This window comes from Homo sapiens, chromosome 2 (genome assembly GCF_000001405.40).
Source record: "Homo sapiens chromosome 2, GRCh38.p14 Primary Assembly".
NCBI classification, from domain to species: domain Eukaryota; kingdom Metazoa; phylum Chordata; class Mammalia; order Primates; family Hominidae; genus Homo; species Homo sapiens.
This window is the reverse complement of record NC_000002.12, coordinates 15,902,887-15,961,220: the sequence shown is the minus strand read 5'-3', so window position 1 is coordinate 15,961,220 and position 58,334 is coordinate 15,902,887. Positions and strand designations below refer to the sequence as shown.

Sequence of the window (58,334 nt, the reverse complement as noted above, 5' to 3'; positions counted from 1 at the left end):
GAGGAGTTTTGCATTGATGTTCATCAGGGACATTGGTCTAAAATTCTTTTTTTTGTTGTGTCTCTGCCAGGCTTTGGTATCAGGATGATGCTGGTCTCATAAAATGAGTTAGGGAGAATTCCCTCTTTTTCTATTGATTAGAATAGTTTCAGAAGGAATGGTACCAGCTCCTCTTTGTATCTCTGGTAGAATTCGGCTGTGAATCCATCTGGTCCTGGACTTTTTTTGGTTGGTAGGCTATTAATTATTGCCTCAATTTCAGAGCCTGTTATTGGTCTATTCAGGGATTCAACTTCTTCCTGGTTTAGTCTTGGAAGGGTGTTATATGTCAAGGAATTTACCCATTTCTTCTAGATTTTCTAGTTTATTTGCATAGAAGTGTTTATAGTATTCTCTGATGATAGTTTGTATTTCTGTGGGATCAGTGGTGATATCTCCTTTATCATTTTTTTATTGAGCCTATCTGATTCTTCTCTCTTTTCTTCTTTATTAGTCTTGCTAGCGGTCTATAATTTTGTTGATCTTTTCAAAAAACCAGCTGCTGGATTCAGATTTTTTGAAGGGTTTTTTATGCCTCTGTCTCCTTCAGTTCTGTTCTGATCTTAGTTATTTCTTGCCTTCTGCTAGCTTTTGAAAGTATTTGCTCTTGCTTCTCTAGTTCTTTTAATTGTGATGTTAGGGTGTCAATTTTAGATCTTTCCTGCTTTCTCTTGTGGGCATTTAGTGCTATAAATTTCCCTCTACACACTGCTTTAAATGTGTCCCAGAGATTCTGGTATGTTGTGTCTTTGTTCTCATTGGTTTCAAAGAACATCTGTATTTCTGCCTTCATTTCGTTATGTACTCAGTAGTCATTTGGGAGTTGGAGTCTTGCTCTGTAGTGCAGGCCAGAGTGCAGTAGTGTGATCTCAGCTCACTGCACCCTCTGCCTCCTGCGTTCAAGCAATTCTCATGTCTCAGCCTTTCAAGTAGCTGGGATTACAGGTGTGTACCACCAAACCTGGCCTATATTTTTCTTTTGTCTTTATACCTTTCTTGACTATATAATTTTTTTCATAAAGATCTTGATAGGGAGGGAGGGATTATTTACATTTTTCAAACACAAAAATATGTAGAAAAAGCTCTGGGTGAGGTTAGAGGCAAGAGAACAAGCTTTCTGCAGCAGGGAGTCTGGAGGTTTTGTGCAGAAGGTTCCCCTGAGCTGCTTCCTGGAAGACAGGTGGGCTTTGGACCTATGAGACCAGGGAGATGGATAGAGGAAAGAGAGAAAGCACGGGATGGGCAGAAGCTTGAGGTGGAAGAAACTTTAAGTGGTGGCCTCACTGAGCCAGGACCCACCCCTGCCCCCAGAGACCTAGGTCTGGGCTCACCCCCCATCCCCAGGAGTGCTGGATCAGCACCCATGCAAAGCAGGTGCATGGTTACTTGTTACCAAGGCTGATGCACAGATGGACCTCTTTGAATTGATTCAATATGTCTATTGAGTGTCAATTTCTCCCAAAACCACGAGGAACTTCATCATGTTCCCCATCCTGGGACACCATGGATGATTCCCCATTGCCTGGAGATGATCCTTAGACTCAGTCCATCTGTCTCACCTCATGCTCCAAAATGCACTTGAGCCCTGAACATGCCATGCACATCCACGCACCTAGGTTCAGGCTGCCCCTCAGCCCACAGGTTTCTCTTGTTTCTCCATCCAGCCAGTCCTTCTCCCTCCATCAAGGCTACCTCACATATCATCCCAACCAGAGACGGCTCCTCTGGCCTCCTATCCCACTTTCCATGCTTCCTCCTTACCTAGGTGATGCTCAGAGTCATCTGCACTCCTGGCTCTTCCCCCTCCTTCCTCCATCTCATCCACTCACATATAATCTGCACTTCTAGCAGCACTGGATGGAATAGCATGGAGTTTTACATCTCTCTGTGAAGCCCTCTGGACGCCTCTACCAAGGGGAAGTGTTATATGGCTCAGGAGAATTTAGGGATTCTGTCATTCATAAAATTTACCATTTTATTTTATTTTATTTTAATTAATTTATTTATTGAGATGGAATTTCACTCTTCTTGCCCAGACTGGAGTGCAATGGCGCAGTCTCGCTCACTGCAACCTCCGCCTCCCAGGTTCAAGCAATTCTCCTGTCTCAGTCTTCCAAGTAGCTGGGATTACAAGTGCCCGCCACCACACTCAGCTAATTTTTGTATTTTTGGTAGAGACAAGGTTTCACCATGTAGGCCAGGCTGGTCTCAAACTCCTGACCTCAGGCGATCCTCCCGCCTCGGCCTCCCAAAGTGCTGGGATTACAGGAGTGAGCCACCTCACCCAGCCAAATTGACCATTTTAATTCAAAGAAATCAAAACAAAATTGCATTTCTTTGATCATGCATTGAGGTATCATCCTATGGGTGGGTGGGGAGCAGGGCACACTCGGAGCTCTGCACCTGTGGAAAGCACTCCCTGCCCCCCAAAACTGCTGCGTTCTCCACAAAGATAGCTTTATGAAGTAGACTCTTCCAGGGCTCTCCCTTGACACCCCCGTAAGGCTGTCCATCTGCATATTGAAGAATCCCTACAACAAACTTTCATTCCCAAACTCCAGGCCCTTTGACCCTTCTCTTAATAATATGCACATGTCATTAACATGACAGATCCTATCCCCTTCAGGGGGCCCTGGAGCTGGGGAGCATCTTCAACTGTGTACTTCATACTCCTTAAATAGGATTTTCAGGATATATAAGCTGTTGTTGGCTGGGAGATGACAGCAGGGTTTCTCCCAAAAGCTAAATATATGTAAACACCTCTTTTAAAGGTCCCTAAAAGGTCCACTTGACTTTCCATCCTGTCCCTTTTGTGAAGGAACACACCTTCAAAGCCTGAGGAATGTCATCCCTCCACCCTCAACAAGAGATGCCAAAATGCTTTCACACTGCCAGAGCGAAGCAAAAACCTACCACAGGGAGCAGTTAACCTAATGGAATGTGCTAACAGCAAAATTATTCCATCGCCCTCAACCCAGGGAAACAAGGTCCGAACCCATTTCTAGGCACCTGAACTTGCAGCTTCTCTGAAGAAATGAGGCCCGACTACCTACAGAATCTTGGGGAGGATTTTATTCTGGATGCTTCCCTGGCTTCTCCCTAGACAAGCCCACACCCAGAGAGCTTTAGGGAGGCCAATGCCCTTACTGCCTGCGAGGGGGTTAGATTTATTTATTTATTGTTGTTGTTTTGTTTTGTTTTGAGACAGAGTCTAGCTCTGTCGCCCAGGCTGGAGTGCAGTGGTGGGATCTCGGCTCACTGCAACCTCCGCCTCCGGGGTTCAAGCGATTCTCCTGCCTCAGCCTCCCAAGTAGCTGGGAGTCCAGGCCCATGCCACCATGCCTGGCTAATTTTTGTATTTTTCTAGAGATGGGGTTTCGCCATATTGACCAGGCTGGTCTCAAACTCCTGACCTCAAGTGATCCACCCGCCTCGGCCTCCCAAAGTGCTGGGATTACAGGCGTGAGCCACCCTGCCAGGCCAATTGTTATATTAATTTGAAAACTGCTCCTTTTGGCTCCTTGCAGAGACCTGAATGAAGAATAAAGAGCAAAGCCAGTACCACAGTGCCTCTGAGATGTAATATTTGTCATTCATCAGAAGGAATAGAGTGGGGGGCGGTCAGTGGAATTCTGGTCCCTGGCATTTGTGCAGGACCTGCCACCTTTGCACTCATTATTTCCTGAGAGGCCAACAGCATCTCAAAAGGAAAAGAGAGATTTTCCCTCTCTTGCCATCTCAGGTGCTCTGAGTCACTCAATGAGGTTTCCAGAGCTCAGATTCATGTGGTCTAACACCAAGACAATGTTCTTTCCAGGCTTGCTTGGGAAGGAGCACAGGTCTGTACACAGCTTGGCTGACCCTCCCACACTGCAGCATGGTGGAGCCCTTGGCTGCCTGTGCTGTAGAGTTTCAGCCTGGGTCTCCAAGCCCACCACAGGGAGCCTTGTGAAGCAGGTTAAACTGTGGTGAGAAAAAGCAAAGACTGAAGAGAGGGAAGAATTGGGGGGCGGGGTGGGGGTAGGGGGTTGGAGGGCTTTTTTTCCGATTGCCAGAGACTGACACAGGACATAGGACTTTCCAGTTTTGTTTTTGCTTTTGTTTTTGTTTGAGATGGAGTCTCGCTCTGTCGCTCAGCCTGGAATGCAGTGGCGCGATCTCAGTTCACTGCAACCTCCGCCTCTTGGGTTCAAGCAATTCTCCTGCCTCAGCCTCCTGAGTAGCTGGGGTTACAGGCGCCCGCCACCATCCCCGGCTAATTATTATATTATTAGTAGAGACGGAGTTTCACCATGTTGGCCAGGCTGGTCTGGAACTCCTGACCTCAGGTGATCCACCCGCTTCGGCCTCCCAAAGTCCTGGGATTACAGGCGTGAGCTACCACCACCAGCCTGACATTCCATTTTAAAACCAGGACAGTCATGGGCAAACTGGGACAAGTCAGTCACCATAGGTAAAGAGAAAAAAGAAACAACATCCCTGCAAAGAGACTCCTACCCCTCAAATGAAGACACTGTGGAGAGAGCACTTGAATGTCAGCTAACATCTTATCATATATGCATTTCATGGCAATTTCCACTCCAGTTAGCCAGGCCTCAGCATCCCATGCCTCCAGTAAAGCTGGGGCTTGATGTGCACTTGGGCTAAAAGCTGTTTCTTTTCTCCAACATTTGCACCTTGTGGCTCATCACGGTGGGCAAGTCCTCACGTCGCTGCCCAGCCGGCAGGACCAGTTGCCATAAGCGAGAAGGCCGCCTCCACACAGTTGGCGTGAGCTGCAGCAGGAAACTGACGTGCACATTTGTTACCCAGAGGAATTATCAAGTGAGGTAACACTCCAGGGAAAATAACCTCCCAGAAGTGTTCAACAGAATGTACTCACAGCCATCCCCGAAGTTTATAGTTGAATCCATCCAAGAAAACCTCAGGGTTCATCATTTTAATGAGATGTTTGAGGGAGAGGGCTGCCGGTAGAAAGACGATTTTCCCTCAAAACAGACTATAAAATATTATTTCAGCAAATTCAGAAGAAGGACCAACTTGGAATGAAAACGATATTTCTTTTGAAACCCAAACATAATTAAGCTATTTATAATAATAAACTCAGGTCTCAATTCTGCCCTCTTTACCAACAAAGATGCATCTAACTAAAGCTTCCTTGGTTTCAAATCTCTAGTTTAAATTCCTTGTTCTTCTTGGCTTTATGCCAAAGAAAAGTGGCTAAACCAACCCAAGCAAAAACTCAGGGTGTTACATGTCTGTTGCCATATTCTATTTCATTCAAGTAACCAAATTAAAAACCAGATTAATCATAGTTTTCCATAGTTCCAGATGAGACAAGCCTGTGTAACCAGTTTGTCTGCACACATTGAGTCTCTCTATCTGGCTTTGAACAATCAGTCAAGTCTTTTCATTGGTTGTCATTATTTAACAAACATTATGAAGCAGCTATTATGAGCATAGCCGTGTTCTAGGTAGAGGGGAGCACCCAGAGGTATGCTAATTGTCTTTAAAGGAGTTTCCCACCTGGGGAAACCCACTTAGAGATGAATCCAGAAAGCAAAACAGTGGAATGGGTGGGCCGTGCTGGACAAGGGCTGAATGTGTCAATATCGAGGGCAATGAGGGTTCTTAAAAGATTGCCCCATCTTCAAGTGCTAGCACCTCCCTCCTATACGTCATTTGGTCCTTATGAGAACCTGGTGAGGTGGTGATTATTCTTGTTGTTTTAGAGAGAGACAGTGAGATTCAGAGGGAAGTGACTGACCCTCAGCCATGGAGTTGGTGAATTGCAGAGCCAAGATATGCCCCAGGGCTCCTATCTGAGTCTCTTCCCTGCTGTTGTAATAGAATGACACGGACTGGGTAATTTATAAAGGAAAGAAATTTATTTATTTTTATTTTTTATTTTTATTTTTATTTCTTTTTTTGGGACGGAGTTTCGCTCTTGTTGCCTAGGCTGGAGTGCAATGGCGCGATCTCAGCTCGCCGCAACCTCCGCCTCCCGGTTTCAAGCGATTCTCCTGCCTCAGCCTCCTGAGTAGCTGGGATTACAGGCATGCACCATCACTCCCAGCTAATTTTGTAGTTTTAGTAGAGACGGGGTTTCTCCATGTTGGTCAGGCTGGTCATGAATTCCCGACCACAGGTGATCCACCTGTCTCAGCCTCCCAAAGTGGTAGGATTACAGGCGTGAGCCACCGCGCCCGGCCAAGAAATTTATTTCTTACAGTTCTGGAGACTGAGAAATCCAAGGTCGGGAGACCTGCACCTGGCAAGGGCCTTCTTACTGTGTCACTCCATAGCTTGAGGTGGAAGAGGAAGAGGATGCAAGAGAGAGAGAGAGAGAAAGGCTGCTTAACTCGCTTTCATAATAAGCCCACTCACTCCTGAGGTTGTAACCACCCAGTGGGTTCACCTTGTCTGCTGTTTAGACACAGCCAATTTATAAAGACAGGGAAATTGCAATAGAGAAAGAGTAATTCATGCAGAGCCAGCTGTGCGGGAGACCAGAGCTTTCTTATTACTCAAATCAGTCTCCTCAAGCATTTGGGGATCAGAGTTTTTAAGGACAACTTGGTGAGTGTGGGGAATTCAGTGAGCCAGGAGTGCTAATTGGTCAGAGATGAAATCATAGGGAGTCGAAGCTATCATCTTGTGCTGAGTCAGTTCCTAGGTGGGGGCCACAGGATCAGATGAGCCAGTTTATCAATCTGGGTGGTGCCAGCTGATCATCAAGTGCAGGGTCTGCAGAATATCTCAAGCACTGATCTTAGGAGCAGTTTAGGGAGGGTCGGAATCTTGTAGCCTCCAGCTGCATGGCTCCTAAACCATAATTTCTAATCTTGTGGCTGGTGTTAGTCCCACAAAGGCAGTCTAGTCCCCAGGCAAGAAGGAGGTTTGTTTTGGGAAAGGGCTAATCTACAAACTAAGTTCCTCCCAAAGTTAGTTCAGCCTACGCCCAGCAAAGAACAAGGACAGCTTGGAGGTTAGAAACAAGATGGAGTTGGTTAGGTCAGCTCTTTCACTGTCTCAGTTACAATTTTGTAATGGCGGTTTCAAGGTCACTAATCCACTCCCCCAGTAAGCACATTAATCCATTTGAGAGGGCGGAGCCCTCATGATCTGATCATCTCTTATTAGTACCCACCTCCCAACACTATTGCATTGGGGATTAAATTTCCATCATATGAACTTGACAGGGCACATCTTCCAACCAGAGGGTGTTGACAGACACTGCAGTCTTGCAGCCACCTTTAAAGCTGCAGCCATTGCAAAGGACCAATGACTCTGGATCCTCAAAGTTGACAGGGAGCCCCAGAGATCACTGACTTCAGCCCATTCTACTTATAGACAAGGAAACTGAGCAACAAGAAGTTACTTTCCTATTTCAAGGTTGAAAATAGTCAATAACTGATCTAAGACCCAATCCAGGGGCTTCTTCCAAACTAAGTGTTTCTGTGACTCAGGATTGCCTCCCAGTGAACCTGGAACAACATTTTTCCAGTGGAGGGACTGCTCTTTTGTCCTCTCTCAGGAAGATGGCTGAAGATAGCCTGAGCCACAAAACAAGAACACACAAAATTCAACTGATGTCAAGCTTTGTGAAAGAGTGGGCCTGTTTCCCCCACCCTACCTCAAAGGTCTGCTGAGAATCTCAGGCCCACTGGAATGCAGAGAAAAGTTGATTTTGTGTTGCCTCTTCCGAGCAAATCCCATTGCAAATTGTCTGTAGCTATCAGAGGAGTTTGTGCTGTGTGTGCTCTCCAAACGTGCATTGTACCAATAGGTCTGTGTGCTTCGACCATAAAAAGGCTCTGTTACCTCTCCTGGTCAAAGGTTTCAGGATGAATGTCTTGTAGCTTGATACACCAATATCAAAAGAGATCAGGTAACCCTGGTCAGTGGCCTATGAAGAGATTTCCTTTACAAGTAAGGAAAACTAATAAACCATTGTAGAAGGCGTAGATGTTCTGCGGCACTCAAATTCCTAGGCTCCGTCTTAAAATAGGCTTCAAAGCTCACATTCATTTGTTTCCAAGGTACCCGTTTTCAGGTTTTGTAAGGCCTCTTTTGAGGAACAAAAGTCTGCAAAGTTCTTGTTAAACTCAGGCTTGTGAATTTGTTCTACCGGTAAATGTTTTTTTCTAAAGGTTCTTTGCCCTGGTAACATACTGAGGAAATAGAGAGAGGAAAGACCCCATCAACATCAAATCATATTATTGAGCAGGCTTAAACCACACCTGTCACATGCCAGACACTATTCTATGTGCTGTATATAAATCAATTGAAGGCGGGGTGCAGTGGCTTGTGTCTGTCATCCCAGCACTTTGGGAGGCAAAGGTAGGAGGATCACTTGAAGTCAGGAGTTCGAGACCAGCCTGGGCAACACAGTAAAACCCCATTCCACTAAAAATGGAAAAAATTTGTTGGGTATGGTAGTATGCGCCTGTAGTCTCAGCTACTTGGGAGGCTGATGTGGGAGAAACGCCTGAGCCCAGGAGGTCGAGGCTGCAGTGAGCCGAGATCAGGCCACTGCACTCCAATCTGGGCAATCAGAGTGAGACCATTTTAAAACATATTAATAATAATGATGCCAACCCGCTAATAATCCCAGTGTTATCCCCTCGTTGTACCAGTTGGGGAGCTGCACAACCCAGAGCCTGTGAGTTTGGGAATCAAATTCAAGCCCAGGGAGTCTTTAACTTTTTTTTTTTTTCTTTGAGATGGAGTTTTACTCTTGTTGCCCAGGCTGGCGTGCAATGGCATGATCTTGGCTCACCGCAACTTCTGCCTTCCGGGTTCAAGCAATTCTCCTGCCTCAGCCTCCTGAGTAGCTGGGATTACAGGCATGAGCCACCACACCTGGCTAATTTTGTATTTTTAGTAGAGACGGGGTTTCTCCATGTTGGTCAGGCTGGTCTTGAACTCCCAACCTCAGGTGATCTCCCTGCCTCGGCCTCCCAAAGTGCTGAGATTACAGGCGTGAGCCACCGCACCCGGCCAAACCCAGGGAGTCTTAACTTCAGATTCATACTCTTTGTTTTGAGACGGAGTTTTGCTCTGTCACCCAGGGTGCAGTGCAATGGCGCGCTCTTGGCCTACTGCAACCTCCGCCTCCTGGGTTTAAGCAATTCTCCTGCCTTAGCCTCCCGAGTAGCTGGGATTACAGGTGCCCGCAACCACACCTGGCTAATTTTTTTGTATTTTTAGTAGAGATGGGGTTTCATCATGTTGGTCAGGCTGGTCTTGAACTCCTGACCTCAGGTGATCCACCTGCCTTGGCCTCCCAAAGTACTGGGATTACAGGCATGAGCCACCATGCCCAGCCCAGATTCATACTCTTAACTACTATGCTCAATGGTTTCTCCTCGAGACAATGAATGGAAATTGGTGGGGTACATTTACCAATGTCCAGAGGGAGATAAGGGAAGATTTTTTATTTTTTATTATTATTTTTTGAGACGGAGTCTCGCTCTATCACCCAGGCTGGAGTGCAGTGGTGTGATCTCGGCTCACTACAACCTCCGTCTCCCAGGTTCAAGCAATTCTCCTGCCTCAGCCTCCTGAGTAGCTGGGATTACAGGCACCAGCCACCATGCCCAGCTAATTTTTGTATTTTTAGTAGAGATGGGGTTTCACCATGTTGGTCAGGCTGATCTCAAACCCCTGACCTTGCGATCCACTTGCCTTGGCTTCCCAAAGTGCTGGGATTACAGGCGTGAGCCACCACGCCCAGCCAGAGATAAGGGAAGTTAAGCACTGAACCGAGAAGCTTGAGGCCTGAGATCTGGTTTCTGAGCAAGCACAAGAGTGCCCAGGGCAGGACACTCTCCCCACAGGCCCTGCCCCTCAGCTCCCAGGACCAGATGCGCCTTCCCTGAGCCTCCTACCTCTGCTGTTGGCATCCCTGAATTCCTCTAGCCTTTCTACTTATTTTTTACGGCATTTGCCACCATATTAGATGCTGTTTAATTTATTTGCTTATTATGTTTATTTGTACAGCTGTCACTCTCTGTTACACTATAAACTTCAAGAAAGCAGAGAAGATTTGGGAGAGTTTTGTCTTTTTTGTTCATTGATGTCTCCCAAGCACTTAGAACAGTGCTTGATACATGGTAACTGTTAAATAAATATTTGTTGAGAGAAAGAATGGGAAAGAGGGAAAGAAAAAAAGAAAAAAGAACGCTTCCAGGCACGGCAGTGTGTGTGCACCTGTTGTCCGAGTTACTCAGGAAGCTGATGCAGGAGGATCACTTGAGTCCAGAAGTTCTGAGCTGTAGCACCCTATGCCTACTGGATGTCCACACTAAGTTTAGCATCAATATGGCAACTCCTGGGAGTAGGGGACCACCAGGTTTCCTAAGGAAGTATGAACTGGCTGGCCCAGGTCAGAAATGGAGCAGGTCAAAACTCCTGTGCTGATCAGCAGTGGCACTGTGCCTGAGATTAGCCACTCCACGCCAGGCTAGGCAACACGGCAAGACCCTGTTGCAAAAAAAAGAAAAATAAAATAAAGGAAAAATAAAATTCTCACAAGCAGACTGTAGGTGCCTCCCCTGAAATGGGAGAGTAAACTAGTTGGCTTCTATGCCTCTTCCAAATCAAACAACCTCTGATTTCGAAAACAACTCACATCAGAATTTCAAAACATAGCCACCATAGGGATTAATGAAACTAAAACTCAGAAGACCAGATTCCCTCACTTATAATGTGGGAATGTGATAAACTGGTCAAAAATCCTCAAGGATTTTTGAGACTCATGCATACAAAAACTTGGGAAGCTCTGCAGTGCTACACAGGGGTGGGAGGCATTGCAACCTTTTTCACTACGAGTGTAGACCATCTGTGGCCTGAGGCAAGTGTCTGAGCTGCCACAAGCCAGGCCAGGCGTAGACTCAGTGAACCCAGGCAGAGGACCAGCTTCCTCCTTCAGATAGCCCCAAACTCAGCCACTAGGCCCCTCATATGCTTTCATTCATCAGCCCCTCAACCCAGTGCCTCTTGGTTTCTCTTCTTGCCTTCTATACAACCCCCAGGGCTTTAACTCTCTTGCAGACTGTGGGCTCCTTGTAGACAGTCCTCTATGAGCATTTTATCTTCACTTCTTCAGAACTGCCAGCATAGTCAGTACCAGACACTCATTGATGTCTAAGGGATGTCTTTTCCCATCTGAATTAGCCTGAGAGCTTGTGAACTGGAGTTGGTGGGAGACCCACCCATAATGGAAATCCTCTCCTCGCTCCTTCCTCTGTTACCGTCTATACTGCTGGCATCTGCTAAGGCTCTGTCACCTGTCAGTCACAGGGCAGATGCTCAGAATCAGAGGCAAATGAGAGCCCTATCTGCCTTAAGGGAGCCCACAGTTTAGGGGGTCCAGGAGGTGCATAAGGCAGCTAGAAGATAAGTGCACAGAGGCCAAGGGCTGGGAAAGGCCTACCTGGGGGTGCAAGATTGAGAAGGATTTCAATTAATGGAATCTGGGTAACCTAGAAGGAGGGATGTGGTGAAACAAGTCACGGATGAGAAACAGCCAGAGTCCAGCACATGGAGGGCCATGGGCAATGGAGCTGGTGGGACTGGGTAGAAGTGCCTCTGTGCTGGGCTGGAGAGTCGGGACTCGATTCTGTAAATAGTAGGGAACTGTTGGAAGTTTGCATAAAGAGTAGGTGGTTTAGAAGGGTTAATATGGAAGCATGATGTAGGTGGACGGGCAGGCCAGGAGGTGGGGAGGCTACAGTGTGGGCAATGAGAAAGTGAATGTTATGGGGAAGGGCACTGGGCGGGTCATAGGAGACACCGGCTCTAGTCTCCCTGGGTTAAGCCATTAATTCCAGGTGGGATCCCGCACCCTCATTCTGAGAAATGAATTTCAATGAGATGATCTCTGTGCTTCGTCTCAGCTCTATCGTTTATTGAACTAAATGATGTAGAGCTCTTTCCCAGTCTCAAAACTGCTCTTGGAATGCAGAGATGGTTTCTCATGTTATTGAAACAACTAGTTCAATTCTTCTGTGACTACAGCAATTACTTTATAGATAATTGCAGAGCTAAATTTGGTGACATTCCCTCAGCTAGGTCAGAAAAGGCAAATATGGGATTTTTTCACTTTAGTTTTAATCCTTTAGGTGCATATTTGTGGTCCACCTAATGCAAAAACGTTTCATGTTATATACTACATTATATACATTAAAAAGATGACTAACCTAACAATGGAAAACAAGAAACCGTAAACATTTAGAAGAGAATGACCACTGGAGATGTTAGAGGGGGTGGAATTTGGCTCTGAGCTTCCCAGCAGCCCGAGCAAAAAGAGAGCATAGTAGGAATTGTAGTTTAGTGGCCTCATTCATATGAACAGTTTTCTTTCTTCACGGTTAAGCATTCCATTTCATTGGACACACTCAGGTAGGTTCCTTATGGTAATCACAAATAGAGAAACTGGGATGACTGAGCTGGGCTTCAAGAATCTTAGGTACACAATTAATGTGAGGTTGCTTAACTTTCTTTTGGCTCTTGCACACACACAGGGGCAGAGGCCGTGAGTGATTTGGGGCCTGTAAAATGCAAACGAACGGAAGTTTTTTGAATGACAATTCAAAAAGAAAGGGTGCATTATTTTTTAGTCTGGGGATGGGGACTAGGAGAATTAAAGGGCATTTTATCTTATTTTCTACATGGCGAGACCATCAGAAAGATGTCCATGGTAGTATCACCAACCTCGTATCTCAAGGGTGTGCGATAAGCAGGATAAGGAGGACTGAGTTCTAAACTCCTACTTGCCTTTATAAAATGACCAAAGCGGCTGGGCATGGTGGTTCACGCCTGCAATTCCAGAACTTTGGGAGGTCGAGGTAGGTGGATCACAAGGTCAGGAGATCGAGACCATCCTGGCTAACATGGTGAAACTTGGTCTCTACTAAAACTGCAAAAAATTAGCCGGGCATGGTGGCACACACCTGTAGTCCCAGCTACTCAGGAGGCTGAGGCAGGAGAATCGCTTGAACCCGGGAGGCGGAAGTTGCAGTGAGCCGAGATTGCACCACTGCACTCTAGCCTGGGCACCAGAGTGAGACTCCATCTCAAAAGAAACAAATAAAAATGACCAAAGCAGACAAGGACACATGGCTTGGTGTCTCCCATCTCTGCCCCTGACAAACTGTGTGTCCAGGCAAGCAAAGCTGTCTCATCTCTGGACCTGCTTTCTTCTCAGTGAAGCAAAAGGCCTTTTTCTTTTTTTTCGGCTCACAGTTAAAAATCTGAGATGAACAAAACCCTAGAGAAATAACCGAGTACAACCTGACACTCAAAAGAGAAATAGGTTATTTGTACACTTTTAGTTCTGAGAAGCTGCTTACAAGCAAGGCTCTTATGTCCCAACAGGTAAACTATCTCCTTAACACACAAGTCTTGGCTCTGTCTTCTGGAGCCTGCAAGATTGATCCCATTTCCAAAGGGCAGCCCAAGTAGCCAAGACACTGCTGTGTAATAGGAATGGCAAGTAGAGAGCCATGCCACCCATATGGGGTCTCCATTGTGACCCCAGGGTCTCTCCTGCACCTGGTACTTGCTCTGGACTACGTAACTGTCACTCGTGAATTACACTTTGGTGAATCAGGTTGAGTTCATTGAAGGGAGGAACCCATTTCCATCTGTTTATTCTGCTTACTCTGCTTAGCCTAGAACCTCCACAGATCCTAGTGAATGTTTTTAACAATGAATTCTTGGAGACAAACTATGCTCTACCTTAAAATAGAAGACTGTCTGCCAATGGGACGAATACTACCAAAGCCCAATACAAGCGAGTTAAACAACCCTGTGGCTATTTTTACTTTTCTTTTAAAGGGACTGATCTGAGGTCTCAGCTTAATTCCACTAAGGAGCCACAGTATACAGAAGTGCTCTGTAAATTATCAAATGCCATTGCTACAATGCACACAATAGTCGCTAATAACATCTCTATTCTGCATAATCTTGGAGAACTGCCTTAATTTCCCCAAACTCAGTTCCCTCCACCTTAAGTGGGGACAATGACTCATGCCCCCCAACCAGGATTGTACAGGTGCAAAAAGGGCTATTTACGGAAACCAAATTCCCTCTATAGGTTATGGATTATTTATGGTTGCTCCTTAAGGGACAGAGTGTAATGCCATTAAGGAAAAGGTTGAGTTGCATCATTTAATTTTAAGCTATTTATTTTCATAAACATGAGGTATTTCAAAGTGCTATAAGATGCAGCACTAAATATATACATTTTGAAGAAATTAAACACAGAACTTTGCATTTACCCAGTTCTATGCACCAAACATGAACAAATACATTAACAGGAAGAAACAGGCTAGGAAAAAGGCATATATATATAGTAAATTTCTTTACAAAAGTTTCTTAGTTCAAAAAGTGATAAAGTAATATCTACTCAAAACTTTCACAACTCATTTTCATACGAAAATATAAGTATCAAATTTAGTTATGTATCAGCGTCATACTAAAGTATACAGGCAGTGTAAGAATTAGTACAGTACATAACAGAGATTAACAATATATTTGTATACAAAACATGCTCCTCAAACATTGAGGTATTATTACAGTACTTAGGTATGAACTTCCAGTCTAATACTGGCCGCAAAAGCCACCTCTCATTACCCAGGATGTATACAAAAGGCGGATGTGTCAATGGTATTTACAGAAATGTTCCCCAGGGGTATCAAATGGCAAACCCCTTATGTGGCATCTGCTGGAACTTAAGCACCATTTTAAAAAGAAGGAATGACTTTCTGTTGTTTGGAAACTTGGAACACACAAGGTGACTTCAACAGCCCCAGAGGCTCCCAACCGTCACCAACGTTTAGCGCTGTCATGGAGGTGAGGTGGAGGAGGCTGCAGGGCCACCCAGCATCCTGGGATGCAGGCTCTCCAAGGTCCCAGCAGAACCCCACACTGGTGGTCCTACTGCCCACCCAGAGCCGAACTCGACAGGGGACCGATTTGAAAGTAAACCAACATTCTTAATGTCAACACAATGTTTGTTTAAAAAAAAAATCAAAATGTGCAAAGTGGCAGTGACTGTCCAGTTTTGAGAAGCGTCTAGCAAGTCCGAGCGTGTTCAATTTTCTTTAGCAACTGCTGCTGTCTTGCCTGCAATTTTTCCTTTTCCAGCAAAAGCTGGTGCTCCTCGGCCTGGAGGGAGTGGACATACTCAGTGGCCTTTTTCAAAATGACCACCTTGGCGGCCTTCTCATTCTTTACCAACTCCGGCACGTGGTCCCTGAGCGTGAGAAAGCTGGACCGAAGGTCGTTGCGGCGCTGGCGCTCCAGGATGTTGTGGTTTCTGCGACGCTCACTGTCCTCCGAGTCAGAGTTTCGGGGGCTCAAGCTCTTAGCCTTTGGGGGGATGACACTCTTGAGCGGACGTGGGGACGCCTCGCTCTTTATCTTCTTCTGTGGGGGTGCATCCTCACTCTCCACGTAGGGAGAGGGGGCGGCATAGTTGTGCTGCTGGTGGATGGGAAGGCATCGTTTGAGGATCAGCTCGCTGGACTGAGCCCTCCCGGGACCCAGGGCTGCGTTCTTGGGACGCACAGTGATGGTGAATGTGGTGACAGCCTTGGTGTTGGAGGAGGAACGCCGCTTCTCCACAGTGACCACGTCGATTTCTTCCTCTTCATCTTCCTCTTCATCATCTTCATCATCTGAGAGAAAGATGCTAGTTACTCTCATGTGAGAACCATTTGAATGAAATTCACATATATATCCATGTTAATATGTATGCTTATCTGTCTCTTCCGGCAGACCCTGGCAGACTGCTATTTTTATGGGTCCATCAACATAGATGTGGACAGTTTTGTATTTGTTTTAGATCTCTTTAAATTAAATATATCTGTAGGCCGGACGCGGTGACTCACACCTGTAATCCCAGCACTTTGGGAAGCGGAGGCGGGCAGATCACCTGAGATGAGGAGTTCAAGATCAGCCTGGCCAACATGGTGAAACCCTGTCTCTACTAAAAATACAAAACTTTGCTGGGTGTGGTGGCATGCTCCGGTAATCCCAGCTACTCGGGAGGCTGAGGCAGGAGAATGACTTGAACCCGGGAGGCGGAGGTTGCAGTGAGCCCAGATCATACCACTGCACTCCAGCCTGGGCAACAAGAGCAAAACTCCTTATCAAAAACAAAAACAAAACAACCCCCCATACATACATACATACATATACATATATGTATGTATATATATTTTTCTTCCCCATACCCCAACTGTGCTTTCAGCCTCCATTCAAGACTTTAGCAGGTGGTAGAAATAAATATAAAGAACTTGGCCTTTAGGGTCAGACAGAATCCTGGCTCCACCGCAGACTAGTTGCATGACCCTGGTCAAGTTACCCAGCCTTTCTAAGCCTCTGTTTCCTCAGCTATTAAATGGGGATGATACCACTTTGACAGATAACATGTAGACTTAGCATAGAGCTGAGCCTAGTAGACAGATGCTCAGTAAATGGTAGCTTTTATCATAATCACCAGTCTGCCCTGTGGACTTATTTACATTTCTAGCTCCACACTTAAAGAGTTGAGGCCTCTCATTTTAGGAGCCTCATTTAGCAGTTTACACATGGTTGTGTTTGATTTTAAGTCCTTAAACAAACTTGAGGAACAATTTAATTAACTGAAGAAAAAAAACAACTTTTCGTCCACAAACCTGAGTTTTATACAATAAACAGTTTTTCATTTAACAAAGATCAAATCTTAATGACAAAGCCATAATCCACAGTTGGTATAAACCCCCAAATGGGAGCAGCTCTCCTCAAAGCCACCAATAATAACAGCAACAACAGAAACGTGTAGCATCATGTGCGCATTCTTCCCCTCTCTCCTCATTGACTACCACGCTGGGGTAGAAAATTATTGTTTAAAATACAAGCATGAAAATCAAAACATATCTTCTGCTTGATCTGAAGGGGACCGGAAAGCTGAACAATTGTGGGATTTGTTCTAAAGCCGAAATGTGAGGCTGTTCCAGTCTGTGGGTCCCTTTAAGCCAATGTTTTGGTTTTCTGCCAAGAAGACAGCTGTTGGAAGGAAGTGCTTCCTCACCAAAAGCTGTCAAGGCACAGACATTAAAGGGACAGAGCCGTTTCAAACTGGAGGCTTATCACCAAGTTTCCTTCCAGGAGCCTCAAAGATCTCTCCTCAGCCCAGAAGTAAATTTAGGCTTGTTATCCACCTGCATTCTGAAAACACTGGTTTTCAAAGTCCAAGGGGGGTCCCAGCTCCCTGCTCCAAGGACAAGGCAATGCCACTCTTTGGGTTGAGTTCTGTTCATCCAGACCCCCAGGGAAAGGCTTGGTTTTAACTCTTCCCTTCAGCTTAAGACACAGACAAATGAACACAATAGAACTAATCAGTGAGTCCTCCCAGGATGTGAGCCTTCCTGGAGAGGCTGCTGAGTGCCTGCCCTCACCTTCAAGGGCACTGGGTTACAGATACAACTCACATCTCAAATTAGGCCTGGAATTCAGGCTGGAAGACAAAACTACAGCCAGTTTCCACTGCACACTGGAAAGAGGAGGCCCCCTGAGAATGTACACAACTGCTGTTGCACTTGCAGCCAGCTGCTGAATGGAGGGAGGGAGGGTGCCCCCACCACCCCCAGCCTTTCAGATCCCGGGCCCGCCTGCTGGCCTCGCATATCGCCGCCTGCTGGCCACGCACCAGGAGCAAATAGCCCACCACCCACCGAGGATGGGGGAAGGGAAAGGTACCGACATTTGAAAAAAAAAAAAAAAGAAAAAGAAAAAGAATAGAAAATCGGCTCTAGCCATCTGTGCAACCCTCCTATAAGTTCCTGCGCCTTAAACAGGGCTTTGCACAGCCCTTGAATCTTCTCGGGATGTCTTTCCCTCCCCTGACCTGGGCCAGAGAGTCCCTTTCACCCCTGCGCTAACAGGTTTCTGTCCAGGCAGTGCACCCAGCAACCCCCTAAACCCCCACCCGGTTTAGCCACCAACTTTCTCCAATTTTATTCCTCAGACTGCGCTGCAAAAGAGAGGTGGGGGACCGGGTGAGGGCCCGTGATGGCCTAGAGGAGGGCTCCCCAGGAGAGGGTGGAAGGAACTTTAGTGAAGGCGAGAATTGGAGAGCACCCCTTTTGCAACGGCATTCTCTCAGCCCCTTCTCTTTACCCCGAGGAGAGACTTGGGGGAAACAGGACCTCTCTGCCCCTAGCACTGCCTCCAAAATGCTCCCCAGGCCAAGACATACGAGCACTAACAAAGGGGACGCGACCCGGGGTCCAGTGCCCCAGGGAGGCAGCCGGACCCGAGTTCGGTCTTTACCTGAATCGCTCAGGGTGTCCTCTCCGGAGGTACTGAGGGCCTTGTGGTCGCCGCCGCTGGTCTGGCGGCCGCCTGGGCGCGGAGGGGCGACCCCCGGGGCCCCGGCTGGGGCGGCAATACCCGCCCCCGAGGCGACCGCAGGGCCCGCCGCCGGGGCACTGGCCGGGGCTGCGGGCACGGGCGCTGGCTCGCGCTTGTTCACGGGAAAGGGGAAGACCACGGCGGGATCCACGCACTCGGCGGCCGGGTGGGCGAGCTCGGCGGGCAGGGCGGCCCCGGCGCGGCCGGCTCCCGCAGCCCCGCCGTGCCCGCGACCCGCAGGGCTGGCGGCGCCGGCTCCCGGGGACTGGGCGGTGGAACCGGCGGTTGGCGGCCCGCGGCCGTGCTGCAGCTTCTCGCTCACGGCGCGCTCCAGCTTCTCGCGGGCGGAGAAGCCGCTCCACATGCAGTCCTGGAGGATGACCGGGTTGGGGGTGAGGCCACCCAGTCCCCCCAGGCCGAACGCGTCCTCCTCGGCCGGGCTGCCCCACAGCTCGTTCTCAAGCAGCATCTCCGTGACCCAGCTCGGGGGCTCGGAGCTGTGCTCCGCGAAGCCACGGCTGGGCGACAGCGGGGGCGTGGGCAGCAGCTCAAACTTCTTCCAGATGTCCTCCCCCGGGGGGGTCGAGTCGGGGCCGCCGAAGTAGAAGTCATCTTCGTCCGGGTAGAAGCAGGGCTGTAGCGAGTCAAACTCGAGGTCTGGGTTCTTGCAGATCATGCCCGGCATGGTGGACGTGGAGCAGCTCGGCATCGGCTCGCCTCCCGGCCGGCGACTGAGGGCTTCTTTCCGCCCCGTTCGTTTTAATACCGGGGGTGCTTCCTTCCCGTGGGGGGCGCGGAAGGCGGGGGCCGGCGCCGACCTCCAACACTGCAACCGACAGACACACCGGAGAGGGTGGGCAAACGGGGCAGACCGAGGGGATAGGCAATGGGCGCCCCCTCTAACCAGGTTCCCCAATCTTCCCTCCAAGCCCCCCACTCTGCCCACTGCTCCCGAAGGTGGAGGAAGTTGTGCCTCTCGCTCCCTCCCTCCCGCCCTCCTTTTGTGTACAAGCTGTCTACGACAGGGGGTGGGAGGGGGCATGCAGATGCAGGGGGTGGTGGCGAGGCTCCGCAACTTTGGAAACTGCCATTTCATTCACACAAGGCACTGCCTGGGGGAGGGGGCTGTTCCTGGCTGCAGAATTCTAGCTCTCACGAGCACGCAGACAACCGCACTCGCAGCGGTGTGGGGCCGGCTGCTCAGGGGAAGCCCCAGGCTCTCCGACCCAGCTACCGGGAATGGTATTTGGAGTACCTTCTACCCCCTTTGTAAAAATGCAACCTCAGGAGTGCAAATGATAGCAGGGGATTTAGAAAACTTTGCAAATAAAAAAAAGCCTTTCTCTAGACAGAGACCAACAACAGACACCCATATCCACAAATCCTTCCCCTCCCCAAATTTGAGCAAACGCCCCTCGGCATTCACCCGCTGCAGGGATACTCCTGCCAATAGCTTAATTGGAAGCTCTCTAAGCCCACCCCTGCTCTTCCAAACCCACGACAACGTCCTCTTCCAGGGAGGGAGAGGCTGAGCCCCTGTTCCCGGGAATGGCAGGGGCGCCCGCGCGAGGAGGGTCGCCGGGAGAGCCGCCTCTCCTCCAAGCTGGAGCAGCCGTGACCCAGATTGCGACCGCGGCGGCCTCGCCCTGCCTAATCCCCCCCTCTTCTTCCTCCAGGGGCACCCTTTGGAGAAGAACCCCAGCCTGGGGTGGGGACGCACCGGCTCTCCGACAGCTCAAACACAGACAGATCTTCTAGAGCCGAGGGAATTTCTTTTCGCAGAAGCCATTACTCCCCCCGGTAAGGGCTGCAAAAGGATTAGGGCGGGTCTCCTCTAGCCAGGATGCCTTCGGGGCTGGAACTGGCTTTTCTGGGAAAACCCAGAGATGGTTTTGTTTCGGAAGCAGAAACAGTCCCCCGGGCATATTAGGGCGCCCGGTGCGCACGTCGCAATCCCGTCCAGGGCTTGCCTTGCCCCGGCGCTCGTCGCTTCCCTGGGCGCCGGGCGGTTTGCAAGCCCTGCTCCTTACCTCCCGCCGACTGCAGGGGATCCGGAGGCGATTCTGCGCGGGTGTCTCCGGGTGGGCCGGGGGGGCGGGGGTGTCCTCGGATGGCTACAGTCTGTGCGCGCTTGCGCCTGGCTAGCGCTTGCTCGGCTCCAACACAGTTCCCAGGAGCCCCCCGCATCCACCCAGCGCGTCCAGACAGATGACTGTCACAGCCTGCGCTTTGAAGCTCGGGGGATATTATTAACTGAAAAATCTGACACACCCGGGGGGCGGGGAGAGAAGGGGGCTGTGGCGCAGACAAGGGGGAGGGAGAAAGGAGAGGAAAGCGGCTTTACCCCGCCCTCCTGATTTCCATAAAAATCAGGGGAGGCGCCAAGGCTTTCGCGCCAAAAGCCACTTGCTTTTCTTTGCAGAGAGAAGGCTGCAAAGCTGGGAAGCCCAGGGTGTGCTCCTCCCGCCCTTTTGGACCCCCGGGCTTGCACCGGCTGCACTCTGAGAACCAGCTGCGCGCGGAGCGGTGCAATGCAGCACCCACCCTGCGAGCCTGGCAATTGCTTGTCATTAAAAGAAAAAAAAATTACGGAGGGCTCCGGGGGTGTGTGTTGGGGAGGGGAGACCGATGCTTCTAACCCAGCCCCCGCTTTGACTGCGTGTTGTGCAGCTGAGCGCGAGGCCAACGTTGAGCAAGGCCTTGCAGGGAGGTTGCTCCTGTGTAATTACGAAAGAAGGCTAGTCCGAAGGTGCAAAATAGCAGGGAGAGGACGCGCCCCCTTAGGAACAAGACCTCTGGATGTTTCCAGTTTCAAATTGAAAGAAGAGGGGCGCCCCCCTTGTTTGAAAATAAATAAATAAATAAGTGCGAGCTACGAGGGTGGCGCCGCGGTGGTTTCTTCGGCCGAAGGCGACACCTCGCGGAGACTGAGCAGAAAGCGGAGCTGCCCGGCCTTGGCGCGGACCTGGAGTGCGGCCACTCCGCAGGTCTCCCGCCGCCCCCGCGGGACTGTCCACGCGTCCTCACCACTGCGGAGGAGGAGGCGGCCTGGCTCTGCTTCCTAGGGGGAATGGGCGTACGTTCCCTGCAGCCGTCCCCAGGGCTCCCAAGTTAACCTTTTCAAAGCCACCATTCTCCCCAGTTATGGGCAGGCGAATCTGATTTACCGAGATGGAAGTGCTGTCCACACCTCCTGAGACCCAGCCTCGGCTCAAACAGCTTGATTCCAAACTGTTGAAGGGAAAAAGGAAAGCTGCTGTCACTACTTCGTTTCTTTGTGCCTCAGTTTCCTCAATTGTGAAATGGAGTTCGTAGTGCCTCCTACCTGAGAGTTATGAAAGCTCTTATAAGTCCCCAGCCCATAATAGTTGTGTCAGCTATTATTATGATGATGACCACGACATGCTATTCTTCTGGGGAAAATAACACCCCTCTGTCCAGCAGCAGCATTGGCCCCTTCCCTTCCCGCCACCATCAAATCCTGGCTTTACTTCACTCTGGTCTAGCTTTTCTTACAGGTGTATTTGTTTGCAGGGGGTCAGACATTATTGCCCCTGCCCTCCAAACTCTCCAAAAACAACCCTGATCTCCTGGACAGCCCCCTTCACAACCAAATACACAGTGAGGTGGGATTTTGCCTTGAAAAACATTCCTTAGGCTTGTTTGGAGAGAGGGGAACCTGGCCCTGGGATTGGGGTGGGAAGGCTTCCCCGCCTCTCCCTACTTTTTTCTCCAAACTGGAAATGCCATTCTCCATCGCCCCCACCTCTTCACCTCACCATTGGATCTAGTTAAGGAGGAGGATGCTGAGGGTCAGGGGGCAACCCATAAAATGCTCACAGATTAGCATTTGTGAAGGCCTTTCCAGCCCTGACCCTGGACGCCTACAGAGCTCTAGGGAGAAAGATTCCCAGAGTTCTAGGAAGAGGCCCATGAATGCGGATGAGCAGCCCTTCCAAGCACCTTTATTATTGTTATTTCCCTCACAAATGTAAAAGCCTTCATCTTTGCAAAAGCCTTTTACAGCCCCACTTCTGCTTTTCCCTAGCCCCCTAATCGCCACCAAGCCCTCCTGCTGAATTCTCGCCTAGCATCCTGTCCTTTCCTGTCCAGCACTCACCTCCATTTGTAATGATCCATGCCTGGGAGTATTTGTTTAGTGCTCACTTCCGTGACACTGTGGAAGACAGGCTCAGTCTCCCTCACTAACCTGTGACCTGGGTCAGTTTTGCTCCAGAGGGAATCCTTACGGCACAGCAGTGTACCTGTATATAGTAAGTACTCATGGTATTATTCAAGACCAAGATCACTGAATGAGTCCTTCTAAGGTGGCCAGATCTTCTGTGGCAAGACTGTGAAAATAGGCCAGGATGGGTTCAGTTGCTCCGATTCAAAGTCCTACCTTTGTCCTTTCTCCTCAGATGAATGACCATCACTAGGTCATTCACCCTTTGTCGAGGGACAAGGTGTAGCAGAAAAGGGGGACAGAGGGACAGGAGACCTGGTTACTCTACATGCCTTTGAGCAAATCATTTATACTTCCTGGACCTCAATCTCTAATCTCCTGCTTTTAATGCAAGCCAGTAATTACTGACAAGTCTGAATCTGAAGGTTAACAGAATGATAAAATTCAACAAATATTTATTGGTTACCTTCATTTGTAAGTAGAAAGATAAAAGACTTTGTACATGGAGAAAACATGCTAATGCTGATTCTTAGTCTGCTTATAGAGAAGCCTGAAAATCCCTCTTAAAAATGTTGAAATACTTCAACTATGTGAACACACACAAAACAAATCTTCATATGGTTTCAAAGCCAAGGTTTTGTTCAGTACTGCCATGGTTTGAATGTGTCCTCCAAAAAAAAACACGTTGGAAGTTTAACCCCCAGTGCAACAGTGTTGGAGGGGAGGTCCCCAAATGCCAGTGGGACCTAGACCCCAGCCAGTGTCCAGGCTCTTGACACCATCAAGAGAATGAATTCAAAGACCAGTTGGAAAATAGTGAAAGTACGATTTATTGCAAAGGGAAAAGTACACACTCAAGAAAAGGGAATATGGGTGTACTCGAGAGACTCACACGAAAGGGGGTTTGGGGTTGCTACCTTTACGGGTTTCTTTAACCAAGAGGCAGAATATTCATGATCATTCCTAGAAAAAGAAGGAGATTTCTCAGAACTGTGACACCACCTATTTTTAAACCAAATATGGGTGTTCTCGGAAGTGTCATGATGCTAGTGGGGTGTGTGATTTAGTATGTTAATGAGCGTATAATGAGGTCCTAGGAGAAACCTAGGTCAAATCCAGTGCCATGCTGGGTTCAGTGGGTCTTAGCCAGCTTGGTCTACACTCTGTTTTTCACGGTCTTAGCCCATGGCCTCTGCAGCCATTTCAACAGTTTCCTTTTGCTAGTCATGTGAAATTGCTGCCCAAAATCTTCTATTATTCTGCAGCCACCTTATATTATTCCTGTCTCAGGACCTAATGTGAGGTGTTTAGGTCATGAGGGCTCCACTCTTGTGAATGGATTAATGCTAATTATAAAAGGGCTTGAGGCTAGGAGTTTGATCTCTTGCCCTCTCTTCCTTTTTCCTGCCAGGGGATGGTACGCCATGAAGGCCCTCAGCAATTGCTGGCACCTTGATATTGGACTTCTCAGCCTCCAGAAACATGAGAAATACATTTCTTTTCTTTATAAATTACCCAGTCTGTGCTATTAGGTTATAGCAACACAAAATGAACTGAGACAAGTACCCATCTATTACTGTGTCTGAGCCCCTGGGTGGGTTTGGAACAGAGGTAAGTTAAGGTACAGCCGCAAGGAGCTCACTGTGGACCAGGGAAGGAGACCCACATCTGAAATGGATGCCTCAATCTAATCACCAACTGCTAGGATAGAGTTATACACAGCATTTGGTTTATAATTAAGGTGATTTTTGAGAGAGGAGAATATTTTAGTTTACAAATCTCCTCTTTACTAAGACACACACACACAAAGAAACAACACACACATACACATGTTGAGAAGGGCCCAAATCATGACTGGCTAGGAGAGCAACAGCCTCTAGATGGTTTTTCCAGATTGTGAATTAAAGATCTGCTGGGTTGGCCAGGCATGGTGGCTCACGCCTGTAATCCTGGCACTTCAAGAGTCTGAGGAGGGCAGATGGCTTGAGCCCAGGATTTTGAGACCGGCCTGGGCAACATGGTGAAACCCTGTCTCTACAAAAAATATAAAAATTAGCTGGGCGTGGTGGGTGCGTGCCTGTGGTCCCAGCTACTTGGGAGGCTGAGGCAGGAAGATCACCTGAGCCCAGGGAGATCAAGGCTGCAGTGTGCCATCATCACACCACTGCACTCCAGCCTGGATGACAGAGTGAGACCTTGTCTCAAAAGAAAAAAAAAAAGATCTACTGAGTCTGTCTTCAGGGACAAGAGCACAGTTTCTCCTAGGATCTTCACACCTCCCTCAAAATGTGTACATTTTTACTGATTAAATAATTTAAAAATCCTTGGGATCGATTGACTTCATTTGGAAAACAGTAAAGCTAGCTCTCTGCCTAACCCAAATGCAAAAAAAAAAAAAAAAAGGGCAGGGGAGGGGTGGGGGTGCTGGATGTAAGAATTTTACTATGATAAAAAGTTGACAACAGTAATAGAAAATACTTGCCATATATATGAGTCAAAGATTAGATCCCAGGTATACAAAGAGCTCCCACAAATTGAATAGAAAAAAACGGGCAGACAGAAATATGACTCTAGGATACGAGCAGGTAATTTACTGAATAAGAAATGCAAATTGTCAATAAACATATGAAAAGATGCTCAACTTCACCGGTAGTCAGGGGAATGCAAATTAAATCTCAGTGAGATTAACATTTTTGGGTCTAGCAGATTGGCCCAAAGTACTGGCCAGCCTGGGGAGTGGGAGCAGGGGCCTCACATACACTGTTGGTGTGCCTGCCCCAAGAGGAAAAGCAATTCCACTCTTCATGATCCATCCTACGAGAAATAATAAGACAAACACATAAAAGCATATAAACAAGAATGTGTGTGGCTGCATCATTCTCAATAACAAAAATACTATAAGCAATCTAAATATCCATAACTAAAACAAATTAAACAGGAGAATGGTATGTAATACATCCATGCAGTGGAATTACATACACCCACTAAAAATAATGTGTTAGGTCTATAGTTACAGACGGGAAATGTTCCTGAACATGAAGGAAAATAAGCAAGGTATAGGTCAATCTGTCTGGCATTTTGGATATATATGTACTTAGATATATCTGCATCAACCCCCCAGTAACAAATTGAGAAGAATGTGCACCAAGTTGCTAACAGGGGTTTACTTTGAAGAAGACAATCAGTCAGGTGGAGGGAGAAACTTTCTTCTTGATATAACTTTTATTTATTTATTTTATTTTTTTTGAGACAGTTTCGCTCTGTCATCCAGGCTGGAGTGCAGTGGCGTGATCCCGGCTCACTGCAACCTCTGCCTCCCGGGTTCAAGTGATTCTTGTGCCTCAGCCTCCCCAGTAGCTGAGATTATAGGCACCCGCCACTATGCCTAATTAATTTTTTTTTTTTTTTTTGAGATGGGGTCTCGCCTTATTGCCCGGGCTGGAGTGCAATGGCACAGTCTCGGCTCACTGCAGCCTCCACCTCCCTGGTTCAAGTGATTCTCCTGCCTCAGCCTCCCTGGTAGCTGGAATTACAGGCACATGCCACCACACCAGGCTAACTTTTGTATTTTTAGTAGAGACAGGGTTTCACCGTGTTGGCCAGGCTGGTTTCGAGCCCCTGACCTCAAGTGATCCACCCACCTCAGCCTCCCAAAGTGCTAGGATTACAGGCGTGAGCCACTGTGCCTGGCCTATAACTTTTTTTTTTTTTTAAAGCAATGGGGTTATGAACAAATTTAATTTCTTTGTTTTTGTTATTTTTCAAAAATAATTTTGTTACTTTTCAGTAAAGTTAATCATTTCAAGTGATGTAAGGGACCCTTTTGTGAAGCCTAAAGTCACCCCCAAATTTCTCCTTTGTTTCCCAGGCCAGTTGGCATTTTTCCCACCAAACTGCTATTGAACTGAGTCAGCTGAGAGTGGGTTCAAAGAGACCAAGATGGACCAAAACGGGCACTGCTTTAATTAAGATTAGAATCATGCCCATCAAAGCCATTCAACGTATATGATGTTGGATGTGCCCAAGGCAAAATGCATAGTTTTTTGACATCTGAGGCTGGAGGAGAGTTTGAGATCCACCACTGAGAGAGTTTTGGAGGTGGGAAGTTTTATTTGTAATAGCATAATTAGGTTTAAAACAAAAATTATCTTCATTTAATGCCAGTAATTTGATTACTGATTTAGAAAATCGAAGTGTCCAGCAGACCCTGGACTGCCCTCAGAGACTAGTTTTGCATCCTTGGAGGCAGCTCAAAGACCCCTTCCACTGTGAAGACTTCCCTCCAGCTTCATGCATTACGTAGACTTGAGAGAGGGCTAAGATGGAGTGAGTCAAAATGCACTGCAAACCATGAAGAGCTACGGGGAATGGACGGTGATACTGCTGCTGTGGAGTTGGAATTCTCATTTCCCTTAGTTTCCTTATGCTAAAAGTCAAAATGGGAAAGATGTCCCTGGAGGCAGCTGCTCAGGGCCAGGCTCCACAGGTATGGGGTTTGGGGAGAAATAGGTTTCCCCTTGTGGGCCTCAAACTTGAATTTGTCAGTGCACTGGAATGGCTCACAATTAGGGGATCCTCATCTTAGTAGGAATCTGTAAGGGCTACAAGGAATTCTGATGCCAGATCTGGCCTTTGAGTCCATTTGGCGCTGCCCCTTGAAACAGGCAGGCTCTCTACGAAGGACAGGGGTCTCCTTTTTCTGGGATTACTTTCCAGACACAATGACGTGCTTTGGATGTGTCCAGATCACCTCGCGCTGTGCTGAAGTTTTCAGATCTTCTCCTCAGGTGATTACTTAGTAGATGGCTGATCTCACCCACTGATTCTTGCTAATTTCATTTTCCTATAATGCTGGATACATTCCTGTAGCCCCATGGACGGCCCGAGCTACCTCAATATCTGAGTGGAATTGCTAGAATCTGCCTGCTGGCCCTTTCAGTTTCCTTGGACTCAGATAACAATCACTGATAAATATCAGTGATTCTATCTGCTCATTTCCAGAAGCTGCTACTTCTGGCCTAGAAAGGCTTTTCCTTTCATTTCTGCTTATTCAAATTCTTTCCTCAAAGTTCAGCTGGAGACTGTCCTGGAAGGAATCTCGTCCTCCCTTCCCCTAACCCTACCCATTCTCTGCCCCAAATCTCCATTAATCTTATACTGCTTGCCGCCAACAAGGGGGTTCTTTTTTAATTTTTATTATTATTTTTAACTCTTGTCTCCCAGGCTGCAGTGCAGTGGTGCAGTCTCTGCTCACTGCAACCTCCTCCTCCCAGGTTCAAGCGATTCTCGTGCCTCAGCCTCCTGAGTAGCTGGGATTACAGGTGTGTGCCACCACGCCCGGCTAATTTTTGTATTTTTAGCTTTCTCCATGTTGGACAGGCTTGTCTCGAACTCCTGACCTCAGGCGACCTCACGCCTCGGCCTCTCAAAGAGCTGGGATTACAGGCGTGAGCCACCGTGCCCGGCCATGGGGGTTCTTTATCAGATTCCTGTGTGTGTGTGCGACTCCCCTAACAGGATGAGCAGTTCCTGAGTGCAGCACCCTTTCCCATGTTGCCTTTCCATCTTCTACAGCATCTGGTGCAGCGAATGCTGGAAAGAACAGCTCTGACACCAGACATGACAGCGAGTTCTGCTATGTTGGATAGTCCAACTTTTCTGAGGCTTTATTTCTCCATCTTTCTTTCTTTCTTTCTTTTTTTTCTTTTTTTTGAGAGAATCTCACTCTGTTGCCCAGGCTGGAGTGCAGTGGCACCATCTCGGCTCACTGCAACCCCCGCCTACCGGGTTCAAGCGATTCTTGTGCCTTAGCATCGTAAGTAGCTGGGATTACAGGCTCGAGCCACCGTGCCCAGCTAATTTTTTTTTTTGTATTTTTAGTAGAAAAGGGGCTTCACCATGTTGGCTTGGCTGGTCTCAAACTCCTGGCCTCAAGTGATCCATCCGCCTCGGCCTCCCAAAGTGCTGAGATGACAGGCATGAGCCACCACACCCGGCCATTTTTTCATCTTTCTTTTAGTATCATGTGAGGATTACACAAAGTAGCCATCTGGCTTATAATGGATGTCCAGTAAACGTTCCCTCCCTTCCTTCTAGTCCCAGCCCTCCTGCAGGGGCTCCATGTACCCCGCAGCAATAGACCATAGCATGTGTGTCCTGGGGGAGCCTGCAGAAAATGTCTCTTTGTTTTAATGGGACTGTTGAATCATTCTTTCTTCAACTGGAAATCTCTCTGGGCCACACCCCTTTACTCTTCATGGCTTGTCCGTAATCAAGTAACTTTAGGCTTGAAAGAAGGTACTGCAGAGTCAAGGTAGTATAAGGTAGTCCTAGTAAGAACACAGGGTCACCCGGGGAGAGGACTGGAGTTCTTCAAGCTTAGAATTGTGTCTTACTTCTTGAGGAATTTTAGATCGGTCCATTAACTTCTCCTGGTTCATAATATCGGAATAATGAGCCCTATCCCTGCTTTTATTCCATAAGGGAAAGATATCTGTAGGGCAGTGGGCTTAGATTCAGAAATGAAGTTTGATAACCTGGTTCTATTATTTCTATATGATCTTGGGCATGTCCATTTCCAACAGCCTCAGTTTTCTTACCTACGAATAGGGATAATAATATTCTTACTGCCACAGAGAAGATAGGAAATCTACAATCAAAGTGGGGCCATGTATGTTACCTTGCTGTATATTATAAGCTCTAAGAAATTGTAGAGGAAAAAGGCTTTATTCTGTGGGGCAGGAGCTTGAAAAATGGTAAAACCTCTACACATGAACAGTGTGGGATCATGTATGGAGTTCCTAAAACAAGGCTGTTTGGGATGGACACGTTTGAATCCTCTTACAATGCTTATAATGGTCATATTTCCTGGTAAGTGGCATCAAATCCAAAAACCTGTCAAAGGGACAGATGGCATTCTTAGCACAAAAGAGGAAACCAATTAGAAGTTAAAATACAGAAAAATGTGAACTTGTAAATGCTAACAAATTGTTTCAATGTGGAGGACTGTGTTGTTTTCCCTGACACTGGCCAAGGAAGGTCTCTTTCTGGTCCAGCTATGTTCACAGGGCACTGACTATTGGAGTCTGAAAGAAACCTTATGGACTCTCTCTCCTAACTGTCTTGATTTCAAGCTTGCATACCTAGCTCGAGTTGTTGGGCAGATGCTGCTGATTGCACCATGTCACTTTTACAGTGACAGACTGTGTCTTTGCAGCTCAGAAATGAGCTCTGAACAGTAGGCTTTAGGAAGCAATTTCTAAATACAAGCATTCATTTAGTCCATCAACAAACACTTGTATATGACTATATATAACTATAACTTCTGCTTGCAAGGCACTTATAAGCCACACAGAAAAATCCAATGAAACTTATTGTGTGCTACAATTAAGGATGGCCCAGAGGAAAGAGACTCCACCCCTCCCTGGGGGAGTGGAACATGGTTTCACAGACTGGGAGGGACATTTGAGCTACAGGATGAGAAACAGTTTGCCCGGGACACAAGGGCGGATAGGATTGTATTAGTCAGGATGGGTGAGAGTATGCTGTAGTAACAAACAACCCTCAAATCACAGCGGCTTAATGCAACAAAGCCTTAGTTTTTGCTCTTGTTACACGTTACAGCCTTCTTGTTAAAAGAGCAGCCCCTCGTGAAAGAGGGAAAACAGCCAGAAGGAACAAACCAAATCAAGCATGCAGCTGTTACACTCTATGCTAAAACCCCCCAATGGATCAAGGTGGCCCCAGTTGGATAGAATGGTTTGTTTGGAGGGAAAAGACCAAGAGCATGGGGTAAGAAAGCTTCATAAACTGGAGGTGCTGAAAGTAAGTCTAGAGAAAAAAGCAGGGTCTTATTTTTGTTATTTGTTAAATAACCTTTTAAATACTAAGTCTTAATAGTGCAAATTTAATGGATTTTTATTATAATTATGATTTAGAGCAAACTGTTGAAGATATTCCTTTTTTTTTTTTTTTTTTTGAGATGGAGTCTTTCTCTGTCACCCAGGCTGGAGTGCAGTGGCACAATCTTGGCTCACGGCAACCTCCATCTCCCCTGTTCAAGTGATTCTTGTGCCTCAGCCTCCTGAGTAGCTGGGATTACAGGCATGCACCACCACACCCAGCTAATTTTTTTTTTTTTTTTGTATTTTTAGTAAATATGGCATTTCACTAGGCTGGCCAGGCTAGTCTCACACTCCTGACCTTAAATGATCCTCTGGTCTGGGCCTCCCAAAGTGCTGGGATTACAGGTGTGAGCCACTGCTCCCAGCCTGTTGAAGATATTCTAATTAATCCTAAATTAGTCCTGCAAGTTGTTTCATGAAAAAAGTTTTCTATATTAAAATACACATAGGTTTAAATAAAAAACGAGAGAGAGAAGTCTTGAAGAGAATGGTGTCTGTAGCTACAGCTGATCGGAATGAAGTCGTTCAAGGATAGAAGCTTAGACTTCACTTCGAAATGCTTCCTCTGAACTGGCTGCCATGGAGTCACCTGTGCCCCCAAGCACAATCTCCTCAAAGGCAATGGCAGCCATTACTAGGCCTTTTTATTTTTCATGATGCATAGTTGTACCTGTCACAAAGGAGGTGCTCAAAAAATATTTTGTGGAATGAATGGACAGATTTCTCTCTGTTCTCCCAAAACAAGGCTTATGTCTCTATGTACATAAGGAGAATGTCAGGGCTGGGTGCCGTGGCTCATGCCTGTAATCCCAGCACTTTGGGAGGCTGAGACAAGTGGATCACTTGAGGTCAGGAGTTCGAGACCAGCCTAACAAACGTGGTGAAACCCCATCTCTACTAAAAATACAAAAACTAGTGGGGCTTGGTGGTGGGTGCCTGTAATCTCAGCTACTATTTTATATATATATATATATATATATATATATATAAAGAGAATGTCAGGACCAGCAATCCATAGAAAACTGAGACAGCAGACTTGTAGTTTTCAAACTTGCTTGCAGCTACAAAACTTTTTATTTAAAAAATGCTAACTAAATATCTTTTACACTAAGGTCAATTTTTTATTTTTTTAAAATTTTTTTGAGACGGAGTCTTGTTCTGTTGCCCAGGCTATAGTGCAAGTGGCACCATCTCAGCTCACTGCAACCTCCGCCTCCTAGGTTCAAGCGATTCTTCTGCCTCAGCCTCCCGAGTAGCTGGGATTACAAGCACCTGCCACCATGCCCGGCTAATTTTGTATTTTTAGTAGAGATGGGATTTCACCATGTTGGCCAGGCTGATCTTGAACTCCTAACCTCAAGTGATCCATCTGCCTCGGCCTCCCAAAGTGCTGGGATTACAGATGTGAGCCACTGCGCCCAGCCTCTCTGGGGATCTTGAAGGGTTTCAAAACCAGACTGAAAGCCACACATTCAGATCAATCAGATCACACAAACAATAAAACCCCAGCACTTTCTCATGAAACCAGGAGAAAGTTCTGGCTTTTGTCTCTTCCACCTGTGGAAATCAGCAGTTATCTCTATTTTCCTTTGGGGATTGGAGTGTTTGGTTTCTCCATGAAGGAATGAAATGTTCACAAGAGCAAGAATATGCAGCTCTCCTGAGAAGAGGGCTGGAAGAAGCCACCAGCTCCAGTATCCTCAAAAGAGCACCTCTGCAGCTCCAGGGTCCGGGGTTCCTCCAGAAGCACAGATGAACTAAGCGGGGCTCCTAGGGCCTCGGGAAGGTGAGATCCCTGGCATGAGTCACCTTTTCTGCAGAATCTGCTTCAGATGCCTCCATCTGAGACTCATTTCTCACCATCCATGCTAGTAGAGGGGCTGGGGAGAATGGAGAGGATGTCCTGTTGGTCAGCGTCTCCCTTCTGGCTGACTGAAGACTCCTGACCCACTATAGTACCAGACAAGGGTGACAGTACCCTCTCTGTGAGGGCCCCAGAGAGAGGCTGACGTGGGCTGTCAGTTCCTCTCAGCGTTGCTAATCTGAGTCAAAGATAGCCAGACCCCCAGGATCGGTCCCCACCCTCCGCCAGATGCTGTCCAGGGGAGCAAGTTGTGTCTGTCCCTCCTGAGCAGGTCCCCTGACTTCCCCTAGGATGATGGCTAGGCCACTTGATTTGCTTTCTAAACATCATTGTCCTGTGCCAGCCACTCCCAAAGCTGCATAGAAAGATGAGATTTCTTGGCCAGGCGCAGTGGCTCACGCCTGTAATCCCAGCACTTTGGAGGCCAAGGTGGGCAGATCACCTGAGGTCGGGAGTTCAAGACCAGCCTGACCAACATGGGGAAACATCATCTCTACTAAAAATACAGAATTAGCCAGGCATGGTAGCACATGCCTGTAATCCCAGCTACTCAGGAGACTGAGGCAGGAGAATCGTTTGAACTAAGGAGGTGGAGGTTGCAGTGAGCCGAGATTGCGCCATTGCACTCCAGCCTGGGCAACAAGAGTGAAACTTCATTTCAAAAAAAAAAGAAAAAGAAAGATGAGATTTCTTGCCCTTTTCCTCATTTCATTCTATTTCATTATAACACGAGATCAGCCTTAGGTAATTCCAGACTGTCTGCCCACCTCTGAAACCATGAGGATGGATGAAAGAGATTTTCATTCTGTGAACTCCAGCACGAGTGAGTTCCCAGACTCCCTCTTCTGTACTCATGGAGCCCCCAACTGCCTCAATTCCAAGCCAAGGAAGAGCTCCTGTAGCCCATACCACTCTTCAGGGCAGTGACATGCCCCAGCTGGGACAGAAGTCATGGTTGCCAGCCCAATGCGGGTCCCACTTTCCCGCATTCACTGATTTCTAACACAGTGCCGGCTACATTACAGGGAGTCACAAAACACTGTGGACTATTTAGCCCTTAAGCCAGATGCCACAGAGCAGCATTCCTCTGAAATTGCAGAAGGAATCTCAGCTCTACTCGAGGCAGGAGGTCAGATGCCAAGGGCTCGCTTTGCTCCTTTTTATGGCTTACCCACTGGCCTAGAGCCTTAAAGAATCAAATTCCACCTTCCTCTACCTGACTCCCAACTCCTGTCCTTGCAGCGGCGTGTCAGCTTCTGTGAATCTCAGTTTCCTCCTCTTTAAAATGGGAATCGTGGGCACCTCTCTCCTTGCAGGACTGCAGCCATTGCCAAAAGCAAGGTAAGCGACAGAGCACCACGTCATTGTAGAGGTGGTTGTCAATACCACAAAAATGATTCCTGCTCATTCAGAATCCTCTAATTGTCTTATCCGGATTATCTCCCCACCTGCTGTCTGACCTCTGCCCTATTTTCGAGATGAAATAAACCTGGATTTTTCCGTTGTCATCCAAACTTTAGAATTGTGGACTTAGGGCAAACCTTACATTTCACTGACATTACTTCTTTTAAAACCCTTTTTTAAAAATTATTTATTTATTATTTATTTTTGAGACAGGGTCTCGCTGTGTCTCCCAGGCTGGAGTGCACTGGTGTGATCATAGCTCACTGAAGCCTCGACCTTCCCGGCTTAAGCGATCATTTCACCTCAGCCTCATAAGTAGCTGGGAGTATTGGCGTGTGTCACTGCACCCAGCTATTTTTTTTTTTTTTTTTTTTTGTAGAGACAGGGTCTTGCTATGTTGCCTAGGCTGGTCTCAGACTCCTGACCTCAAAGGATCTTCTAGCCTTGGCCTTCCAAAGTGCTGGGATTACAGGTATGAGCCACTGCACTTGGCCAAAAGCCCTCTTTTAAAAACCCATCTTAGTGATACCTGGCGGTGGCTAGGTGCAGTGGCTCATGCCTGTAATCCCAGCACTTTGAGAGGCCAAGATGGGCGTATCACCTGAGGTCAGGAGTTCGAGACCAGCCTGGCCAACATGGTGAAACCTCATCTCTACTAAAAATACAAAAATTAGCCAGGCATGGTGGTGCGTGCCTGTAATCCCAGCTACTCAGGAGGCAGGAGGATCGCTTGAACCTGGGAGGCAGAGGTTGCAGTGAGCAAAGATCACGCCACTGTGCTCCAGCCTGGGCGACAAGAGTGAGACTCTGCCTGAAAAAAAAATAATAATAATAATATTAATGCCTGGCTGTGAAGAGGACGGAGCTGGAGCTCATGTCTATCATATAGTGTCAGATGCAAAAGAAGTGGCAGAACAATGTGTATGGCATGAGTTCATTTTTGAAGGGAATACGTCTTAACGTGCTTGTATAAGCATATGTGGAAGGTTGTACACCAAACTGTTTAGCAAAATTATTGGGGAATGGGACTGAGGATCGAAATGGAGAGATGGTGAAGAAATTTTCATTTGTTTTTCTATTGATGGTTTGAGTTTTTAAAATAACAATTGGGTGTCGTTACATTTTAATTTCACATTTTTAAACACTGACAGACACTTTAAACATATGGCCTTGAAATATTTTTTACTAGATTGTATATCTCTGTTCTTACTATTTAACTTTCTAAATAAATTAAATGAACATTCTCTCTTGTGTTTAAAATTAGGATCTACAAACCTGATCTTTCCATTTATTGAGTGCCTGCTATATCCCAGGCTGAATATAGATGTTTTTGCACTTAATACTCACTCCAGCCTTGCAAGGTTAATTATTTTCATACCCACTTTACATCTGAGGAAACTGGGGCCCAAGGTCACACGGTTAATAAGTGGCACAGCTGGAATTCTAACACAGCACAACCTGACTCCAAAGTGCACATTTGTTTATGAAGGTTCCCTGATGCCGTCTTTAAGACTGCATTTAACCTCGTGCACATAATTAATTTTTTTTTATCAATACACACTCATGCATACAATTTGATTTTAAAATAAAATCTTTAATATTGTATAGTAATCCTCTTGGTGGTCCTGGGGGGTGCTCATCCACCCGAATGAGCAAAGCTTAGCTAAGACCTTAAGGTGTGCTGTCTTTTAAACAAATTATATCCAAGTGCAGCCACAAAAATTAACCAATCTATTCAGAAATCTTTTTAGAACAAATGTTTCTTTTTTTTTTTTTTTTTTGAGATGGAGTCTCACCCTGTCACCCAGGCTGGAGTGCAGTGGCATGATCTCAACTCACTGCAACCTCTGCCTCCTGGGTTCAAATGATTCTCCTGCTTCAGCCTCCTGAGTAGCTTGGATTACAGGTGCCCATCACCACACCCAGCTAATTTTTTTTAATTTTTAGTAGAGATGGGGTTTCACCATCTTAACCAGGCTGGTCTTGAACTCCTGACCTCATGATCCACCCGCTTCGGCCTCCCAAAGTGCTGGGATTACAGGCGTGAGCCACTGCACCTGTCCTTAGAACAAAGATTCCTAAAATACTCTAAGTTTGTAGACTTATAACACCACCGTGTGAAATGAAGTCCTCTACATATCTCCCAAGAGCTTCACCCTAATATAATCACCGGGGAGGAGAGTATGATATCTCGTGAGCCTTTTGTTTTTCTCTCTTCAAGGAGTCAGTTCTTGGAGGAATCTTCCTATGGGAAATGGAATTTTGCTGTTGCTCCAGAAAGTGAAATTTACAGCTGACAAGAGGAAACGACAGGGAACTCTATTCCAGTATGACATAAGAAAGAATTTGGTAGCAATTAGAACAAGCCAATAATGGAGGGGGCTGTCTTGTTAGGTACTGAGATCTCTGTCACTCACAGGATTGAAAAGAGACTAGTGAAGCATCTGACTTGCTATAGAAGGGATTTCTGTCTTAGATAGGAAGTTGGACTAAGTTATTTTAAATTCTGTTTCTTAACTATTTTTGTTTTGTTTTATTTTGTTTTGTTGAGATGGAGTCTTGCTCTGTTACCAAGGCTGGAGTGCAGCGGTGTGGTCTTGGCTCACTGTAGCCTCCACCTCCTGGGTTCAAGTGATTCTCCTGCCTCAACCTCCCAAGTAGCTGAACTACAGGTGCACGCCACCACGCTCTGCTAATTTTTGCATTTTTAGTAGAGACGGGGTTTCACCATGTTGGCCAGGCTGGTCTCAAACTCCCGAACTTAGGTGATCTGCCTGCCTCAACCTCCCAAAGTGCTGGGATTACAGGTGTGAGCCAACGCATCTGGCTCAACTGTATGTTTTGCATTTTTCTTTCTTTTTTTGAGACAGAGGCTTGTACCATTGCCCAAGCTGGAGTGCAGTGGTACAATTTAGGCTCACTGCAGCCTCCACCTCCCAGGTTCAGGTGATTCTCCTGCCTCAGTCTCCCATATAGCTGGGATTACAGGCACATGCCACTACATCCGGCTAATGTTTGTATTTTTAGTAGAGATGGGGTTTCACCATGTTGGACAGGCTGGTATCGAACTCCTGACCTCAGGTGATCTGCTTGCCTCATCCTCCCAAAGTGCTGGGATTACAGGCATGAGCCACCGTGCCCGGCCTTTATTTCTTATTGATAGACTAGCATGTGGTCTTAAGGAAGATCATCCCTGAGCTAATAAAAGCTATGATCCAAATTAACCCCACAGTTGTGGTATGGGTTATGAAACGGGTTCGTTTTTGAAAGTCTGGATTTTAAAGACCGTCAATCAATTGTTTAGTCCTAATTAATTTTTCCTGAGAACATCTGACATATTAACATAAGTACCAATTAAAATTGAATGTTAGTGTAATCACCATCTCAAATATTTGAACAATGTGATTATATAATATGTACCAACAAGGTTAAAAAAATACACTTAGAGAAGTAGATGTGAAGGAAAAGTAAGTATTGCTTCAGGGTTTGGAAAATGCAGTTTCTTATTCATCTGCCTCCCAGATTTCAAGATTCAAGACAAACTCTTGCCAGCCCCTCCTGCTGACTTCTGACAGCCCAGCACACCTAGGGAACTCTGAGCTGAGATATGCCCTCCAGGTGTCTGTGTCGATCATAATCAGACAAAGGATGTTCTGTGCTTTTCCTTAAAGTCAGTCTGCGTGAGGTCCTCCCAGTCACCTCCCAAGCTGGGCTGATGTGTTCACGTTAGGGGTTTCTCATTCAGCTCTGGGGTGTCAGCAACACCACATCAAGACAGACTAATTGAGAGCCTACTATGTGCCGACTGATACCTCACACATCTCTGTTTACATCCCCATCTTATTTCCTAGAAAGTCTGCACCCTTCTATTCAACAGGGGCATAGCTTTCTGGAAATCCCAGAGATACACCACATCCAATGTGTCCCAAACAGAACTCATTATCTCTCCCCTGAAGACTACTCCTGCCAATGAATTGTCTCTTTCACTGGTACCCAGATCAGAAACCTGGCCTTTGGGCTGGCTGCCTTCTTTTTCTTCATCTTGCATTTTTGCAGTGGCCATATTTTGTTATTTCTACTTCCATCCAAGCCTTATAGAAGGTGTCAGAGCCGGACGTGGTGGCTCACACCTGTAATCCCAGCACTTCGGGAGGCTGAGGTGGGTGGATCACCTGAGGTCAGGAGTTTGAGACCAGCCTGTCCAACATGGTGAAACTCCGTCTCTACTAAAAATACAAAAATTAGCCGGGCATGGTGGCACATGCCTATAATCCCAGCTACTCCGGAGGCTGAGGCAGGACAATTGCTTGAACCCAGGAGGCAGAGATTGCAGTGAACTCAGAACGCACCATTACACTCCAGCCTGGGCAACAGAGTGAGACTCCATCTCAAAAAAAAAAAAAAAGAAAAAAAAGAAGGTGTCAGGATGTCTACACCCATTTTTCAAATACTAAGAACCTGCCACACAGTCAATGGAGAGTCACTGCTCCAATCTCCTGACATGCCTCTTTGCCCACCACTTCAGCCCCTGCCTCCAAGATCCAGCCCTTCCCAAGATCCAGCAATCAAATGGCTAATGTCTGGCACAAGAGGGGGCTTCCAGGAACTTGCTGCAACAAAAGGTCAGTTTTGTTTGGCTGGGGCCTGGCAGTCCCTTTCCTTACTAGGTGACCACTGTGCTCTGGGCCAGCTTCCTCATTGGACACAGTAGCACAGTGTCTAGGCCTACTGTACTTTTTTTTTTTTTTTTAAAGACGGGGTCTCACTCTGTCACCCAGGCTGGATTGTAGCAGCGTCATCTCAGCAACCTCTGCATCCCAGGTTCAAGCGATTCTCATGCCTCAGCCTCCTGAGTAGCTGGGATTATAGGCATGTGCCACTAAACCTGGCTAATTTTTGTATTTTTCAGTAGAGACGGGGTTTCACCATGTTGGCCAGGCTGGTCTCAAACTCCTGGCCTCAAGTGATCCGCCTGCCTAGGCCTCCCAAAGTGCTGGGATTACAGGCATGAGCCACTGCGCCCAGCCAACTATTAATCTTTTCTTAAAGGATGGGGTTCACAAGGGCAAAAGTGCGTCAGACCCAATGAAATCCCAGTGCATCCTGCTCTCAACTCCAAGCACCGCGCTCCTCCTTCTCGATGACCTCCTCCGTCCACTTCCTTCCTCTTTTGCTCACTTTTCTTTTTCCATCCACATTTGTTGATCACCTACTGTGTGTGCCAGTTCTGAGGATTCAGAAACAAGGAGGCCCCACTCGCTGCCCCCTGGATGCTTCCAGCCCAGAAGGCACGAAGATGAAGACATGCCCAACTGCAGTACCCTGTGGTCAATGCTACATAGGAGCCCAGGAGTGCCAGAGAGAGAGAGAGAGAGGCCTGCTCCAGCCATGCAGGGTGAGAGAGGCCTCCCCAAAGACATGATTTATGAACCCCAGGAGACAAGCACCCCAGTGCCCCTGCAGAACTCCCCTCACCCAGGATGGGAAGGCACAGCCCTGGGGATGCTTTGGGGTTTGACATTCTCTTCTCAGCCCTGTCGATGTCCACACAGCTGAACCCAGCACTGTCTGAGATGGGTCCCCTTTTCCGATTTTAGAGGGCTAGTGAGGATTCACTCTTCATGGTATCAACCCGGGCTGTGAGAGTGTCTGGGTCCCTCGAGAGGACCAGCACTACTCACCTCAGAGGAGGCGGCCCCTGGCAGTGGAAGGACCTACCTCCGGGGGAAGCAGGTGGAGGGGGTGCAGGCGACCACAGAACTCAGCCAGAGGCAGCTGTGTGTGCTTTGGTGCTCAAGCCTTCAGGGGTCCAAGGCTGCTGGGGTGGCCACCACGCTGGTGCTTAGACCTTAGCAGGAGGGAAGGCAGGGGTGAGGACACTTGACCAGATACGATGCTGGCTTGCTACCCCAGCAGCTCCCTGTTCTGCATCCCAAGGCAGCCTCCTTTATCTGTCTCCTCTTCTCCCCTCCACCCCACCCACACCATTGGCCCCAAAGGCTGGTCCTGCCCCAAGCATTTCCTATGTGTTCACACCTCTGAGCCTCTCCTTCTCCAGCCGTGATGTGTGACTTGGCCCTTGAAGCCCTCAAAGTTCTTCAGTGAAAGCCAAGTGTATTCCTCCAGCTGGAATTACCTGTGACTTTCTCTGTAGTCCCAAAATGTGCACAAAACTTATAAAGGTGTGTGGTGGCCCTTAGATATTTTGGTATAATTTAATTGCATGCATGTGTCTTGCTGCCTGGGTCAATTTCTTTGAGATCAGTGACTACATGTGACCTTTGCCTTCCCAGAGACCAGCACAGACCCATCAGTGAAGCCTGTTCTCAACAAACGCTTGTAAATGACTCACTCCTACTGGGGTCTAGAGGACGATGGATCCCAGATCAAGTTGCTTGTTGCCTCATTTGTCAAGTTCTGCCTGTACATCGGCTGTTCTTCCTTACGATAAATCTGAAGATCAGAAACACGGCGGAACAACAAGCACGCAGGACAAGTCCATCCTGCCCATAACACCCTAGAGCAGGCTCAAAGCAGGAAAACAGCATGAGTCACATTCAGCAACAGACACACGGGGAACCCTGCTCTCCCCTCTACCCTGAGGAGAAACAACAACACCTTCCCTGCCTGGGGAAACTCCTACTCATGCTATCCGTCTCAGACAGCAGCTCCTCTGCGAAGCCATCTTCCACTCTCTCAGAAAGAGTCCATTGTTTCTTCCTCTGCGTTCTCTCTTGCCTCTATTAAGGTGTTCAGCAGACAGTATTGAAACGATCTCCTTGCCTATTTGGTATTTTCCAGTATGGCAGACACATATGGGAATCAGTTCTGGGAGCACAGTGGTTTAAAAGGATGCAGACCACCAAACATCAGAAGAAGAGAAGTCAGGGTAGGGAAGGACCAGGAAACCTGTGCCCCATGAGCGGACTGAGGGTTGAGTTGGTCCCGGACGTTGCTGTGTCTCGGTGTGATTACCAATAGCACCCAAGTTCATTCTCAAAAGTGTCCTGGTTTAGTCCATCACATATATAATCACCCTCCATTTGAGAAATATGTAAAGAAGCCACAGGGATTTGACCCACGGGAGCCTTGGGGAGTCCATCACTGTCTTTAGTCATTCAGGGTGCAGCCGCATGCGCTGCGTGGCCTCAGGGGACCTGTGGGAGAGGATGATGTAACGAAAGCCTTTCCCCTAGTCTCTGTTTTGTTTACTGTTGGGCACCCAGGACTTGGCACCATTCCTGGAATATATTAATCTCTTGATAAATATTTGTGGGAGAGAGGAAGGAAGAGAGGGAGGAGGGGGGAAGAGGGTACAATCTGGCAAAGAGCTGGTTGCATTGCAGGCCTTGTCCCCTCAGTGGGGGCACCTGCCAGAGGCTGAAGGACCCCTTGCTGGGGATGGCACAGATGGTGTATGGGCTGAATTGCACCCCCCTCCCCCGAAAAGGATATGTCCAAGTCCTGACTCCCAGTGCTTCAGAATGTGACTGTACTGGAAATCTGGCTGTTGCAGGTGTTAGTTGAGATGAGGTCATACTGGAGTAGGATAGGCTCCTAATCCAATATGACAGGTGTCCTTACAAAAAGACTGTCATGTGCAGACAGAGGCCTACAGGGAGAAGTCCACGTCTAGACAGGCAGAGGCTGGCATGATGCATCTACAAGCCAGGGACTTCCAAGATTGCCAGAATACCACCAGAGTCTAGGAAGAGACAAGGAAGGATTGTCCCAGAGGTTTCAGAGGGAGTCTGCCAACACCTTGATTTCAGACTTCTAGCCTGCAGAACTGTGAGAATACATTTCTGTTGTTTAAGCCATCCGGTTTGTGGGGGTTGTTTATGCCAGCCCTAGGAAACTAACACGGAAGGAATTCTGCCTTGGGTGGGAAGATGCATGAGATGGATGATCTCTGGACTCACTAGGCTTCCATCTCGGAGCCAGGCAGCAGTGATGGATTTGCCTCAGGCAGCCTTGCAGACCCACTGTGTGTCCATCGAACTCTGCACTGGTGGTCTGCACCCAGGGAGCCAAGCACAAGCTCATCTGAGCTAACTGCAGCACCAGCATCCTGAAACCTCCCTTCACCGTCCAGCCGGTCATGGGCTCAGGGCTCTTTGGCTCCTGGAACTTCAGAGTGATGGAAACTCACAAAGACACCCAAGTCCACCCCTCCCTCACACCGCCAGATTCCAGGCTTAGAGGCGTGGGGGATACCTGGACTCTTTCCCTGCTCTGTGCTCTTTCCGTGTTGTCACAAGAAATAACTCTGTGGTCTACTCATTGTTTTCCAGATAAGCCCCAACCTTCCCACCTGTAGGAATCCCCTTTGCCAGAAATTCCTCACCCCAGCCTCCTCCTCTCAGCCTGCCAAGACGCACTAAGATAGGAGACCACTTCCTTCAGCTGATCTCCTGTCCAGGGGATCTCTGCTTCCCTCCATCCCCAACCCTGCCCGCCACGCAGAATCCTCTGGCCTCACTCCCAGGCAGTCCACCCTTACCTACCACTTGTCATGGGCTACTTTGCAGGGGGCGAATGACATCTTCTTTCACCTCTATTCTTGTTCCTGGTAGTCATTCAATCACCCACAGATATATATTGAGAACCTACCTTATTGCAGAAGTTAAATTGTCAATAAGAATAAAAAGACTATAGTGTTGTTGGGAACATGGATACTTCAGCATTCACTTACAATACAGAGTCCCAAGCAGAAAAATTGGAAAAATACAGGCTGCCCTTGAGGTCAGAGCTGGAGAGAGTGGTGGGGAGCTGTCAGGCAAAGTCCACAAGCCTCCTCCCAGACCTCACTTCTCACCACTGGCCCCTTTCTCTCTGCCCCAGCCACTCTGAATGTCTTGCTTTTTTCTCTGCACTCCAGCTTTATTCCCACAGAGGTTTCGCACGTATTTCCCCCAACCTTGAACATCTGTGTCCCTCCCATTCTTCTTTGTATGACCAGCTCCCTTACTTCCGTGCTCCCTGCGTACCATACCCAAAACAGCACCCTGCCGCTCTCTAGTTCCTTCCCTGCCCCACTGTGCTTCAGAACACTTGCCATTAACATAAATTAGATATGTCATTTGTTGACATGTGCACTGTTTCTTGGCTGTCTCCCTACTAGAATATAGCACATCTTTCAGAATATAGTGGGCACTCAGTCAATCCTGAGCGAATGAATGAGTGAATGAAATGAATGAAGTGACCGCCAAGCTGAGTTGGATGAACAAGGTTCCTGGCTAAGGGAAGCACATTGAAAATGGAAAGAGTGGCACACTCAGGAGAGAAGTTCAATATGGAGGAAAGAGGAGCTGGAAAGTGTGAATGGACCCAAGAGAGAGAAGCAAGGGTCTTCTGAGCCATGCTAAGCTTTTTCCCAGGTCCCTGGGAAGCCGCTGAATGTTTAGGCAGAGAAACTGAGCCATGTACACTGCCTACAGCATAGAGAAAAGGTTGGAAGACAACAAGAGTGCAGACAACCAATTAAGACACAGACATCCGGATGAGAGAAAAAGAGGGCCCAAGCTACAGTCATGGCCGAGGGTCTAAGGAGAAGTAGATGGGTCCTAGAAATACTCAGTAGGGGCCTAGCATGGTGGCTCACACCTATAATCCTAACACTTTGAAAGGCTGAGGCAGGCAGATTGCCTGAGCTCAGGAGTTCAAGACCAGCCTGGACAACATGGTGAAAACCCATCTGTACTAAAAATACAAAAATTTAGCTGGGCGTGGTGGTGAGCACATGTAATCCCAGCTACTCGGGAGGCTGAGGCAGGAGATTCACTTGAACCTGGGAGGTGGAGGTTGCAGTGAGCTGAGATCATGCTACTGCACTATAGCCTGGGCAACAGAGTGAGACTCCGTCTCAAAAAAATAATAATAAAATAAAATAAAAAAGAAAAATAAATATGAAGTAGGTAGAATTATCAGAACTCAAAGGATTGAAAGCCCGTGTGGAATGGCTCACAGGCTGCATGCCACCTTTGATAGTGAGTTCCGTGAAGGCGGGCATTTGTCCGTTCTGAGTCTCCCATGGCTGGTATACTACCTGCTGAATGCATGTCTCGCACTTCTGTTACTTCCCACTCCTTCGATGTGACATAGCCACCTGCACTAAGTGTTTGAGAGCAGGGATTAAAGGGGAGAGAGAGCCTTCTATTTTGGTCTTGTCATTAAACCAGCTGCCTCAAATTATTTTTAGAAAAAGGACAGGTAAAAATAAACGTATAGGACTAGTCACATGTCTATGCAGGAATAATCACACATCTTTGAGAAGGGGAAAGCAGATGTAAGATTTATTTTCAAATAGTAAGGGCCAGCATTTTACAGCTGCAATATCCTTTATTCCTCAGAACAATCTCTCTGGTGTTCGGATTACTAGCTCCATTTTACAAAAGAGAAAGCTGAGGCTATGACAAGCTAAGTAACTTACCCAAGGTCATCCAGCTAGAGACCCAGGATTCACACCCAGCCCTTCTAACTCCAAAGCCTGGTTTCCCTCCACTAGAGTACAATGCTCCTCCCAGATTTCTGAAGTAGACACCGTGGGACGTAGGGGACAAGAAGAACAGTGGATTTAGAGAAGGCCTTACCCTGGAAGTCTCTGCCCTGGTATTTATTTCCAGCACTTTGTGTTCTTTGAGGTTCTGTGATAAAGGTGAGCTCTAGAATGCTCTCTCTGTCCAATCCCATCCTTTCCTTGGCCTATCCTAGCCCTGAAGGAAAGCTCCCATAGAAGGCACTGCCAAGTCCTCCTGTTTCTGTGCGAATGGGAAGCACACCGGCCACCCATGGCTTCCTTGGGGCAGAGAACTGAGAGCTCCAGACTAAGAGGCAGCCCCTTTTCTGGGCATGAACTGCCTGTCCTGCTAGTAGAAATTCCAAACTTGGGACTGACAGTGGCTCTCTCAAGTTCACTGAGAGTGCTGGACCTTTCTGAGAAGCAGGTCCGGTGTCATACTTAGACGGCATACCCTGTGGCTGCAGGCAGCACCACTGCCTCCATGCCCACCCTGCAGCCTAAATGGGTCAATCATACTTAAAAATGCTTCAAATGCATTTATTGAGTTCTTTCTATTCACTAGACTCTATGATAGATGGGAAGCCCTTGAGTTTTTTAAAACTGAACTCCTTTATCATGGGTTGGGTTCCTCACTGACTTGATCAGATTGGTTAATCTAGTAGAGCCCCATTTTCCCTCTGAGACAAATGGAATAATTTTAACATGCATCTAATCTTTATCATCCTTATAAGCATGCAAAGTAATATCTGCACAGTACTTGGCCCATAACAGGCAGTGAATGGTGGTTGTTATTATTATTAATAACTACCAACACATTGGCCACATAGTAGGTGCTCAATAAAAATGTAAGGATTGGAAATTAGGCTCAAAGTGTTCGCTTTAATTCCCCATTTGAATTCCACCCAGAGCAGGGAAGATATGGGAGAAGAAAGGGGAAACCCAACATATTTGGTGTTTGGAAACATGACATCCAAAAATGTCTGTTTTCTTTTCTTTCTTTTTCTTTTTCTTTTTTTTTTTTTTTTTGAGATAGGGTCTTGCTCTGTGGCCCAGGCTGGAGTGCATGGCACAATCTCAGCTTGCTGCAACCTCTGCCGCCCTACAGGCACATGTTACCATGCCTGGCTAATTTTTGTATTTTTAGTAGAGTTGCGGTTTTGGGATGTTGGCCAGGCTAGTGTTGAACTCCTGACCTCAAGTGATCCTTCCTCAGCCTCCCAAAGTGTTGGGATTACAGACGTAAGCCATTGTGCCTGGCCCCAAAAATGTCTGTTTTCTTTCTTTTTTTCTTTTCTTTTCTTTTTTTTTTTTTTTTTGAGACTGAGTCTCACTCTGTCACCCACGCTGGAATGCAGTGGCGCGATCTTGGCTTACTGCAACCTCTGCCTCCTGGGTTCAAGTGATTCTCCTACCTCAGCTCCCCGAGTAGCTGGGATTATAGGCATGCACCACCACGCCTGGCTAATTTTGTATTTTTAGTAGAGACGTGGTTTCTCCATGTTGGTCAGGCTGGTCTCGAACTCCTGACCTCAGGTGATCCGTCTGCCTCAGCTTCCCAAAGTACCGGGATCATAGGTGTGAGCCACTGCACCCAGCCTAAAAATGTGTGTTTTCAAGTCACAACTATTTTCTTTCCTGCAGCTGTCAGGGGATAGAATTACTTAGGAACTGTGGCCAGCTTTTTGAGAGATGAGTTGGTGGAGGAAAGACCTACTTAGATGAAAAAGATAACACACCAGACGAATGGTCCCTCCAGTGCTTATGTCATCTGGCAGAGCCCCCTAAGTTAGGAGGAATTTCCCTTGTACCTGACAATAACATTTTTTCAAAATAAAATATGTTGAGGCTGAGAATTTTATCTTGGCTGAGCTTTGTACCATTAACTCAAGATTAAATGCATCCTGTCCAAATTCTTTTGCTACTTGAAATGGGTCTCAGGCTCGTGGTCTCCAGATGTTGATTCTATATGTGTCCCAAGAAAAGAAGCTAATTGCTCTTTGCGGTAGAAGCATGGAAGTGGGGCTGTGGTGGCTGTCCCGGTGCACTCCTTACGCCCCACTGCAGAGCCAAGGCAGGACTCCCCCAGCCACTGCAGCTTTGCCTGCTGAAGTGCAGAAGGTTGGCGGAGGTTCAGCTGGCTCCCTCCCTTCACACTATGTTTAGCTGAAAGCAGCTGCCATGCGGCCCCTCCAGTGAGGTATCCCAGTCTCACAGTTGACTGATGTGGGGGAACAAAAGCCTAGCCCTTCAGTGCTTCAGTTTGGGACAAAGTGCCACCCCAGCTCCAGAGCTCTCAGCCCTATGAGACTGGCGGAGGCTGTTGCTGTGAGGGCTTCAGAATTGAACTTCTGGCCACACTTACTTTCTGTCTTTTTTCTTTCTTTTTTTTTCGAGACAGAGCCTCGCTCTGTCGCCCAGGCTGGAGTGCAGTGGCGCCATCTCGGCTCACTGTGAACTCCGCCTCCCGGGTTCAAGCGATTCTCCTGCCTCAGCCTCCCAGGTAGCTGGGATTACAGGTGCATGCCACCATGCCTGGCTAGTTTTTGTACTTTTAGTAGACATGGAGCTTCTCCATGTTGGCCAGGCTGGTCTCGAACTCCTGACCTTAAGTGATCCACTCGCCTCAGCCTCCCAAAGTGGTGGGATTACAGGCATGAGCCACCACACCTGGCATATGTTTACTTTCTTCACTCCTCTGCAGGGAATAATTCAGAGGATGTTCCCTATAAACTTACCGCACGTGCATCTCCGGCTCAGAGATGTTGGTGCCAGGAAGGGTTTGAGGAAGCAGACTGTGTATGGGATTTTGAAGTTTGATCACTCATCAGCCAGTTGACCACGAGGACCCCATCCCTTGTGGCAGTGGAGCACTGATTCCCCCAGGCATGCTTTGCAATTGGTAAAACTTCCATGATACACTTGGGTGGAACAGCTATGGAAAGGAATGGACAGGAGGTGCAAGACTTCAGGAGTTTGAAAGGCTGGTGAGGAGGGGCGAACAATGGAGTGAGATGGCTGTTGCTGAGAACCATCAATGCATTTGAGAAAGGCAGTGGAAGGCTGAGAGTGATTAATCACGAAGGTAAAGTGTGACAGCCATAGGACCTCGTTGGTAGCATATAAAGAGGCCATCATCTCTCACAACTGGAGGGCGGAAAAGGCTGAGTATCAGACCCGAGATTGAATTTATAAGAGTTGTGGCACCCCAGAGATGGTCAAATTCTCAACCCTATGCAGTCGGTGATGCCAAGGTCAGGGTCCTTGTGCCAGTGCTGTGAGACTGCAGCACAGTTCAGTGCCTCCCTCCCTCTGCCTAGCCTCGCTGCCTTCACTCCTCACAAGAGCACCCCCACAAGAATCTTCCTGTACCCTAATCTCAATTTCAGAATCAGCTTCTCAAGAACCCCACGTTGGACAGGGCAGACGACCGTACCAACGAGGAGTCATCAGTTCCCCGCCAGCAGGGCTCAGTGTGGGTTTCGATGACTTTTTTAGTTTCGCCTCAGTCTTTGCAGTTACTATTCTCTGCACCTGAAACACTGTTTCTGGTCTTTCCACAGCTCTTCACTCAGGGTTCAGCTCAAATACTGCTTCCTCGAGAACATTCCTTGACCACTTATCCTGAAGTATTCCATGTCATGCCTGCTCAGTTTCGGTATTTCACATGACCCTGTTTTATTTGCTTCACAGCCCTGACAAGCATTTGCAACTATTTGCTCATTTATTTGTTTATTTTACTTTCCATCCCTCCCCCTGGAGGTAAGTTTCATGAAGTCCCAGGCCAGTGTTTAGTGTTGTGCTTGGGAGCTATATAAATATTTTTGAAGGCAAAATAAATAAAAAAATAAAAATTAAAGAAGGAAAAGGAAGGATGGAGAGAAGAAAGGAAAAAGGGGAGAGTACTGGGTTCAAATTCTGACTTTGGGTGGGTCATGGTGGCACACACCTGTAATCCCAGCTACTCAGGAGGCTGAAACAGGAGTATTGTTTGAACCCCGGAGGTGGAGGTTGCAGTGAGCCGAGATTGTGCCACTGTACACCAGCTTGGGTGACAGACCAGGCTCCATCTCAAAATAATAATAATAATAATTCTGACTTTGGTGAACCTGGAAAGATTCTTTGACTTCTCTCACCTTTTGATGCCTTCTATGGGGATCAAAAGGGGATACAAATTCTTTTTGAAATTCAGTGAGAGAATTTGGGCAGAGAGCCCATATTTTGCTTCTTCCCCTGGACACATCTAGAATGTTCTCTTTAGAATAGCACTCAAGTCTTTCTTTCTTCTTACTCACTTTGCCCTTCTTTCACCTCTTGCTTCTCATCTAAAGGGGAGATGTTCAGAAAACTGAAGTTACCAAACAGGAGATGTTTTTGAGAGATTATGTCGTAAGCATGAAAGGCAGCCTGTGAGTCAGAGCAGGAATCTTACCCCAGGCTTCGCTGTTTTGTGTGTTTATACTTATTATTGTTATTGTGTGTGTAGGAGGGGCCGCAGGGGCCTAACCTTACAGTAGTCAGCGGGCACCGGTTCTCCGGAAGCCCAGCTGCTGTCCTGGAATGACTCCTTGGCGGTTTCCCAGGGGAAGGCTGCTTCTTCCAACGCTGTGTGCCAGGAACCTGGCCAGCGGCTCCCGTCTCTGGGATTTTCCATCTTGGTTCCTATCTTCTTTTCAGTCTTGTCCTCCACTTTCTTGAGAATTAGCAATGGGATGGGTTTTGTTCACCTGCATTTATTCACTCATTTATTTTATTCTTTATGAAAGTAATAAATGGTCTTGGAAAGACCCAGGACCAGTACAAATTAAACCGGGGGAAAATAAAGAGTTGAAATCACTGTTTTAATTTGTAGTCATGCTCTCCCAGGACTTTTCCCATACAGTTTCTTAAATTTAGTTTTATCATGTCTAAGGGATATTTACAAATAGTTGAAAAACCAGAGAGTGTTGGCTTTTGACAACAACCAGCAATCTAAGGCCCCAGACTTCCCTCCGGATTCCCACTCCCTAGAGGCAATGGTGATTATTCCCTTCAGCTGTCTCTGCTACTTACCTCCCTCAGTCTAAATACTATGCTTACATTACCATTTCCTCATCTACTACTTTTAGGTTTTTGCGTTTTGACTTCTAGGTGTGGTGGGTGAGATTTTACACGTCTTCCTCTTGCCCTAACAGCTCAGCCTTACACCAATTCCCACTCCATCTTCCCAGATATATTCTATCAATTTGGCTAAACCATCATTACTCACATTTTCATGACTATATTAATATATTTGGAATAGAGCCATTTTTTTGTCCATTACATTTCTTGTCTTATAGAACTTTTTTTGCTTTCTTTGCAATTAATAATTGCCTCATGTTGTTTACTAAGCTTTCTGTGTATCTATCTCTAATTCACCCCCCACCTCTTCAGTAGAACTGTATTTCCTCAGTATTTTTATTTATTTATTTATTTATTTATTTATTTATTTATTTATTTTGCGACAGAGTCTCACTCATTCAGGCTGGAGTACAGTGGCACAATCTTGGCTCACTGCAACCTCTGCCTCCCAGGTTTGAGCGATTCTCCTGTCTCAGCCTCCTGAGTAGCTGGGATTACAGGCATGTGGCACCACACCCGGCTAATTTTTGCATTTTTAATAGAGATGGGGTTTCACCATGTTGGCCAGGCTGGTCTCGAATTCCTGACCTCAAGTGATCCGCCTGCCTCAGCCTCCCAAAGTACTGGGATTACAGGTGAGCCACCCCACCCAGCCTCCTCAGTATTGTAATGAGTGTGCCTTCAAACACAAAAGCCAGCTATGTCTTCCATTTGTTCCTTGGAAATGTCCTCCCTGGAGCACCCCATCCTCCTTCTCCAAACTGGAGCGACTGCTCTCTCATGCCCAGCTGGGCTCTAGGCCTCCTCTCCAACAACTCCAGAAGCATTCTCATGTAAGGGATTTTTTTACTCTTTTTTTTACTCTTTTTATCTTTAACAGCTTATTGAGGTATAATTAACAGACAGCAAACCTCACATGTTAAAATGTACAATCTGATGAATTTTGACACATGCATACATTTGAGTAACCATCACCATCATCAGGATAATGAGCATGTCCATCACCCCCAAAGCTTCCTGTGTCTCTCTCTTTTTTTTTTTTTTTGAGAACGAGTCTCTCTCTGTTGCCCAGGCTGTAGTGCGGTGGTGCCACCTCAGCTCACTGCAACCTCCGCCTCCTGGGTTCAAGCAATTCTCCTGCCTCAGCCTTCCCAGTAGCTGGGATTACAGGCACCCACCACCACACCAGGCTAATTTTTGTATTGTTAGTAGAGACGAGGTTTCACCATGTTGGCCAGGCTGGTCTTGAACTCCTGACTTCAAGGAATCTGCCCGCCTCGGCCTCCCAAAGTTCTGGGATTACACAGGTGAGCCACTGTGCCTGGCCCCTTGTGTCTCTTTGTCATCCCTCTCTTCTGCTTCTCTCCCCATTCCCAGGCTTTCTGTCAATATAAAGTAGTTGGCATTTTCTATAATTTTATTTTTACTTTTTATTTATTTCTTTTCTTTTGAGACAGAGTTTCACTCTTGTTGCCCACACTGAAGTGCAATGGCACAATCTCAGCTCACTGCAGCCTCCACCTCCAGGGTTCAAGCGATTCTCCTGCCTCAGCCTCCCGAGTAGCTGGGATTACAGGCACCCGCCACCACACCCAGCTAATTTTTGTATTTTTAGGGGTTTCACCATGTTGGCCAGGCTGGTCTCGAACTCCTGACCTAGGTTGATCCATCCACCTAAGCCTCTCAAAATGCTGGGATTACAGTCGTGAGTCACAGTGCCCGGCCTAGAGTTTTATATAATGGATTCATACAGTATGTACTTGTTTTGATCTGGCTTCATTTACTCAGTATGTATATATATATATATACATATATAGAGAGTATATATATATATAGAGAGAGAGAGAGATGAGGCCTTGCTATATTTCCTAGGCTGGCCTCGAGCTCTGGGCTCAAGGGATCCTCCCACCTCAGTCTCCTGCGTAGCTGAGAACAGAGGCCTGTGCCACCATGTCCAGCTCTCAGCATAATTATATTGGGATTTATCTGAATTGCCATTTCTTTTTTTTCTTCTCTTTTCTTTTCTTTTCTTTTTTTTTTTTTTTTTTTTTGAGACAGAGTTTCACTCTTGTTGCCCAGGCTGGAGTGCAATGGCGTGGTCTCAGCTCACCACAATCTCCGCCTCCCAGGTTCAAGCGATTCTCCTGCCTCAGCCTCCCGAGTAGCTGGGATTACAGTCATGTGCCACCACGCCTGGCTAATTTTGTATTTTTAGTAGAGACGGGGTTTCTCCATGTTGATCAAGCTGGTCTCAAACTCCCGACCTCAGGTGATCCACCTGCCTCGGCCCCCCAGAGTGCTGGGATTACAGGCATGAGCCACTGCACCCCACCTGCATTGCCATTTCTATCAACAGTTCATGGCGTTTTATTGTGGAGTAGTAGTCTCTTGTTTAGATGTCTTATACTTTGCTTATTCATTCCTATTGAGGACATTTGGGTTGCTTCTATTGTTTGGTTATTACAAATAAAGCTGCTATGAACAGCCATGTAAAATTCATTGTATGGCTATATGCCTTCATTTCTCTTGGATAAATATCTAGGAGCTAGGTCATATAGAGGTGTATTTTCTTATTTTATTTTCTTCTTATTATTTTTTGAGACAGAATCTCACTCTGTCGCCCAGGCTGGAGTGCAGTGGCACAATCTTGGCTCACTGCACCCTCCGCCTCCTGGGTTCAAGCAATTCTTCTGCCTCAGCTCCCCGAGTAGCTAGGATTACAGGCGTGCGCCATTACGCCCAGCTAATTTTTGTATTTTTAGTAGAGACAGGGTTTCACCATGCTGGCCAAGCTGGTCTCGAACCCCTGACTTCAGGTGATTCGCCTGCCTTGGCCTCCCAAAGTGCTGGGATTACAGGCATGAGCCACCACTCCTGGCTATATTGTTGTTTTTTAAGAAACTACCAAATTATCTTCTATATTAGTCTGTTTTCACACTGCTGATAAAGACATACCCAAGACTGGGAAATTTACAAAAGAAAGAGGTTTATTGGACTTACAGTTCCACATGGCTGGGGAGGCCTCACAATCATGGTGGAAGGCGAGGAGGAGCAAGTCACATCTTAGGTGGATGGCAGCAGGCAGAGAGAGAGCTTGTGCAGAAACTCCTGTTTTTAAAAATCATCAGATCTTGTGAGACCCGTTCACTATCACGAGAACAGCATGGGAAAGTCCTGCCCCCATGATTCAGTCATCTCTCACCAGGTCCTTCCCACAACATGTGGGAATTATGGGAACTACAAGATAAGATTTGGGTGGGGACACAGCCCAGCCATTTCATCTTCCAAAATATTTGTACCATATTAGCTTTTCACCAGCAGTGAGTGAGAGTTCCAGTTGTTCCACATGCTTACTAATATTTGGTATGATCAGTCTTTTAAATTTCACGCATTCTATTCAGTGGTGTCTATTGAGGTTTCAGTTTCCATTTTGTAATGACAAACAATGCTGAGCTTATTTTCATGTGCATATTTGCCATCCATATATCTTCTTTATTGTTCATATCTTTTGCTCATTTTATTGTGAAGTTGTTGGTTTTCTTATTATCCAGTTTTGAGAATTCTGTGTATATTGCGAATACAAGTGCTTTATCACATATGTGCTTTGCAAATATTCTCCCCTAGCCTGTGGCTTGTATTTTGTAACAGTGATTTTGAAGAGCAGAACAGAAATTTTTTTTTTTTTTTTTTTTTTTGAGACAAGATCTTGTCCTGTCACCCAGGCTGGAATACTGTGGTGCAATCATAGCTCACTGCAGCCTCAAACTTCTGGGCTCAAGTGATCCTCCCACCTCAGCCTCCTGAGTAGCTGGGAATGCAGGCACATACCACCATACCTGGCTAATTAAAAAAATTTTTTTTAATCTCACTGTATTACTGAAGCTGGTCTGGAACTCCTGGCCTTGAACGATCATCTCAGCCTCCCCAAACTCTGGGATTACAGGCATGAACCATTACACCTGGCTTGAAGAGAAGAGGTTCTTAATATTGAAGAAGTCCATTTATCTGTTTTTGTTTTTTTTCCCCTCATGTATTGTGTTTTTGGTATTGTATCTAAGAGATTGTTGCTTAACTCAAGACCACAAAGATCTTTTTCTATTTTTTTCTTCTAAGTTTTTTGTAGTTCTAGGTTTTACATTTAAGTCTCCAATACATTTTGAGTTAAATTTTGTGTATGGTGTGATGTATGGATCAATGTTCATTTTTTTTGCATATGAATAACCATTATTTTAACACCATTTATTGAAAAGACTATCTTTTTGCCCATGAATTAACTTTGCATGTCTCTTGAAAATCAGCTATCTATATATATGTGGGTCTACCTGTTCTGTCATATTTAACTATTTGTATAGTTTGAGATTATTATCACACTGTCTTAATTTTTATAGCTTTACAAGTCTCAAAGTCAGGCAAGACCAGTTTCCAGCTTTGTTATTTTTCAAAATTACTTTGGTATTTTAAATTTTTAAATTTTCATATTAATTTTAGAATTAACATGTCAATTTTCTTTTTTTGTTTGTTTATCTTTTCTTCTTTGTTTGAGAGAGTCTCACTCTGTCGCCCAGGCTGGAGTGTAGTGGTACAATCTCAGCTCACTGCAACCTCTGCCTCCCAGCTTCAAGCGATTCTCCTGCCTCAGCCACCTGAGTAACTGGGATTGTAGGCATGCGCCACCATGCCTGGCTAATTTTTGTGTGTTTAGTAGAAACGGGGTTTCACCATGTTGGCCAGGCTGGTCTAAAACTCCTGGCCTCAAGTGATCCACCGCCTCGAACTTCCAAAGTGCTGGGATTACAGGAGTGAGCCACCATGCCTGGCCAATATGTTAAATTTCTACCAAAGAAGCTTGCTAGAATTTTATTGAAAGTGTGTTGAGTTTGGAACAATTTAGTGAGAACTGACCTCTTAAGGATATTGGGTCATTCAATCCATGAATATATATTTCTCTCCATGTATTTAAGTCTTCTTTAATTTCTTTCAGCAACATTTTGTAGTTCCCAGTATATAGGTCTTACACATCTCCTGTCAGATTTATCCTTTAGTACTTAATATTTTTGGTGCTATTATTGTAAATGGTATTAATTTTACTTCAATTTCTGACTCTTTATTGTGAGAATCTAGAAATACCACTGATTTTTATATATTTAGTCTTGTGTCCTGCAACTCTGCTAAACTCACTTTATTAACATATGTCTTTATTTCTTTTGAGTAAATGTCCAGGAGTGGAATGTCTGAGTTATACAGTGGTGTAATTTTACCCTCTATATGGTAGTTCTAGTAGCTTTTATGTGGATTCAGAAGAATTTTCTATGTAGATGATCACATCTTCTGTAAATAAACACAGTTTTATTTCTTCCTTTCCAATCTAGATACCTTTTAATACTTCTTGGCTTTATGCAATGGCTTCAACATTCAGTACAAATGTTACATAGAAATGGTGAGAGGGGTCATCATTGCCTTAAATCTGATCGTAAGAAGGAAGCATTCAGTCTTTCCATGATGTTAGTTGTAGAGTTTTTGTAGATACCCTTTATCTGATTGAGGAAGTTTACCAATGTTCCTGGTTTGCTGAGAATTTTTGTCAGAAATAGGGGTCGGGCTTTGTCAAATGCTTTTCCTCCCATCTACTAGAGATAATCATACGCTTTCTTGCTTCATTTTGGTTTGGAGTTTAGTCTGTTGACGTGGTGGATTACATTACTTAATTTTCAAATATGAGAACAAACTTGTATTTCTGGAATAAACTGCGTTGGCTGTTGATGTATTATCCTTTTTATACATTGTTCGATTCAATTTGCTAAAATTTTGTTAACAATTGTTGCATATGTTCATGAAGGAAATTCATCAAATTTTCTGGTAATGCCTTTATCTGGTTTTGATATTATTGAATGCTGGTCTCATAGAATCTGTTAGTAATTATTTTTTCTGACTCAGTTTTCTGGAAGATTTTGTTCATATGTTTCCTTAAAAGTTTGCTGGAACTCACCAGTGAAACCATCTGGGCCTGGAATTTTCTTTGTGGGAAAGTTTTTAACAACAAACTCAATTTATTTAAAAGGCATAATGTCATTATGTTATCCATTTTTTCTTGAGTAAGCTTTGGTAGTTTGTCTTCCTAGAAATCTATCTATTTCATTTAATTTTTCAAATTTATTGGCATAGAATTGCTCATAATATTTCTTTATTATCCTTTTAATACCTAGAGGATCTGTAGTGATGTCACCTCACTCATTGCTGATATTGACTATTTGTGTTTTGTATATTGAAATCAAAATAAAGATGTAGAGCTGAATCTCTAAACTTAATGTTTTATTTGGGAAGAGAAAATTGTAATTTAGGGCATACACACAGACCAGGTGGCCTTTGGTATGTCTGAAGAGCAAAGGCAAGGTTAGAGGTTTTATTAAAAAGAAGAAGAAATGTCACATATTGCTCTTTGAGAAAGTTCATTGCCACTAGTAAAGGTTTGTAAAGTTGGGAAGCCCAAATAGGTGAGCAACAGTGATGGGCAAAATTAGTTCTAGAGTTGCAGCAAATTATCTCAGAAGCTATAGATAAAACTGGTTTTAGGTTACAACAGGCAGTTTCAGCAGCCATACTTACGAGAATTACATTCTCAGAGTAACGTTTTATACCCTGAGTGATTTTCCTCCGGTGGCTTCTTGACTCTGTTTTAGTTGGGAATGACAAGAATAACCCAATTCTTATGATCAACTTTCATATTTATTTTTTCCTCATCATCTGGCTAGAAGTTTATCAATTTTATTGATCTCGAAAAGCCAGCCCTTGGTTTCACTGATTTTCACTATTATTTATATGATTTTCTATTTTATTACATTTTTTTTTTGAGACAGTCTCACTCTGCTGCCCAGGCTGGAGTGTAGTGGGGTGATCTCGGCTCACGGAAACCTCCATCTTCTGGGATCAAGCAATTTCTGACTAATTTTTGTATTTTTAGTAGAGATGGGGTTTCACCATGTTGGCCAGGCTGGTCTTGAACTCCTGACTTCAAGTGATCCACCCACATCGGCCCCCTAAAGTGCTAGGATTACAGGCGTATTTTATTGATTTTTTCTTTGATCTCTCTTTCGTCTACTTTCTTTTCTTCAGTTGTTCTTGTCTTTCTAGTTTCTTAGGGTGAAAGATGAGGTCCTGGATTTGAGACCTTCTTTTTTATTTAATCATTTAGTATTATAAATTTCTAAATACTGCTTTGTTTTCATTTTCTTTTAGTGGAAAATATTTTTAAATTTACTTTGAGACTTCCTCTTTCAATCACAGATTATTCAGAGGTGTGTTATTTAGTTTCCAAATACTTTGGATTTTCTAGCTATCTTTTTACTATTAATTTATAATTTCATTGTGGTCAGAGAATATACTTTGTAAAGACTTGAATTTTTAAAAATATACTGAAGGCCAGGGATGGTGGCTCACTCCTATAATCCCAGCACTTTGGAAGGCCGAGGCAGGCGAATCACCTGAGGTCAGGAGTTCAAGACCAGCCTGGCCAAAATGGTGAAACCCTGTCTCTACTGAAAATACAAAAATTAACCAGGCATGATGGCAGGTGCCTATAATCTCAGCTATTTGGGAGCCTAAGGCAGGAAAATCTCTTGAATCTGGGAGGCAGAGGTTGCAGTGAGCCGAGATGGTACCACTGCACCCCAGCCTGGGTGACAGAGCGAGACTCCCTCACAAAAAAAAAAAAAAAAGTATACTGAGACTTACTTGTTTTATGGCCTAGATTATGGTCTATCTTGATAAATGTTCATGTGCACTTGAAAAGCGTGTATATTCTGCTGTTACTGGGTGGAGTGTTCTATGAATGTCTATTAAGTCAGTTTGGTTGATAGTGTTTTCAAGTCATCTGTATTCACACTAATTATATGTTTTCTTGTTTTATAATTATTGAGAGAGGGTCAGCAAGTTCTCAGACCATAATTGTGGACTTGGCTATTTCTCCTTGCAATTCTATTAGTTTTTGCTTAATTTATTATTTAATTTAATTTAATTATTTCTCTTCCCATCAGAGAGGTAATGTGCCAATGTCTGAACAAGATTTGAGGGAGGCACATCTCACCCATGCACCTGAAAACTCAATCATCATGCTTATGAACTACAAAAGGGTCACTTCGTTTATTTTTTCAATTTCAAAAATTTTTCGAGACAGGGGTCTCACTCTGTCACCCAGGCTGGAGTGCAGTGGCACGATCTCGGTTCACTGCAACCTCTGCCTCCAAGGTTCGAGCAATCCTCCTGCCTCAGCTTCCTGAGTAGCTGGGACTACACGTGTGAGCCACCACACCTGGCTAGTTTTTTTGTATATTTTATAGAGACGGGGTTTCATTATGTTGGCCAGGCTGGTCTCGAACTCCTAGCCTCAAGTGATCCGCCAGCCTTGGCCTCCCAAAGTGCTGGGATTACAGGCATGAGCCACTGTGCTCGGTCACTTTATTTATTTTTAAGCTTGGTTATTAAGGCACATAAGTATTTAGGATGTTGTAACCTCTTGTGTATTGACCTGCTGTATACCCAGTAATATTCTTTGCCTGAAATCTACATGGTTTTGTATTAATATTAATATAACCATTTCATTTACTTTTGATTACAGTTAGCATAGCATATGTACTTCCCTTTTTTTGCTTTTATCTTATTTGTATCTATATATTAAAATAGGTTTCTCATAGGCAGTCTGTCATTGGGTCTTGGTTTTTTTTCACTTTTGTTATTATGGTAAAATTTACATAACATAAAATTTACCATTTTAACCCTTTCTAAGTGTACAATTCAGTGATAGTAAGTACATTCACAATGTTGTACAACTATCACTGCTCTCCATTTCCAGAACTTTTTCATCATCCCAAATGACTCTCTGAACCTATTAAATAATACCTTTCCACTCCCAGCCCC

The 58,334-nt window shown here is 46.1% G+C and overlaps 1 protein-coding gene, 2 long non-coding RNA genes, 1 other non-coding gene and 1 pseudogene across 10 annotated transcripts, besides 2 other annotated features; 2 read left to right on the top strand and 3 right to left on the bottom strand.

Annotated features, from left to right (window-relative positions):
- RN7SL104P (RNA, 7SL, cytoplasmic 104, pseudogene) lies at positions 10,240–10,532 on the top strand (annotated as a pseudogene).
- Positions 14,217–20,671, bottom strand: MYCN (MYCN proto-oncogene, bHLH transcription factor). 5 transcript variants are annotated; one of them, NM_005378.6, is made up of 3 exons: positions 20,478–20,671; positions 18,367–19,273; positions 14,217–15,728 (listed from the first exon to the last, which is right to left on the bottom strand). In NM_005378.6, exons 2-3 carry the CDS (start codon positions 19,154–19,156, stop codon positions 15,124–15,126), a joined length of 1,395 nt encoding a protein of 464 aa, NP_005369.2. In that variant the 5' UTR covers positions 19,157–19,273; positions 20,478–20,671; the 3' UTR covers positions 14,217–15,123. The 5 variants fall into 4 exon arrangements, with proteins under 5 accessions (NP_001280157.1, NP_005369.2, NP_001280162.1 ...); NM_001293228.2 differs by having other exon boundaries at positions 20,168–20,671; NM_001293231.2 differs by lacking the exon at positions 18,367–19,273.
- On the top strand, positions 18,788–24,956 carry MYCNOS (MYCN opposite strand). 3 transcript variants are annotated; one of them, NR_110230.2, is made up of 4 exons: positions 19,536–19,689; positions 20,124–20,247; positions 22,496–22,721; positions 24,045–24,956. It is a non-coding gene; the product is annotated as an MYCN opposite strand (long non-coding RNA). The 3 variants fall into 3 exon arrangements; NR_161163.1 differs by lacking the exons at positions 19,536–19,689; positions 22,496–22,721; positions 24,045–24,956 and adding exons at positions 18,788–19,069; positions 20,870–21,323; NR_161162.1 differs by lacking the exons at positions 22,496–22,721; positions 24,045–24,956 and adding an exon at positions 20,870–21,323.
- Positions 20,543–21,073: an enhancer, noted in NCBI's record as "H3K27ac hESC enhancer chr2:16080270-16080800 (GRCh37/hg19 assembly coordinates)". NCBI's record gives its function as "activates a minimal SCP1, AML or CMV promoter by ChIP-STARR-seq in primed H9 embryonic stem cells {active_cell/tissue: H9 hESC(primed)}" and the evidence as "EXISTENCE:reporter gene assay evidence [ECO:0000049][PMID:30033119]".
- Positions 22,118–22,675: an enhancer, noted in NCBI's record as "OCT4-NANOG hESC enhancer chr2:16078668-16079225 (GRCh37/hg19 assembly coordinates)". NCBI's record gives its function as "activates a minimal SCP1, AML or CMV promoter by ChIP-STARR-seq in primed H9 embryonic stem cells {active_cell/tissue: H9 hESC(primed)}" and the evidence as "EXISTENCE:reporter gene assay evidence [ECO:0000049][PMID:30033119]".
- On the bottom strand, positions 25,203–40,822 carry MYCNUT (MYCN upstream transcript). Its single transcript, NR_125783.1, has 3 exons — positions 40,158–40,822; positions 39,524–39,653; positions 25,203–25,447 (listed from the first exon to the last, which is right to left on the bottom strand). It is a non-coding gene; the product is annotated as an MYCN upstream transcript (long non-coding RNA).
- Positions 40,823–57,448: 16,626 nt separating this feature from the next.
- On the bottom strand, positions 57,449–57,552 carry LOC124906147 (small nucleolar RNA U13). Its single transcript, XR_007088736.1, has one exon. It is a non-coding gene; the product is annotated as a small nucleolar RNA U13 (small nucleolar RNA).
- Between the last annotated feature and the right edge of the window lie 782 nt (positions 57,553–58,334).

Coding starts and splice junctions, on each gene's coding strand:
- MYCN (NM_001293228.2), bottom strand. CDS start 19,156: ATGCCGAGCTGCTCCACGTCCACCATGCCGGGCATGATCTGCAAGAAC. Junction 15,729..18,366: donor GGACACCCTGAGCGATTCAG/GTAAAGACCGAA, acceptor TCTTTCTCTCAG/ATGATGAAGATGATGAAGAG.